At 36.3% G+C, this 53,962-nt stretch overlaps 2 protein-coding genes across 5 annotated transcripts; one reads left to right on the top strand and one right to left on the bottom strand.

Moving 5' to 3' along the window:
* The first annotated feature begins 4,588 nt into the window (after window positions 1–4,588).
* Window positions 4,589–25,697, top strand: TRAPPC6B (trafficking protein particle complex subunit 6B). Of its 2 annotated transcripts, XM_007507801.3 has the most exons (6): window positions 4,589–5,255; window positions 7,648–7,715; window positions 8,998–9,115; window positions 11,460–11,543; window positions 23,341–23,434; window positions 24,326–25,697. In XM_007507801.3, the coding sequence occupies exons 1-6, from the start codon at window positions 5,175–5,177 to the stop codon at window positions 24,355–24,357; spliced, it is 477 nt and encodes a 158-aa protein (XP_007507863.2). In that variant the 5' UTR covers window positions 4,589–5,174; the 3' UTR covers window positions 24,358–25,697. The 2 variants fall into 2 exon arrangements, with proteins under 2 accessions (XP_007507863.2, XP_056666976.1); XM_056810998.1 differs by lacking the exon at window positions 11,460–11,543 and having other exon boundaries at window positions 4,640–5,255.
* On the bottom strand, window positions 24,679–45,588 carry GEMIN2 (gem nuclear organelle associated protein 2). 3 transcript variants are annotated; one of them, XM_001379091.5, is made up of 10 exons: window positions 45,118–45,588; window positions 44,671–44,755; window positions 42,221–42,310; window positions 41,668–41,727; window positions 39,683–39,796; window positions 37,137–37,181; window positions 35,159–35,227; window positions 29,618–29,728; window positions 26,911–26,969; window positions 24,679–26,238 (listed from the first exon to the last, which is right to left on the bottom strand). In XM_001379091.5, the coding sequence occupies exons 1-10, from the start codon at window positions 45,237–45,239 to the stop codon at window positions 26,199–26,201; spliced, it is 795 nt and encodes a 264-aa protein (XP_001379128.2). In that variant the 5' UTR covers window positions 45,240–45,588; the 3' UTR covers window positions 24,679–26,198. The 3 variants fall into 3 exon arrangements, with proteins under 3 accessions (XP_001379128.2, XP_056666975.1, XP_016283773.1); XM_056810997.1 differs by having other exon boundaries at window positions 37,137–37,202; window positions 45,118–45,447; XM_016428287.2 differs by lacking the exons at window positions 35,159–35,227; window positions 37,137–37,181 and having other exon boundaries at window positions 45,118–45,317.
* Between the last annotated feature and the right edge of the window lie 8,374 nt (window positions 45,589–53,962).

The following is a 53,962-nucleotide window of genomic DNA, read 5'->3' on the forward strand; positions in this document are numbered from 1 at the left end:
AATTCTCCTTCTTTACAAAGTGTGTATGGGTGGGTCCCAGCAATCTTCTTTAGCCCTCTGGCTAAAACCACTAGGACCATGTGCTATCTTCCTTGAGCAAAGCCCACTTAAATTTTTAAGACTAGAAAGGCCAGGAAACAGAAAAAAATGGGTTTTAAGTTAGCTCCCTAGCTGTATTCAGCTGTTTTTTTTTTTTTTTTTGCGGGCTTCTCCTGAGGTTCCTCCTTGCTAATCAGTTGATTAGGTAAGCCTGGCCTGCCTCTCAATCTACTGAGCCACCTCCTTAAAGTAAAAGGAGACGGAAATGAGAGACAAAGAGGAGAAGGAAAAAAATCCTGTTGACCCCAATTTAACTTAAGGGGTAAAGGGAAAAGAGAAAAGGTGTTTTATACTCACCTGTTCTGGCAGCTGTGTCTTTAAGCCAAGGTATTTGGTAAAAGGACTGATGGAGTGAGTAATAAGTGGGGTGAAAGGGCAAGAAAATTCAGGAAATTTATTGAGGTTCTAGAAACCTTCCAAGCACTAAGGCAGGGCCAAGAGCCAGAGGGGGTTGCCGGGGTGAGACTTCTCCCAGGTGATTAGTAAGGAGATCAGAAGACTAATATAGTTCTTTTTCCCGTAGTGGTTCGCCAAAACTGTAATGGGGAAATTTAAGGCTTCTGGGAGAGGTTATAATATTGTAATGGCTACAGGATTTATGTAATATTGAACAATGGCCGCCAAGGAATTTACTTATGAAATTCCTAAAATAAAACACTCAAGTCAGAATGGAGTTTATGGAGGTTTAATCACAATGGGAGTAGGGAAAAGAAGAGGGAGAGAAGGAGAGAAGAGAAAAGGGAAAGGGGCTACTCAACCTCTGACCAAGGCAGAGGGAGTTTTAGGCCCAAAAGCCCAGGTGGAAAGAATCAGTCCTTAACTCACGTGACCGATCTGAAGGAAAGCTGTCTGCGGGCGTCCTCTCTGTCCAAGCTCCTAACACCAACCCCCGTCTAGCTCTCTCCACAGGAAGTCAGCGAATTCCAGAGGCTGTTCCCTACCTCACTTCCTGTGTCTCACAAATGCCAATGGTTGGCTCTAGCTTGGCTTAGGACAGCCCAGGTGGGCAGTTAGTTATTTCTGATTTGTCATTGACTAGCACATGCCCGTGTAGTGTGGGTGTGCACAATTTTTTTTGGGTGCTAGACCAAGATGGAGACTTTTTAAAATTCACAGAACCCATTTCCTTGTTGGTATTTGCATTAGGACGCTCATTTAGCGTCTCTCCTCGATCATGTCTCCTCAACCTCTGTAGTCAAGCAGTTGCTTTTCCTCCGTGTTTTTATTCCCCCAGTTTGTCCTCTGCTTGAGGATAGTGTTTTTTTTTTTCTCGTAGATCGCTGCAGGTTGTTCAGGGACATTGTAAAGCCATTACTGGAGAAGTCCATTACATTCTCTTGTACCATAATGTGTCAGTCTTTGTGTACAATGTTCTCCTGGTTCTGCTCCTCTCACTCTGCATCACTTCCTGGAGGTTGTTCCAGTCTCCATGGAATTCCTCCACTTTATTATTCCTTTTAACACAATAGTATTCCATCACCAACATATTGTAAACCTTAAATTTCTTAGACTTATGAATGTTGGAAATTTCCCCATTTCCAACATTAGGTAGGGAGGGTCCTTCTCCTCCCTACCTAAGACTACTTTAGGACAGAAACCTTTTGCTAAACAATGGAAAGGGTTTTGACCTATGCTTAAGCATAGAACAGGAAGTTCTTTGAGTCATGATTGATTTTAGAATTGATACAATAGAGATACTTGGAATGACAGAACCAGGTCTTGGAACTTCCAATCTCCACCCTACTCAGGGTAACAGGATTTAGGAAGGGCTGCAGCAAAGGATCAAGATTTAATTATTTGAGAATATGACCTTCAACAGACATGTGCAAAGCCACAGAACTCTGGGCGGTCCTGGGTTAAGCTAGAGCCACCATTGGCACAGGGAAGACATGGACAGTGATTGGTAGATGTGAGAACTGAGGGGAGGGAACTTGGATGGTTTCCTTAAAGATAGCGGGGTCTGAGGACTAGAGAGGTTGGAGAGTTTTTGCTCTGAGAGGTTGTGCTCTGAGAAGCTTGCTCTGAAGGAAGCTGGAGGTGGAGGCCCCTGAGACTGTTTCTCCATTTTGGTCACGTGAGTGATAGGGACTGATCTCTTTTCTTTGCCTCAGCTATCTAAGGGTTTGGGCCTTTTGGCCCAGCCTAAACAGAGGGGGTATTTAAGCCCTATTCCCTTCTCTCTCTCTCTCTCTCTCTCTCTCTCTCTCTCTCTCTCTCTCTCTCTCTCTCTCTAATACCTTTCTTCCTCCTGTTTGTAATTAAACTCCATAAAAGGTTGACTGCTGACTTGAGTTTTCATTAAGGAATTACATAGCTGAATTCCTTGGCGACCTTAAATTAATATATATCAGTCTTTTAAAGTGATTTCCTTGTCACAATATACCACAATTTGTTCAGCCATTCTCCAATTGAAGGGCATCCCTTCATTTTCCAATTTTTGGCTACCACAAAGAGCGGAGCTATGAATATTCTTGTACAAGTCTTTTTGTCCATTATCTCTTTGGGGTACAGACCCAGCAGTGCTATGGCTGGATCAAAGGGCAGACAGTCTTTTAGCGCCCTTTGGGCATAGTTCCAAATTTCCCTCCAGAATGGTTGGATCAATTCACAACTCCACCAGCAATGCATTAATGTCCCTACTTTGCCACATCTCCTCCAGTATTCATTACTTTCCTTTGCTGTCAAGTTGAACAATCTGCTAGGTGTGAGGTGATACCTCAAAGTTGTTTTGATTTGCATCTCTCTGATTATAAGAGATCTAGAACACTTTTTCATGTGCTTATTAATAGTCTTGATTTCTTTAACTGAAAATTGCCTATTCATGTCCCTTGCCCATTTTTCAATTGGAGAATGGCTTGATTTTTTGTACAACTGTTTTAGCTCTTTATAGATTTGAGTAATTAGACCTTTGTCAGAGGTTTTTGTTATGAAGATTGTTTCCCAATTTGTTGCTTTCCTTCTAATTTTAGTTACATTGGTTTTGTTTGTACAAAAACTTTTTAATTTGATGTAGTCAAAATTATTTATTTTGCATTTTGTGACTCTTTCTAAGTCTTGCTTGGCTTTAAAATCTTTCCCTTCCCAAAGTTCTGACATGTATACTATTCTGTGTTCACCTAATTTACTCATAGTTTCCTTCCCTATGTTCAAGTCATTCACCCATTCTGAGTTTATCTTGGTGTAGGGTGTGAGGTGTTGATCCAAACCTAATCTCTCCCACACTGTCTTCCAATTTTCCCAGCAGTTTTTATCAAATACTGGATTTTTGTCCCAAAAGCTGGGGTCTTTGGATTTGTCAAAGACTGTCTTACTGAGGTCCTTTACCCCAAGTCTATTCCACTGATCCTCCTTTCTGTCTCTTAGCCAGTACCAAATTGTTTTGATGACTGCTGCTTTTTAATATAGTTTGAGATCTGGGACTGCAAGGCCACCTTCCTTTGTATTTTTTTCCATTATTTCCCTGGATATCCTTGATCCTTTATTCTTCCAAATGAACTTTGTTATGGTTTTCTCTAATTTAGTAAAATAGTTTTTTGGTAGTTCAATGGGTATGGCACTAAATAGATAGATAAGTTTGGGTAGGATGGTCATTTTTATTATGTTAGCTCGTCCCACCCATGAGCAATCAATGTTTTTCCAATTGTTTAGATGTAGTTTTAATTGTGTGGAGAGTGTTTTGTAGTTGTGTTCATATAGTTCCTGTGTTTGTCTTGGCAGATAGATTCCTAAGTATTTTATATTGACTCGGGTGACTTTAAATGGAATTTCTCTTTCTAATTCTTGCTGCTGAACTGGGTTGGAGATATATCTGAACTGGGTTGGAGATATGTGTGTTACTCTTGACAGTGGTAAATTTTGGCAAAAACTATTTCTTTTTTGGACATGTTGCATTTAAATTTCCACAGGCCATCCACTTAGAGATGTCCATTAGGCAGTTGGAGATGTGAGACTGGATTTTTATTCAGTTCTGTTAGACTGGTGTCCTCTATATGAGGTTTTCTTGGCAAAGATACTGGAGAAGTTTGCCATTTCTTTCCTTAGTGCAGTGTTGGCAAACCTTTTAGAGATACTGTACCTAAACTGCACCTTCAAACCCTGTGGGTTGCCCTCTTCCCCCTGCCCCCAATTACTCCAGAGAGCAGAGGGAGGAAGGTGTTCACAGAGCATGCAAAAAAATGTCCTTAGGCACAGGGAGAGGGGTAACAGAGCAGTCCCCTCTAGCACACTGGGGGCCGTTTATGCCACATCTTCACCAACACAGCTCTAGGGAATTAAGGCAAACAGAGATTAAGTCATTTGCCTGGAATCACACAGCTAGTAAGTGTCTGAGGCCAAATTTGAATTCGGGTCTTCTTGACTCCAGACCAGCAGATCAGAGAATCATGTGCATCAGGATGACAAATGAATTCATGGGAACTACTTAGTTCACCAAGTGAAAGTGTGGGGTAAGATAGGAGAGGTCGCGGACAAAGTGTGGGATACTCAAGGTTAGAGAGTGTGACCTAGGTGAAGATCCACCAAAGGAGATGGGGAAAGGGAAATTAGATGATGGGAGAATCTGGAGAGAGCAATCTTCCTGAGGGGCACACAGCTGCCAGTAACCGCAGGACATTTGCGGAATTGCTCATTTGTTTGTTCTATCTCTCGTTCAGTAGGGAGGGACGATGAAAAAAAGCTTGTTAATTAAAAAAACAAACAAACAACGGAAAAAGAGGAAATAGTTACGAAGAGGTACCGCCGCCATAGATCATAGAGTTGGCGGAATATAGGGCTAGAGGTGCCGGAAGTCGTTCCCCCTGCTGGGGCGGGGTCAGGGCGGGCTGAGGGTGGGATTGGATCCTCGGAGGTTTCTCCTGTGCCTCGGTCGCAGCCCTGCCTGCGGCAGGGCATCCCGGCCAGGTGCTGGCGCCTCAGAGGACGCAGTAAAGCCCCCTGCCCCGTCCCCCCGCCGCTCGCGGGACCGGGCTCTAACGCAGTGGGGCCCGGAGGCAGTGCATCCACCGTGACATTGGCAGTGGTGCTCGGGTCCTGACCTCCGCCCTCCCGGGGTCCCCAGAGCCCAGAAGAAGCAGGAAATGGCAGACGAGGCGCTTTTCTTGCTTCTTCACAACGAGATGGTGACTGGCGTCTACAAGTCCGCGGAGCAGGGGGAGGTGGTGAGTGACCGCTGCCCTGTCCCGGTGCCCGTCTTTCCCCTCCAGGCCCCTCTCCTCCTAGGCGTCTCCTGCCCTCCCCAGTCTCGTTTTTGTTTAACTCTTTTTTTTTTGTTCTTGTTTCCAATCCAGTTTGCAAACTTCACACAAAATACCCTCTTGCTCCGTCCACCCAGTCCCATCCACGATTATTCTCATTCTCTCCAATTCAGTCCTAAAGTTCCCATCCAGTAAGATATCTTCCCTACGCCAGGTCTTCTTCTCTAAACAGTGCGATCCCCGGGGTGCAGCCCCCCTCATTGTTGCTTGGTTCCCCTGCCTCCAGCTTCTCACCCTAGTGCATCTCAGCTGTCAAATTAATCTTCCTTTACCTCCGGCCTGACCGTGTCACCTTCAATAAATCCTAGTGGCTCCCTGTTACTTCCCGTATCAAATATAAAATGCTTGGTCTTAAAATTCCTACATAACCTTGCTTCTTCTTACCTTCCCAGTGTTCTTAATCTTTAGTCGAATTCATAACTTTTTCTCTTACTCCATCTCCAAGTTAAATCATTTTCATTGTCTTCCTTAATTCCTGGGAAGCTCTGTCTTCGGTTCCAGCTTTTGGCTTCTCTGACTTCCTTCAAATCTCAACTAAAGGCTGCAATTTTATGGGAAGCTTTTCTGTCCCTTCTTAGTCTTAGTTTCTTTCCTCTGAGACAAACTCCAGTTTTTTGGTATGTCTCTTGCTCGACATAATTGTTTCCATGTTTCCTGCCTTGTTAGACTGTGGGCTCCTTGAGAACAAGGACTATTTTTTGCTTTTCTTTGTACCCCAGCACTTAGCATTTCGTTTGCTTGCTACATAGTAGGCATTTTATTGTTGTTTTCAAAGAGGACCTGACTTGCTCATAAGTTGGATTTAAGTGAGGCTGAGTTGCAGAAAGTCATCAACCTCACTCCCTTCAAGAGTCATTCAATTCCGGTGGCAAGAGAAAAGTTGAGAGACAGTATATAGAGAACAGAGAAGGCAGCTCAGAGGACACAGCCTTGGGTATAGTTAGCTAGTGGCGTTTTTTTTTTTGCTTTTTAATTTTGTTAATCTCATCTTTGTTTTTTAGGATTTTTATTTTGGTACCCAATTGACTTTTTAAAAAATTTTGCTCATTTTATAGCATTTTTAATTCATTTATCTGTTCTTCTTCAATAATGAAAGTGTTTAGAAATAAAAAAAAATTTCCCCCAAGAACTATCCCGTAAAATTTGGTATGTCATCTCATTGTTGTCTTTAATGAAATTAGCTAGTTTCTCTGATTTGTTTTTGACCTGCCAGTTCTTCAGGATTAAACTTTTTAGTCTACAGTTGATTTTTAAAACTTTTTCATTGGCCCTTTATTTAACATAATTTATATTGCATTGTGATCAGTTAAGGCTGTGTATAATAGTTCAGCTTTTCTGCATGTTTGTGAGGGTTTTGTGTCTAAAGATATGATCAATTTTGGTAACTACTATTTATAGCTGAGAGATGCATATTTTTGCTCAATTATATTTCCACTCAGTAATCATGAAAGGTCTATCATATCTAATATTCCTAAAATTCTATTCAGTTTCTTAACTTCTTTCTTAAGTATTTTTTAAAAACCCTTACCTCTTATCTTAGTGTGTATCATGGCAGTGTGGGTTATATGACTTGCCTTGGGCCACACAGCTAGGAAGTGTCTGAGGTCAAATTTGCACCCAGGATCCCCCCTCTAGAGGTCTGGCTCTCTATCCCCTGAGCCACCTAGCTCTATCCCCTCTTATTTATTTTTTATTTAGATTTAATCTAGGGTTGACAGGTAAATTGAATGAAATCCCTCACTAATAATTTTGCTATCTATTTCTCCTTGTAATTAATTTAGTTTTTTCTTTTAAGTTTTTAGAAGCCAAACCATTAGGTTCACATATCTTAAGTATTGAAATTAATTTACTGTCTATGTTACCTTTCAATAAAGTATATTTTTTCTCTATTTCTAATTGTTTTCTTATTTGAGAGATAGGAAAGAATTATTGATAGAAATGGAAGAAAGTTGAGAAAGGGAATTAATTTATTCTGTTGATAGTTATAGTACATTGTAATCTAGCAATATTAAAGTATTGAGATAGTACTGCATGAGAGAAACTAATGAAAATTATTGAAAATATGAATAAAAGAAAACTTCCTTTTAATGATCATTTTTTATAATTGATATTATATATCATATTGTATAATTGATATAATATCATTTTTTAATTGAGAAGGAAAATTTAACGTGTTCATTGTTTTGAAGATACTTGGGAACTTTTATAAGTTTTGGAAGGGATTAATCAACCTTTTTAATTTGGGGGATTACTTTAAAGTTCTGTCTTAGATTCAAAATCCCATTTTGTTTTATAGGAAAATGGAAGGTGTATTACTAAGCTGGAGAACATGGGTTTTAGAGTGGGACAAGGATTGATAGAAAGGTAAGTTCAGTTTGGATCATAATAATAGTAATAATAATAGCTGATATTTTACGTAATGCTTTCAAGTTTGCAAAGTGATTTCATTTGATCCTCACAATAGCCTTGTGAGATGAGTATTACAGTATTATTATCAAATATTATCCTCATTTTACATATTAGAAAACAGTATCAGAAAGTTCAAATGGCATGTCCATGGTCATATAGCTAGTAAATGCTAGGGGCAGGGTTTGAATTCTAGGCTCTCCTAATTCCAAGTCTAGCATGTTTTCTATATAATACTGACTGTTTTTATGTTGTTACTGGTTAAGTTATAAATGAAAATGCCTGGCATTTTAAAAAGAGAGCTGTGTTGGCATCCTGCCACAAAACTTTAGTTCTACCTATATCATGTAATTCTTTTATGGACTTTATTAATTTTTTATTATTTTGTCATTTTACATTAATATTAATCAGTAATTTAATTTTTCATTTATTAATTTTTTATGAGCTGAAATTTCTGGTGATTTTTAGTTTAGATATATTTTTCTCAAAGTTGATCCAGTAACAATTGCTAGCTGAAATATTTCTTTGTGTATATTTTTTTCCTCTGAAAACTTTGCTAAACTTAAATATATATATATACATACATATATATATACATATACACACATATATGTATAAATTCTTGTGAAATTTAGTCCTTTAACTTGTTTGAGATTTGTTTATTGTCCAGAGGATCAAAAATATATTGTGAAACATGTGCATATACCAGGTTCTTAGAGTTTGAAAATAAGTTTTTATCAAGGCTTTGTTAGACACTGATATTTTTCTATACATAATTATGTTTCATGGCTTACTCTTAATATTCTTTATTATAAGAAATAATAATAAATAAGAAAAAAAAGAAATAAAAGAATTCCTAATTCTGTTGTACTTCTAAACATTTATCTTAAATGTACCTAGGAATAAGTAATGACTGAATGTAGGATAGTTTAAGCTACAAAATCGATACAGTAGGTCTTAAAAGCATATTTGGTTTCTTGTTTTCAAAATCTCAGCATATCATTGAAATTTTAATTGTAATATAAGTTGGGATTGTGATTTAAATTTATTTTACCTGATATTTATCACTTATGACAATTAAAACATTACATTATAAATAACTATAACTAAATAAACATGACAAATATATAATTAAATATTGTATGCAGTTTTGCCATTTTGGAAATTAGATTCGTGATTTACCTAACTTGCTTTCTTTGGAGGAAAATATTGTAATGTTATTACTTTTTGAACTTTTTAGGTTTACAAAGGACACTGCAAGGTTCAAGGATGAGTTAGATATCATGAAGTTCATTTGCAAAGATTTTTGGACCACTGTTTTCAAGAAACAAATTGATAACCTAAGGACAAATCATCAGGTATTATACAAATTAGATTTGCTTAACTGTTACAGATTTTACCTTGGTTAAAGTATATTTATGTCCACTGTTTACTTTCATTATTAAAATGTTAAAATGATGTTTTAAAGAGTTGTTTCTTTTAACTTTCATATTGTTTTTGTCACTTTATATTAAACTTAATGAGTCACGTATTTTGTCATAAGCACTGGATACAGTGAATAAAAAAGCAAAGAGAAAAGTATTTAGTTATGAGTAGGGTTTTTTAAAAATTGAAAATAATACTTTTCCTGCATCCTTTGTTGAGGGTTGGGGGATAGTTCTTAGGTGTGGAACTTTGCAAGTAATATCAAATTTTTTCAAAGTATTGATTAGCATTATTGACATTTTTTCTCTTCCTCTTCTTTTTTACTTTTCATTAAAAATTTTTTTTTCCTTACAAAAAATGATTCTTGGAGAGGTCTAAGGATACAGAGAGAAATCAAGGCAATGTAAAACAACTGGTATCAATAAAAATCTATTTAAAAACATAATACTTAATTTTATTTATTTATTTCATTTAAATTTTAAAATTTATTTACTTATTATTTTATTATTTTTTTAAACCCTTACCTTCCATCTTAGAATCAATACTGTGTATTGGTTCTAAGGCAGAAGAATGGTAAGTGCTAGACAATGGGGGTTAAGTGACTTGCCCAGGGTCACACAGCTAGGAAGTGTCTGAGGCCAGATTTGAACCTAGGACCAGGGTCACACAGCTAGGAAGTGTCTGAGGCCAGATTTGAACCTAGGACCTTCCATTTCTGGGCCTGCCTCTCAGTCAGCTGAGCCATCCAGCTGCCCCCTTAAAAATAATACTTTAAAAATGCACTCAAGTTCATTGTTAGAATTACTTGGTGTTCAGATGTTTTGGTGCTTATTCAATGTATTAGTGTTGGTAATAGGCAATATCTTAAATAAGAAACTGAATATTTCAGGGCTATTTAAGAGACTGTAGAGAGAAACATGATTCTAAGGCAGAAGTTTGAAACAACTGAAAGAATTGCTGAGCTTGGGTCCAGAACCAAACAGTACTCACTTAATTTGATATAGCCTCAGTTTCCTCAACAATAAAATAAGAAACACTTTGCAAACCTTGAAGTGTACTAATAATATGAGTTATTAGTTTAGTTAAACAGTTATTAGATATCTCTGATTGAGGTGCGCTAACAATTACTGCCATCTTTATGGCTTCATGTTTTAGGGATAGGGAAATGGAATCAGTAGAAGACATTTTGACATATCTTAAGCTTTTTGCTTCCATTCTCATAAGTGAAACATTGTGGAGGGATGAGGAGTGAATTGACAAGGGTTTCATTTTGATTTGAAGACTTTTCCCCCCATTATACTTTACTACATATTTTTCATCTTAGGAATGCTTTATAAAAAGTTGATTAGTAAGGTAGACAGTGCTAAATAAGACTATTTAAAATAATCATATCCATTTTCTATTCACCAGCTTTGTTACTGTAGCTAATAACTATATGACAAAGAAAGCAAGATTATGTCTCCATATTAAAAATAAACTCATGCTGCCTTTTATGAAATGTAGGAATTATTAAGCAATAGGATTGGTCTATTAATTTTCATAATTTAACTATTTATAGTTACTTCAAAAGTTATATTAGTGTGTTTAGTATTTATTAGAACACATTAATCCCCTATTATTAAATATTGCCTACTAATTCTAAACTTTAAACCAGATTTCCATTTGTTTTAAATTGAAGTGAAAAGGGAGATGAATCTTCTGAGTGTAACTTCACAGGGTAATTAATTGACAAGCAATTTGATGAGAATTAACAATACTTTAAGGCTAATTTTATGTATGAGAGCTGCCTTACCTTGAATATAGGGCCAGGGAATGATGAACCTTGGGCTTAGGAAGCACTGGGTTTTCAGGTGCTGTCCAGTAGCCACATTAGCTGTATGGCCATATGCAAATCATTCAACCTCTCTGTCTCAGGCGTTCTAAAATTCATAAGGCAAAGCTGAATTGTGAATCTGTATCTTCAGGGGGAATTTCTGATACCATTGAAATTAAAGCTCTAAACCAAAAATAAAATTAAGTTTATATGGTTATGTACTACTGATACTATGTGTTATCATAAATAGCTAGTCTGATTTAGTGAAGTCACTACTCTCAATTAGACAATTGATATTCTTTGACCTGCTGCTCTTGCAATTTTTAAAAAAATTAGTTACTGTACTTTGAGTATAAATTATTTTCTTGAACTTCAAAAAAGTATGAGTTATCGATTATATAACTGAGAAATCTCAAAGAGTAAAAAAATACTGACCAGATGTTTCTCTTATATTTTGGGGACAGGGTATCTATGTGCTTCAAGACAACAAATTTCGACTCCTGACTCAGATGTCTTCAGGAAAACAGTATTTAGATCATGCACCTAAGGTATTTCATAGAAGACTAGGGATCTTTGTTGAAGACAAAATACTATAATTGAATGGACATGTTCAATGCTGATCATAGTAGATTTGTGAATTTAAAATAGGATAAAGATGGGGGCAGCAAGGTATCACAGTGAGAAGAGTAGTTAGGACTTGAGTTGGGATGTCCTATGTCCAAATCTGGCCTCATAGACACTTCCTAGCTCGGTGACCCTGGGTAAGCACTTAACGTCAGTTGCCTGGCCCATAACACTCTTCTTAGTATTGATACTAAGGGAGAAAATAAGGGTTTTTAAAAATAGGATAATAGGCCTTAGTCTCTAAGACGTGGAAAAAAATGATCATTTCATGGGTAATTTATTCACTACAAAATAATTTGCTTTAGTAAAGGATTTATCACTTAGGAGCTCAGGTATTTTCATGATATTGCAGAAATCAACAATTTTTGGTGTTCTCATGGAATTTGTACCTCAGGTATAAGTATAAAGCAATTAAAATGGGAAATGCTTATTACTATCTACATAAGAATTAGATTTCTGAAATATATTCTTTGAAAATTTAATTTAAAAATTTTCTCTTTGATGAAATGATTTAAAAACTTGGGATACAGGATTTTACATATGAGACCTAGAAAAGTCAAATGACTTGTCCATGGTAATACAAGGAATGACAGAGGTTAAAGTTAAACCCACTGACTCCAAATTTAATTTTCTTTCTATTTAACCAGACTAAAATATAATCATGACATGGATAGAATTCGGGATTTTCAAAGACAGTGCTAATGGAGCACAAATTCTGGTAGTTTTTCACTAAACCAGAAAGTCCCTGAATACAGGTCTGGCACGTGGACTGAATGTTTGGTTTTGAGGGCCAGACTAGCCACATTGACTGAGATACCTCACCTGCAGGCTGATCAGCAGGTAATAAATTTTCCCATTATACCAAATCAAGGCTTGTTATATACAGAACTTGAAATGTTGCAGAAGAGACCAAAAGAGCTAAAAGGAAAGACTAGCAGAACAGTTAATGCTGTTTATCTGTTCTGCTTTATCTATGTAAATGTTCTTTTGATATTTAAGAATAAAAAAATTTTAAATAGAAAAAATTATGTAAATCTGTTAGAGTAGTCTTTACTTCTTTGTAATAAAGTCAAGTTCCAATTTTGAGAACCATTAATTGAGGATTTGTAATGACAAAATATACCTAATTTTTTTTGTCAGAATACCCGATTATTGAGCAAAATTTTAAACAAATGCCATAACTTCGTAATTAATATTTACTATAGGCTTATTGTGAATTAATTTAAAATTTTATTGATAGTTTTTATACATCAGCCATTTCCAATATACCTTCCTCAAATTCTGCCTTGTAACAAAGAAAAAAGTAATCAAAACTCAACAGAAAAAATACCTTTGTTAAACATAATTACATACCTGTTGTATTACCTCTGTTTTCTAGAATCAAGATTGGTAGTGCAATTAATTCAAGTACATTTGCCTTTTTGTGTGGTTTTTATTTATATTATTTTAGTCCTGCATTTTGTATTCTTCATTATGTTCTGTGCTCTACATTAGTTCATATAAGTCTTCTCATGTTTCTCTGAATTTCTAGGTTTTGTCATTTCTTATGGCAATATTCTATTGTGTTTATCACAATTAAAAAAAATCCTTACCTTTAGTGTTAGAATCAATACTAAGTAATAGTAGCAAAGGCTAGGTGATGGAGATTAAGTGACTTGCCAAGGGTCACAGTTATTGAGTGAGGCCAGATTTGTACCCAGGATCCCTCCCATCTCTGAGCCTAGCTCTCAATCCACTGAGCCAACTAGTTGCTCCCCACTATTTTTTAAAATTTAAATTTAAAATCTTTATCTTTTCAGTTACATGTAGAAACCATTTTTGACATTGTAGAATTCAAAATTTTCTCCTCCTTTCTCCCCCATCCTCCCAGCAGTAAATAGTCTGATATAGGTTATAACCATACTTTTTTGCTCATATCATGATAGAAGTTATACATACAGTAGAAATATGTAATATACACACAATAGAAATCTCATGAAGTAATAAGTATAGTGGAAGAAGCCATGCTTTTATCTGTAGTTAGACTCCAACAATTCCTTCTTTGGCCAGTTTTGCATAAATTCTTCCTTTATAAGTCTGACAGACAAACTTTTCCATGTTCCCTTAATTTGTTAATGGTGGCACTCTTTATTTCTAGATCAGGTATCCATTTTGACTTTATCCCTTGCATATGATGTAAGATGTTAGTTCAACTGCTAGTTTCCTAGCAGTTTTTGTCAGATAATGAATTTTTCCCTCAAAAGCTTGGATCGTTGGGCTTATTGAACACTTAGTTGCTGTGGTCATTGACTGCCATATGTTGATTGCCTAATCTATTTAGTCCATTGATTCACTACTCTTTCTCTTAGTCAGAACCAGATTGTTTTGATGATTATAGTTTTATAGTATAGTTTGAGATCTGGTATGTGGTATGGCCAGGCCTCCTTCCATATTTTTTTCATTAATTCCCTTGATATCCCTGGCCTTTTATTCTTCCAGGAGAACTTTATTTTTATTTTTCTAGTTCTATGAAGTAATTTTTGAGTAGTTTGATGTCTCACTGAATAGGAAAATTTAGGTAGGATTGTCATTTTCACTAGATTGGCTCGGGGTATCCATGAGAAATTAATGTTTTTCCAATTGTTTAGGCCTGATTTTATTTATATGAAGAGTGTTTTGCAATTGTGTTGCTATATATAGCTGGATTTGTTTTGGTAGGTATACTCCCAGGTATTTTATATTGTCTAGAATTATTATGAATGGAATTTCCTTTTCTTTCTCTTGCCATTGGATTTTGTTAGTGGTAAATAGAAATGCTGATGATTTATGTGGGTTTATTTTGTATTCTCTGACTTTGCTGAAGTTGTTAATTATTTCTGTTTTTTGGTTGATTCTCTAGGTATACCATTATCATCTGCAAAGAACAATGACTTTGTTTCTTCATTTCCAATTCAAATTCCTTCAATTTCTTTTCCTAATCTTATTGCTGAAATGAGAATTTATAGTACAACATTAAATAATAGTGGTGATAATGGGTATCCTTGCTTTACCTCTCTTATTGGGAAGAGTTTTAGTTCATCCCCATTATAGATAATACTTGCTGATGCCATCTATCACTTTAAGGAAAGTTTTCTTTATTCCAGTGTTTTCTAATGTTTTTGTAAGGAATGGATGTTGTATTTTGTCAAATGCTTTTTCTGTATCTATTGAAATAATTATGTGGTTTCTGTTGGTTTTATTATTGATATGGTCAAATATGCTGATAGTTTTCTTAATATTGAACCATCCCTGAATTTCATGGTGTAAAATCCATTTGCTTATGGCATATGATTCTTGTGATAAAATGTTTTATTTAAATTTTTTTGCATCAATGTTCTTTAAGAAGATTGACCCGGGGGCAGCTGGGTAGCTCAGTGGATTGAGAGTCAGGCCTAGAGATGGGAGGTCCTTGGTTCAAATCTGGCCTCAGACACTTCCCAGTTGTGTGTCCCTGGGCAAGTCACTTGACCCCCATTGCCTAGCCCTTACCACTCTTCTGCCTTGGAGCCAGTATACAGTATTGACTCCAAGATGGAAGGTAAGGATTTAAAAAAAAAAAAGATTGACCTATAGTTTTCTATTTCGGTTTTATCTCTTCCTGGTTTAGGTATTGTGTGGAATGGAATTCTGGGGAGGGGGTGGCTCATACCCCCAGAAATCACTCTAATGAGCAGACAGGAGACTTGATAAGATGCTGGCAGAGAAAAGCTGCTTTATTTGGAGGAAACAGTGGACAGCAGGGAAGGGACAGGGGAAGGGAAGGAAAAGGGAATCTACCCACACAAGCTGCTTGCTCAGGGCAAAAATGTGCTCTCTTCTTTTTTTTTTTAAATAATATTTTATTTGATCATTTCCAAGCATTATTCATTAAAGACAAAGATCATTTTCTTTCCTCCCCCACCCCCCATAGCCGACGCATGATTCCACTGGGTGTCACATGTGTTCTTGATTCGAATCCATTTCTATGTTGTTAATATTTGTATTAGAGTTTCGTTTAGAGTCTCTCCTCTGTCATGTCCCCTCAACCGCTGTAGTCAGGCAGTTGCTTTTCCTCGGTGTTTCCACTCCCATAGTTTATCCTTTGCTTATGCATAGTGTTTTTTCTCCTAGATCCCTGCAGATTGTTCCGGGCCATTACACCACCACCAATGGAGAAGTCCATTACATTCGATTATACCACAGTGTATTAGTCTCCATGTACAATGTTCTCCTGGTTCTGCTCCTCTTGCTCTGCATCACTTCCTGGAGGTTGTTCCATTCTCCATGGAATTCCTCCACTTTATTATTCCTTTCAGCACAATAGTATTCCATCACCAACATATACCACAGTTTGTTCAGCCATTCCCCAATTGATGGGCATCCCCTCGCTTTCCAGTTTTTGGCCACCACAAAGAGCGCAGCTATGAATATTTTTGTACAAGTCTTTTTGTCCATTGTCTCTTTGGGGTACGGACCCAGCAGTGCTATGGCTGGATCAAAGGGTAGACATTCTTTTGTCGCCCTTTGGGCATAGTTCCAAATTGCCCTCCAGAATGGTTGGATCAATTCACAACTCCATGCTCTCTTCTTCTAGGTACAATCACAGACTTTTATAATAATCCTGATGCAAGATTCTCCTCCTCCCTTCTATCTAATCCCACAGATGGGGGTGGGTGGGCTGTGATGTTTACAGTCTCGAGTGCATGATTTTCAACTTTATGTACCTCTAAATGACATCTCTATGATCAAGAAAAACCTGTGACTCTCATGAGGATTCCCAGGCTGGGGAACATAATACTTTTGAAACTCACTGTACTTTCCCTTATTCAGCTTATTTTATAGTTTGGCTTTCTTCCCAGGGTACAGATAAATACTTCTCAAGGTTTTTGAAAATAGTCAGGAAAACTAAAAGTTTTATGGGGTAGGGGAGCAGTTTTAGTCTAAGGAAGAGCAACACTAAGGGTTTTGGGGAATTGGGGTTTTAACAAGCCAAATACTACTCTGAGAATTACACAATGAATCTCATCCCACACAGATATCAGTGCCATATTTGTGTCATCATAAGAGTTTGGAAGAATTCCCTCTTTCTCTGTTTTTCTAAATAGTTCATGTTGTATTGGAGTTCTTTGAATGTTTGGTAAAATTCACTTGTGAATCCATCTGGCTCTAGGACCTTTTATTTAGGAAGTTCTTTGATGGTTTATTCAGTTCCTTTTTCTGTGGTGAGGTCATACAAGTTTTTTTTTTCTCTGTTTAAAGAACTTTAATTTTTTAAAAGCCAGAAAAAGCATTCACAAAGGATCAGCAGGCATTATCACAATTTCCTGGAGGTTTCTGAGCAAGCTTTGCCAAGAGACCAGGCATGTCCTCCGGCAGCTTCCTCTTTGTTAGATTTCCTCTTTTGTTAATCTAGGTAGTTTATATTTTTGTAAGTATTAATCTATTTCATTTGGAGTGTCAGATTTATTGTCATATATTTGGGCAAAATAATTTCCAGTAATTGCTTTAATTTCTTCATTGATTTGTGATTTCACTTTTTTCGTTTTTGGTACTGGAAGTTTGTTTTTTTTTAAATCTTTTTTAATCAAGTTAATAAATGGTCTATTTTTGTCATAAAATCAACTCCTTGTCTTGTTTATTAGTTCAGTGGTTTTCTTTCAATTTTATTAATTTCTTTTTGGATTTTCAGGATTTTTAAATGGGGATTTTTAATGTGTTCTTTTTTTTAGTTGCATGCCTAATTCATTGATCTGTTCTTTTTGTAATTTATTGATGTAAGCATTTCTTTCTGGCTGTTTAAGTACTTTTTCATTGGCCTAGGAGTTGTGGAATTTGGTTATAATAGTTCTGGGGTACTTTATTTGGAGTCTCAGGAGATGATCACTGGATTCTCTCAATTTTTATTTTCCCCTCTTATTCAAGGATATTAGGGTAGTTTTACCTGATGATGGTGTCCAGACTCTTTTTTTGATTATCTCTCAGGTATTCTGATCTCATTCTCAGATTATCTCTTTCTTAGATCTATTTTCCAGGTCATTTATTTTCCAGTGAGATATTTAAGTTTTTCTTCTATTCTTTTTTTTTATTGTCTTACTGTTTTCCTGATGTCTTATGATTTCTTTAGCTTCTGTTTTTCTAATTCTGATTTTTAGGAAGTTATTTTCTTCCTTGAGTTTTTGTGTTTCCTTTTCCATTTGTCAATCCTGCTGTTTAAAAAAATTGTTTTCTAAAAAAAATTTTTTTTGCCTTCATTTCAATTTAGTCCATTCTGTTCCTTTAGAAGTAGTTTTTTTCCAGTATTTTTGTGCCTCCCTTTCCTTTTGGCCTATTCTAGTTTTAGGAAATTCAGTGACAACCCCTCCTCCACCAGTTATTGGATTTTTCTGTCAGTTCTCTATTTTTTAAACTTCTTTTCAAGTTCTTCCAGGGATTCTTTTGAGGCCTGACATCCTTTCACCCTTTCCTTTGAGGCTTCACATGTTTCCTTTTTGTCATTGTTGTAATCTTCTGAGTTTGTATTTTGGTCTTCCCTATCACTAAAGTAATTTGCTATGGTGAGGTTTGGGTTTTATAAGGGTTAAAATGAATGGTTTGACTAAAATATGAGAGAATGTGTTTGCTGATATTATAACTCAAGTTAAATGACTTTTTATTTAGCAGCTTTGTTTACAAAATAGAGGGAAAGAGTAAAGTAGGGAAAATGTGAAAGAGGGTAGAGTAAGCAGTCTAGCTAATCACCCTAGATATTTCTCTGGTGCCTGGCTCAACTCAGGCTGGGCTAATTAACCCTCCACCGGAGGACCCTTAGCCAAAGGGTCGTTTAGCTGGAGGACCCGGTGTCAAATAACCATGTGGCTTCCTCTGGAGGCTAATCTCCCCAGAAGCCAGGAAAGGAGTCAGCTTTTCACTCACCCAAGCAGTGGCTCCAAAAGGAGAAGATCCAAGAGCAGTCTTACCAAATGCTATAGTCCCAGGTCTACTCTGAAGAATGTCCTCCACCAGCCTCCAAATCCTCAAAAGAGCTTGAAGACTGCACTCACAGGAAATTGCAGCCACTTTTAACATCCCTTCTTTTCATCACTTTGTGCCTTTTTCTACTTTACAGGGACCAATTGCACTTTAACTTTGCTTAGGACTGAGTTGTCACCCACTTTAGCATGTGGGTTGTGGACCTCTCCAACTCATGTGTTAAGTAGGGTGTATATGCTTCTGATAAAATTTAAAAGTAGGTGAGGGGAGAGTTAATTCCATCTTCATAGTTTTTTGGGTTTTTTTCTAATTCCTTCCCCCCACCCCCATTACCTTATCTACCTTTAGAGGTTCTTCTCTGTTCTTGGGGTAGAAGGTGCACTGCTCCAACCAAGGTTGGAGTACTTTTCTCTGGTGCTGTTCCCCTGTTGTTTTGTGTGCCAGGTTGGACCCCACTCCACTGCTTCCCTGTCCCTGCCATGCCCCAGCTCTAGGGGCTGCAGCCTCAGGTCTTCCGCTGGCACATGAGTGTGGAGTTTCTTGTTGGTCTTCTGGTCTCCCTCTCTGCTCTCTACCATGTGGGAGTTCGGGGTTTCCTGCCTTCTATACATGTGTAGAGTGGCTCAAACTAGAGTCCTACTTGTTCTGCAGCTTTGTTGCCTCTGAAGCGTCATGGCATGTTGGCATCTCAAAGTTCTGATTCATCTTACACGTGCCGGACATTCTGAGTTATTCTTTCTTACCCCATTGAAATGTGTTCCTCCTGTTTTCCTTTGCTTTGAGGCAATTTAAATTTTTTTTTTTTAATGTAGGAATTAGGGCAGTGGGAATGTCCTTTACTTTACCTTCCTGAATATAGCTCCTCCACAATTTGTTTTGAATTACCTTTTTAAAAAACTTCATCTCACTTATAAATACCAATTTGCAATAAACATGTTATTCCAAGTTCTAGCCAAATTGAACTACCTGCTATTTCCCAACTAAAAACCGAATTTCATTTCCTGTTTCATAGAGATGGAATGCCAAATTTGGAAAAGAGTAAGTTTGTCTCAAGCTTTTGGTCAACTTTGTATCTTCATCTAATCATTTAGAATTTTTATCTTTTAAGGTTTAATACCTGGAAATTGTTTCCTACTTCCTGTAGTTGTTGGTATACCCTTCATTCTCAAATGTTTAAATTTTCAATTCCTTCAGTAAGATGTAAATTCCTCGAGAGCAGGAACAGTTTTAAATTTTGTTTTTTATCCATAGTGCCTCATAGGCTCGTTAAAAATGCTTGTTGAATGAAAATATAGCTTATTGTGCCAAAAAAAAAATCCCTTTTCTACTTGCTTTCAAGTCTGTGTTATCCTGGCTTTTGGTCTTTGTTTAGCCCTAGCCTTCCTATTTGCTTTTCTATAGGCTAGATTTTTCTGCCTTTTTTCTAAGAATTTCCTTGCTTTGTTGTATTTATTCTTTTTTCTTTCTGTCCTGAATTTTTATTCTCATTTATATCTTATATCTTTAATCTCTTTTGTGTTCTCTGTGGATGTTTGCTCTGTCTTCTAATTAATTTGCCATTTGTGCCTTACTTTACAAGTATCAATACATGAGGGAAATAAGGTGGATGGAAGCTGTGTGCTGTCACACAATAGAACTGTTTTCCAAAATTGTGTGATTGAATTCTATTCTGTCTTCCCCATGATCATTTTTCTTTCCTTGGTTAGGGTATCTTAATTCTTTGGTAGCTAGTTGCTCAGTAGCTTCAGTTTCCCTTCTTTCTCCTAAGGGAGGCACCGCAGTTACGAGGTGGTCTTCTGGTGTGCCAACACAAACCTAAATTAAACCTATCTTAAGGTCTTCATCTCCTATCATAAGTATGTGCACCTTTTTGCTCCTGGGAATGCTTTTCAGTGGGATCTTCTTGCCCTGTTAGGGTAAAATTTCTTTCTTTCCTCCAATTTCAATTTCTCTCTTCTGTTAATCTCCTCCCATTCTCTTACAGCATCTCTTCTTTTTGAGAGATTGTATAAGGCTTGATAAGGGTTTATTATATACCCCTCTGTCCTCCACCTCCCTTTCCCACTTTTGTACCTTTGAGGGTTTAGGGTTATGGTCTAATCAAAGGTTATCAAATTTGGGGATTAAAATTTATTATGGGAATTTTAAGTGTCAGCAGATTTCTTATTCATTTTTGCTTATATTTTATCCCCTTGTATATTAAAATTTTTTTCTTAAGGATTTTTTACCTTACAAATTAGCCTTTTTCTTGTTTAAAGTAACTCTGGAAAGAATTCTGTAGTAATCACACTTATTCATTACCTTTCTTGTATTTCTTTTGTTTAGAGGGAGTGTTTGCAAGCCAAATATTGTTATTTGTCTCTGCCCTTCCCCTCCCCCCTGACATGCTTCAAAAGGCACCTCTTTTATGTTTAAAGTACATTTTTAAAAACTCCTGATTAAATTCAGATTTGTGACATGTGCCATTTTGGTCATCCTTCTTCTGGTCTGATTTTCTTTGGAGGTCATCTTTCATCTCCTTTGCCTCATTTTCAAGCTGATTAATTTTGGCTTTCAAGACACTATTTTGTTTCCAGATGATTTATTTTGCTTTTTAAGTTCTTTTCCCAGTTGTCTTCAGCCTCTCTTAATTATTTTTTTGAATTGTTTTTTGAGTTCTTTCAAACCCTGTGTCCACTTTGCTGGAGTTTGTGTGTTTTTGCTTGGTGTTCCTTGATCTTCCTCTGTTTCATTTGCTCTTTGTTCATTGCCTGGATAGAAGCTTTCGATTGTAAATTTTTTCTTTTTCTGTTGTTTACTCATATTTCTCCCTTCACTTCCCATGCAGTTGCCTGTAGTCTTGATCCTCTCATTTTGTGCTGGATCTGTGAATTTGGGCTGTTCCGTTCTGCTGTTTGATCAGGTAGTCTGATCTTCCCAGGCTGACAGCAGAAGCTGAGGAGCTAGGCTTCCTGCCCTGTGGTCAAGGTTGTTGCCTGTAGTTTGTTGCAGCCTTTGCTCCTTGGAGCTCAGTCAGAGAGGCTCTCAGATCAGTTTATGGGGGGAGGGGTATTGGAGGTTGAGCTTCCCTGCCCTCTGAGGGCTTCTTATCTGCCCTTATTGATGATATTGAGCCAGGGTAGGAGTTGATCTGCAAAGCTGGCTGTACCCTGAGGCCAAAACCTCCAGAAAAAGGGCGGGGTGTGTGTGTGTGTGTGTGTGTGTGTGTGTGTGTGTGTGTGTGTGTGTGTGTGTGTGTGTGTACGCGCGCGCGCGCGCGCGCATGCAAGATGGAGACTTTCAGCTGCAACTGGGCTGCCTGCTCTGTACTTCTCCTCCAGCTACCTCTATATTGCCTGTGTTCTAAGCCCTGAGCCTGGCACAGCTTTGCTGGCAAGGTTCTCCCTCTGGACTAGTCCTCTTGCCTGCCCAGAGATTCCAGTTACCGCTGGAGGCCCAATACTGTAGATGTGTCCTGGGACCTTCCTTCTTCCTTCCCCTTAAACCTGAGTGTTATAGATATAGAGTTCAGGCTTTTTTGGGGGTGTACCTTTTAAGTTGGCTCCAGGAGGAGGGTTCCCTAGCTCTGTCCTATTGTTAGATTTGGTTTTCAGTCCCCTGGAAGCATTGTGTTTTTGATGGGTGAGGAAGGGTTTTTGGAGGTCTTAATTTTTGCTGCCTCTAAGCCGCCATCTTGACTTCACCTCCTCCTGAGGAAATGTCTTGAGCACCAGAATATACCATATACCATACACCAAAATACCATTTTGGGCTGCAATTTGAGTTTGCTTTTTGGAATATATTACTTCATTTCTTTCCATAGTTTTTAGTGGTGTGTAATTATCTAGTATATTAGATTTTCCTTTCTTCTGTGTTTGAAGGTCCTTCTCCTGTTACCTTATAGAACTTATTTGTTTTTTTTTTGTCATTAGAATTGTTAAATTTAACAACTGCATCTTGTAGTGTGAAACAGGATTTTTTTTTTCTTAGAGTTGATCTGTAGTTTCTTTTGATTGTAGCCTTTTTTTAATATTCAGAATTTCTGGACAGTTTTCTACAGTCAGTTCTCAGTATTCTTGTGTGTTTACTTTACCTGTCCCACCTGGCTTTCCTATTTTTGGTATATACCAAAGTGTGCCCCTCTTTCAGGCTTAGGAGAGAGTAGGAGGGTGTTTTGGACAATTTCTGAAGCCTCAGGGGCTAACCAAAAGGCCACCTTTATTTAAAGGCAGCCTAATTTTTGCCTAACCCTTTCTTTTCCTCATGTGGTTGGGCACTATGCAGCAGACATGGATTCTAATGTGAGTCCAAGGAACAAATCTGTGAGTTGGTAGATGGAAGCTGTTATAGGAGGGGGGTGCTGAATGCTTTAAGGTTAGCATTTATTTTCAATTCCCAAAACTATAATCTTTAATTCAGCTCATTGTTCTATATCTGTACATAATTTTTTTTCCCAGTGAATGATTTAATGGGGACTAGTAAAAATGTCTAGTTCATTATTTTATTGGTCACAAGACAGAAGTCACACATAGCTTTTAATCTCTTGGCTTTACTCAAGGTTACTTGTCCTCAGATCTCAAACAAAAATGATGTGGATAAATTTTAAAATGAGAGAGCCAATCTATAGCCACATAAAATTAAGACTATATTAAATTTATAAATCTGTAATTTCACAACTTCTCTACAAGAAAATTAGAGTATTATATAAATTTACTGTAGCTTGAATTTTTAAAAGGTATTTTTCATAAGTTAAAAAAATTTTTTTTTTGTTTTTAGTATTTAGCATTTACATGTGGCTTAATCAGAGGTGGCTTATCAAATTTGGGAATAAAAAGTATTGTGACGGCTGAAGTGTCAGCAATGCCAGCATGTAAGTAAAGTTTCTCTTTGTATTTTTTCAAAAATATTTATTGTATTTGATAAAAACATATATGTAGTATGCTATATGTTGTAAATATAACATACTATATGTAGTATAAACATATGCAAAAATAAATTTTAGCCAATATAGAATTATACCTTATAACATAAAAGTAAAAAAAAAGAAATGAGGACTTATTGAATTTAATTTTAATTGTAGCAAGAATGTAATTGTCTTTAAATGGGAGTCTCAAATTCAGTCTTAATTATGATAGCATGTATATCTCCCTTTTTTCTGGGGAAATTTCAACTACTAGAATAGTGTGATTTTATTTAAATTGTAATAATTTGCAGCTGAATATGGCTTTATAATTTACAAAGTGCTTTAACATCATCACTGAATGCTAGGGAGGGAACTGAATAACCAATTAATACTTGAAAAAGAAACCTTTCTGTAAATTAACAATCCTTTTTTACTTGAAGTCCTCTGATAAGGGGGAATCCATTCACTCCTAAAGCATTCCAATTTTGGACAGTTCAAATAGTTCTTTCCTTATGGCAAGTCTACATTTTTCTTATTTGCAACTTGTACTCATTGTTCTTAGTTCTCCCCTCTAGAATCAAGCAAAACAAAAGTTTCTCTTCTTAAAGCCAGTTCCTTCAATATTCTCATTTGATAGTATTTTTTCCCTTTGGGATTCTTTTAAATGGTAAACTCCTTTTGCATTTAAGATGATGATATATGAACAAATTTTTTTGAAAGTATCTCCTCCTCTCCTAACAAATCTTTTGTTAGAGCTGCTAAAAAAGGAGTAGGATTGAAAGGAGAGAAAAATTGGTGACCAGGCTTGTTTTTGTAATATTAAGATGTACTGTTCAATAAATATTTCTTTTTTTGTAGGTAAATTTCAAGTGATGATACAGAAGATGTAGCATGTTCTCAAATGCTTCTATGATGTAAAGAGATTGTTATTCATGTATAAAAATTTTTGAGTAGTAACTTTTGACTTACTGGCATTGTCATAAGTTTCTACATTACATTGATTCATGTAAGCTATGTGTTAATTTATTAGATGATGTAATATTCACTCTCAAATAAAATCACCATAGAATAGTTTATATATTATCTGATAGAATTGGGAGTGTTTCAAAGAAAACTTACTGAGACACTACACTGTACCTATATTACAGTATGCCACATGCAACTTTTATTTCATGAAAAAATTATTAAATAAGCACACAACCAAGTAAAAATATTTTTGTGCTTCTGCTTTATTGGTTTATGATATTTATTTGACATTTAAAAAAGGGCAAAACTGAAGTCTTGGCTGAATTAGCAAAGGGAAAAAAGTTAGATTTTAATTTTTTGTTTAAATATTTTCTCCCAATTACATAAACAATCTTTAACATTTTTTTTTAAAATCTGAGTTCCAAATCCTTCCTTCTCACCCTCTCTACCTCCCTAAGTCATTAAGCAATCTGATACAGATTTTACATGTGTGATCATCTAAAAAATTTTCCAACATTAGTCAGTAAGTGGATTTAAAAAAAAAAAGTTGGAGGTATGTTAACAATGAACTTAAATGGTAGTGCAGCTTGGTGGCTGAGTGGATTGAGAGTCAGGCCTAAAGACAGGAGGTCTTGGGTTCAAACTCAACCTCAGGTATTTCCTAGGTGTGTGACTCAGGACAAGTCACTTAATCTCCACTGTCTAGCCCTTGCTGCACTTCTGTTTTATAACCAATACACAGTATTGATTCTAAGACAGATGATAAGGGGTTTTTAATTTAAGGGAAAAAAACCTTAAATGATTCTATAAGCAACACTAGAATAAAGTTTGTTCTTAGTAAAAACAATTTTCAGATTTGTATGAAGAGACTTTGTATTTGTCTGGTCATGGCACTACAAAAACTAGGATTGGAAGAGAATTTCTGGGATCAGCAAGGGTAGAAATCAAGGGTGTTTGGGAACAAATCAAATTGATGGGATGGGTACCCATGAGATAAATGGTTAAAGGGATTATATTTCTAAAAATACATGAGACCATCGAGGGTGACTCTTCACATGCAAAGATTATTTGTCCAAGTCAATTTCACTATATTCAGCTAATGGATAATTAAGAACATTCGTTCTTCAACCATATTAGTTGACAGGAATATTCAGTTCCAACAATTTTAAACTATTTGTTGCACATATTAAATAAAATGTCTGTTTTATATTGAGTATTCCACATAGTTTTACCAGTGGTATTTAATAAATATTGTTTGACTTAATATTGATTCATTTTTACTTTCAATTCAGTTTGTTTTAATCTATTCCTGAGAACATCTAGGTGGCTTCAGGTTTTACTTTTTCACTTTATTTTGATCAGTGAGTTATTAGTATCCAAATCTCAATTACAGCAAAAGAAATTTTAAAACTTGTTTGCACCAAATATTTTTAGCATTCATATTTAAGAATGTAATAACTTTTTATTATTTAGAAAAGGTTCTTATACAAGGCATTTCACTTCTAGAATGACTTTTAATCTTTCTAAAAGGTATGTAAATTGGAGACACTTGAACAAAACTAATGACTAACTACGTAACATACTGCTCAGCCAGTTTAGTCTTTTAAAACATAACACTGATCTTGCTAGGGACATTAATTTCAGTAAAGAGATCAAGTTTAAGATTCTTACATCATTGAAATATTGATGAAACCTGCCTTCATGTGGGCTATTTGGCTTGCACAGTAGTAATTTCCTTGTTTCTTTTACATCTTAAATATTTATATCAAGATGGTTCATCAGCCAGGTCACGCTGATCAAAATACCTATTAAAAAGATAAAATTTTAGGACTTATGGAGAATTCAATTTATAACTAGTCATCACACAAAGCAATGGCAAATCACTAGTGACCCCCAGTAAGCTGGTATCTTAAACTTGTTTAAAGGACTAGGACAGGGGGGCAGTTCAGTAGCTCAGTGGATTGAGAGCCAGGCCTAGAGACAGGGAGGTCCTAGGTTCAAATCTGGCCTCAGACACTTCCCAACTGTGTGACCCTGGGCAAATCACTTAACCTTCATTGCCTATCCCTTACTACTCTTCTGCCTTGGAACCAATACACAATATTGACTCCAAGATGGAAGGTAAAGGTTTAATAAATAAATAAATAAAGGACTAGAATAATTTCTAACTCTAAAAAATAAGCATGCCTTCTAAACTTTCAAGTTGACATCTGATTAAAATATATTTCCTTTTTTGAAACTCAAAATGTTTGCTAAGAAAGTATAAAGGAAGCATGCCATTTTATGATTCCCTGGTTTACTAACAATTCTCAACAGTTGAGTTTTTTAATAATGGTCACATAGGTCAAAACAGTTTTTTAAAAAACCAAAACCAAACCACATCTAGTATGTATTTTGTGTGTACAAACACACATAAAAGTTATTTGTAAGCACTTACTATAAAATACAAAGTAAAAAATAAAAAGGTTTTATTATACCTGCTCACCAAACAGATCAATAGATTCAAAGCAGGTACTCGCTCATCTTCTTTACTCTCCTAGAAAAGGGAGGAATATAAAAATATGTTTTATTTGTTTTTTTAGTTCCACCAAATTTCCTTTAAAAATACAAAAAAAAAGAACTTTTGTTGAAGAATTTATTATTTATACTATTTTAGAATAGCAGAAAATCCTCAAATGGAAAGTATAATATTGCTGAATCAACACCTTGTTTTTTTTTTGGAAGTCTTTAAAACAATAAAAAATTCTTTAATTTTTGCAAATCCAGAAAATATACCTAATAACAAAAAGAGGGATTAAAATAACAATCATAATTCAAATGTTTTTGAAAATAGAGATAGTATATTTAGACTTGAAATTTAAAGTCATTTGATTTTGATATCAAAAGTCTTACTAGCAGACTAATGACAACAAAACAACTGGCATCTGCTAAAATTATGAACAATATATTTTGCTATGTTATTTGACATATAGTCCAAAAACATTCAGTACCTGTACATAGAAGTACAGCCATTTTCATGGTGAGAATCAAAGGCAGAAAATTGGAACTACCAAGAAAACATTGTAAAAATAGATGTTAAACCCTTGGCAGATGCAACCAGAAAGAAACTATTTTTTTCTTGATTATTTTATTTGGTCATTTCCAAACATTATTCACTGGAAACAAAGATCATTTTCTTTTCCTCCCCGCCCCCCCTCCCACCACCTTTCCCTCTCCCATAGCCGACGCACGATTCCACTGGTTATCACATGTGTTCTTGACTCGAACCCATTTCCCTGTTGTTGGTATTTGCATTAGAGTGTTCATTTAGAGTCTCTCCTCAGTAATATCCCCTCAACCCCTGTAGTCAAGCAGTTGCTTTTCATCAGTGTTTTTACTCCCACAGTTTATCCTCTGCTTGTGGGTAGTATTTTTTTAGATCCCTGCAGATTGTTCAGGGACATTGCACTGCCACTAATGGAGAAGTCCATCACCTTCGATTGTACCACAATGTATCAGTCTCTGTGTACAATGTTTTCCTGGTTCTGCTCCTTTCGCTCTGCATCACTTCTTGGAGGTCTTTCCAGTCTCCATGGAATTCCTCCACTTTATTATTCCTTTTAGCACAATAGTATTCCATCACCAACATATACCACAATTTGTTTAGCCATTCCCCAATTGATGGGCATCCCTTCGTTTTCCAATTTTTGGCCACCACAAAGAGTGCAGCTATGAATATTCTTGTACAAGTCTTTTTCCTTATTATCTCTTTGGGGTACAAACCCAACAGTGCTATAGCTGGATCAAAGGGCAGACAGTCTTTTATCACCCTTTGGGCATAGTTCCAAATTGCCCTCCAGAATGGCTGGATCAATTCACAACTCCACCAGCAATGAATTAGTGTCTCTACTTTGCCACATCCCCTCCAGCATTCATTACTTTCCATAACTGTCATGATAGCCAATCTGCTAGGTGTGAGGTGATACCTCAGAGTTGTTTTGATTTGCATCTCTCTGATTGTAAGAGATGTAGAGCACTTTTTCATGTGCTTATTAATAGTTTTGATTTCTTTGGCTGAGAACTGCCTGTTCATGTCCCTTGCCCATTTATCAATTGGAGAATGGCTTGATTTTTTGTACAATTGATTTAGTTCTTTGTAAATTTGAGTAATTAAACCTTTGTCAGAGGTTTTTATGAAGATTGTTTCCCAATTTGTTGCTATCCTTCTGATTTTGGCTACATTGATTTTGTTTGTACAAAAACTTTTTAATTTGATGTATTCCAGATTATTTGTTTTGCATTTTGTAACTCTTTCTAAGTCTTGCTTGGTTTTGAAGTCTTTCCCTTCCCAAAGGCCTGACATGTATGCTATTCTGTGTTCACCTAATTTTCTTATAGTTTCTTTCTTTATGTTCAAGTCATTCACCCATTTTGAATTTATCTTGGTGTAGGGTGTGAGGTGTTGATCTAAATCTAATCTTTCCCATACTGTCCTCAAATTTTCCCAGCAGTTTTTATGAAATAGTGGATTTTTGTCCCAAAAGCTGGGATTCAACACCTTGTTTTAATAAGGATCCTCAAGGAAATCTCCTTGCTGATAAAAGTAGTTCTAGGCTGGAAGAGTTGAAAGTGAAGATCTTTTTTTTTTTTTAGCCTTTTGCTCAGGAGAAAAAACTTAAAACTTGCATCCTAACAACTAGTGTCACCTACATTGTGGAGATCAGTTGAGGAAGCTTCATAATCCTAAAAACTGAAAACCTAAACCAGAAGTCCCTGTAAGTCTAAGAGAGAGAAATAAGAAAGGTTTGTCCTAACTTATATGGTATGATAATTGAGAGAGTACATAAGAGATTTCACAAGATTTTCTTCTAAAAAAGGCAGACCAGGGATATTTGATTTATAGTGATGAAGGGCAAGGCTAAAATATAAATGCTGGAAGCTTGACACTGTAAGATTTTTATACTTGTCAAAGATGTTTGATTATTCACAAAACAATGAAATAGCTAGGTCAGTGACATTCTGAATTAGGAAAAGTTCCCATATGATTTAGTGCAGTCTTCAAATTTTTTTTTTTCATTCAAACCTTCCATCACCATCTTAGGGTACTGAAGTGTTTTTCTGATAATATAAAATGCATCAAATATGCTTTGGAAACTAAAGCATTACATAAATTTAAGATATTTGAAATAAAAAGTTGCAACTTACCACTAAGAATCTTACTTCCGCGCACCTTCTTGCAAGTTGCCTAATTAATGAATGAGCTTCAGGCAGTAATGGTTTTTCAAGGCAAGCTAACAAAGCATAAAGCCATCTTCCCTGGAGGAATTAAAAATCAGTTATGTATGTGCATATTTGTATATATGTAAATAAGCACTTTAATAAAATATTTTCTATAAGGTCTTATCAAATAGTTCTTTCACTGCCTTCTTCAGGGGATCTATTTTCTATGGCACTTTGAATAAAAGTGCTGGCCTTGGAGTCAGGATATTTGAGTTTAAATCCTAACTGCCACTTATTGGCAGTGTAATCTTGCATGAGCCACAACCTCCTTGAACTCAGTTTCATCATTTATAAAATGAGGGGAAGAGAGGGCAAACCTGGGTTTAAATTCACTATGTACAACCTGTTATAAATGAGTTATGGTCTAACAAAAAAAAATTAAGAGGTCAAAAGTCCCGAATTTAGTAAATCACAACATCCTTGAACCTTGGTTTCCTCATCTGCAAAATGTGGTGCAAGGGGGATGGAGAGAAAGGGCTGCTTTAGATTTTCTCTAAGGTGTCTTCCAAAATGAACTTTCTGATAATACTAACAACACAAATATTCTTTGTTACAAATAAAATCATAAGAGAAAACCCGGATCTGTAATTTCACTGATTTAAACAACTCCCAAGAGAGGAAATTCCCTCTACCAATACAGACTGAGACCTTATTAGTAACTTAAAGACTTAGTTGCCTCCAGCACTGAGAAATTGAGTGACCTTCCTGGGGTCATATACCTATTCAGAGGTAGGACTTGAATCTACATTGTCCCGGCTCTAAGGCAGGATTGCTACCAAATAAAATAGAGGTGTCACATGTGGCCCATAATACTCTCAAGTAACCTGAGCCAGATCACAATGTAACTGAGAAATTAAATATCTAAATATGAACAAAATGTACAATAAAAGATAGCATTAATGTACAGTTTTTTAAGTCAATGTATGGCCCACAGGGATTCTTATGTACTGTTTAGTAGCCCTTTTTCTATCTGAATTTGACATCACTGGATTATATATAATATGTTGCCTTGTGAATAAAACCTAAAGAGATGGTTTATGAGACAGCTAACCAGATCTCAACAGGGAATGCTAATACAGGAAGCCTTTATTTCCTAAGGTAGGGAAACCCATCAGAACACATGCATATGTTAGACTGTTTTCCTTTGTTATCTGTAGAAAAATTCTGAGTTAACTGATCCCTGTGTCTAAGATGGGAATGTGTTATCCATGAATTAATGTTTTGGTACCTTTTCATAAAATTTCCTTGGATATGTCATATTCTATGCTGTATCATGCAACCATTAGCACAAAATTTGAACAAATTTGTTCAAATTATTAGTTATTGCAACATTAATCTAAGAAACATTAACTTTATCCCGTGAATGTTTTGAAAACACCACCACAGAATACAAGTGAGCTTGAAGTGAACAAGAATCTGGCCATACCACAAAAGCAGATTCTCAAGTAAAATGTCTATATGGTTTGCTGTTTAGGCATGACTGACTCTTTGTGACCTCATGGACTAGAGGACACCAGGTCCTTCCCTGTCATCTCTCAAAGTCTGTCTAAGTTGATGTTTGTTGTTTCTATAACACTAATTATCCATCTCATTTTCTGCTGTTCCCTTTTCCTTTCGCCTTCTATCTTTCTCAACATCAGGATCTTTTCCAATGAGTCCTAGCCTCTCCATATGTGGCCAAACTATTTAAGCTTCAGCATTTGATCTTTTAGTGAATAGTCTGAATCAATTTTTTAAGTTTTGACTGATTTGATCTCTTTGCTGTCTAAGGGACTCTCAAAAATCTTCTCCAGCACCAAATTCAAAAGTGATGATTCTGCAGCATTCAGCTTTCCTTATAGTCCAACTCTTGTAGTAATACATACACAAAACTAAGTATATGGACTTTGTTGGCAAGGTGATATCTGTTTTTTATTATTATTATTTTTTAGTATACTATTCAGACTTCAGGTTTAGATTTGGGGAAGTAACCTGAGGGCTATTGAGTCCAATCTTCTCATTTTACAGATGAGAAAACAGGTCCAAAGGAACAGCTAGTGTCAGAGGCAGGTTGTGACTTAAAAAAAACCATAAAAAACTATTTAAATAAAAGTGAATAGCAACACTAAATATGTAAAAACAGTCAGAAATAATAATGAAGGTTTTGTTGGGCTTATTAATAAAATGTAATCATACCCTGACTCCTATTTTGTACTCAGCCAAAGCACAAATTAGTTATTAGTTTTTGAGATATAATTACATGTATTCCCTATTGTAAAGATACCCACAAATTTGAAGATAATGAGGGGAAGGTCATAGATCCAGAACTGGAAAGCACCACAGAAGTCATCTGGAACAAGACTGGTTTAACAGTATATTGCTGGACTGGGAATGAGGAAAGCCTGAGTTCAAATTCAGCCTCAGAAATTTACTAGCTGTGTGATCTGGGAAAGTCACATAACCTCTCAGCCTTAGTTTCTTTATCTGCAAACTGGGGATGATAATAATAGCACTTCATAGGGTTGTTGTGAAATCAAAGGAAATACATATGTAAATTGCTTTGCCAACCTCAGTACACACAAATATTAGCTAACATTATCATCATCTAGTCCCCTCACCTCATTTTATGCAAGAGGAAATTTGAGACTGGGAGAGATTTAAATGACTTATCCAGGGTCACACTGCTAGTAGGTGGCAAAGCCAGGATTTAAACTCATATTATGACTCCAATAAAGCTTTCTTACCACTGGATTGAGAGGTAAAATATTATAGTAGAATGGAGTTACAGACTTCAGGTTTGAACCCTGGCTTTTAACACTGGACAAACCGCTTGAGCCTCAGTATCCTCATCTATAAAATGAGCCTGGTGACAAAATGAAATTGAGCTTCAAAGAGCAAACACTGAGACACTCTACATACCATTAGATGAAATTTCCGTAGTGGATGTTTTATTACAGGGGGGAATCATGTAAAGATGACAAACATTAGAGGAGCTATGGAAAACAGATCCTCTGGGACAGTGATGTCAAACTCAAATAGAAGCAAAGGCTACTAAACAAATATAAGAATCCCTGCAAGCCAAATATTGACTTAGAAAACCCCAAATTAACATTGATTATATTTTATCTTGTTAAATGTTTTCCCAATTATATTTTAATTTGGTTCAAGTGGACTACTGTGGGCTCCATGTTTGAGCCTCTGCTCTACTGATGTTTGAATTGGTTCAGGCATTTTGGAAAGCAATCAGCTACTACACTTGATCTTAGTCAAAAGGCTGAGAAGTGATCTTTGAAAGCAATCAGGATCTATGAGCAGAAACTTCATATAACTCAGTTATACTATTATCATATTTACAGAAATCAAGAGAAACCGAAGAAAGAAAAATTTTAACAGCCTTTTGTTGTACCTAGAAATTAGAACCTGAGAAGGTTCCCTATTAGGTTGAAGTATATAAATGGGAAAACCATAAAGCATTTTTACTAATCCCAAATAGCCCATAACAGTAAAGGTACATCTTTTCTCTGTATTTTACCAACTTAAATATGTATGTACCCTATAACTATGCAATAAAACTGAGAAAAGAAAATCTTATGGTCTTGAAAGAATAAATGTTCAGATGCATCTTTAAGCTCATAAATATTGCTGTAAACTACAACCCATCCCGTGACTCTCATCCACAGACTCAAAAATTTGCCACAGGGGATCCACCCACTGTAGTGGAGGTCTCTCTTGCTTTCACCTAAACATAACAAGGGGATAATAGAACACTTTGGCTGGCCACTTGGGATCTTTCACTTTTGTCATGTGAATAACCAATCTCTTTCTGTTATTACAGTTCTTTGACAATATCCTTTACTCCTTTCCTTACTAAGAGTTCTTTATTGGTAACATGTTGCAGCCTGCTCATATCTAACATGTGCTTCAATACAATGCTCCTCTTTAGTTCTTACACTGATGTCCCAGATTTCATTTAAAATCTTGGATGACTAGAAAAGTGTTGGTGTCTAGAACAGAAAGAGGAAAGGTTAGAAGGGGTGAGAGTTTAGGGGCCAGGGAAGCAGGGAAGATAAATGAGTTCAAGTCTGGATCCATTGAATTTATTTAAGATATCCAATTTAAAATGTTCTGTACACAGTGATGTGGGTCTGGAGTGTAGAAGACTAGGAACTGGATATATAGATCTGGAAGTTATCTGTACAGATATGATAACTAAACACATAGTGGGGGTCTATGTGAATATAAATAAGGCCATCAAGTAAGAGCATCAAGATAAAAGAGAAGGTCCAGGGCAGTGGCTTGGAATGTCCCTTGGTGGATGATGTTTTGGTAAAGGGAGACTGAGAAGTCGAATAGGTAGGAGGAAAACCAGAATGGAATTACAGAACAGAGTACTGAGCACATAGAAAGGGAAATGGGAGGTGGGTGACAAGATCAGATCTGAGCTTTGGGGAAATCAACTTGTAAACTGTGTGGAGGATGAGCTGGAGTCTAATGATTCTTCTGAGTCAATTGTATCAAATGTTGCAGAAAGGAAAAAAAGAATACGAATTGAGAAAAGGCTATTTTAACAATTAAAGGCACTATTCCTCCCTTCCTAGTCTTTCCAGTACTAGCTGCATTTCTCTCAAACTCCTCAAATAACTGGTCCTAGATGGGGAATCAAGCCAGACTCTCTTTACTACTATCACTCAGCAACCTCCTGAAGCTCAGGGGAAAGTGCTCAGCCACACAAGTGGAAGGTTTAGAGGTAGGATTTCCACCCAGGTCTTCTGACTCCAGAACCAGTATCTTTTCCATTGACATTACTCCTCTGTTATGTAGTGGATTCCATCTCACTAGAAAGGCATCTTGTGGGCACACTGTAGGACTTCTCATTCAAGTATGGGGTGTACTAGATAAGTCAGTCTCTTATGGTAAAACCTTAAAGGTAACACTGGAAAAAATATTGGATTTGGAGTCAATGAAACTGGGTTTAAATCCTAGCTGTTTCATTTGTCATCTGTGTGACATTGGGCAAGTCATTCACCTCTCTGGGTTTTAATATTTTCATCTATAAATCAAGGGGATTTGATTAAATGATCTGAGAGCTCTTATAGCTCTAAAGCTGTGGGCCTTGGCTAAACCTCTTTTCTTTGATGTTTTCTTTAATTTTTATAAACAACTCAAAGTCATTCAAAGTCTACTGAGATGAATAAGGTAGATATCTATTGTATTGTAGTCAAAAACAAGGCATAATTTTTAAAAATTGGCTCTTGTATACCTTTAATAGAGTGGCTGTAAAAGCAATTCTATAAGAGGAGCTCTAGAAATGTTTAAAAACAATATAGTGTCATTTGAAAATATTTTGAGGAATGACAATTCATTTAGACATGTTCTATTTTTAAATTACCCAAGTTACTTTACACTCATAGTGGGTGCACAGACATTATAACAACATAAAGACATAAGGTTTGATCTACACTATGAAAGTAGGAAAAAAAATAATACCAATTCAGGAGTAAAGTCTTTTTCTCCAAACCAGTTAATCAGGTACTCTAGGACACTAGTTATTGTTGCCTTTTAAAAATAAGAAATTTTATTAGTGAAGAAAGATTATCCAAGACATTTTTAGCATATAAGTTTCATACAGTTGTTAAAAGCATTTTTATGTGGAATATGTATTCTTTATGCATTTCACAGGAAGATAGCATCTGTACTATAATTAGTTTGGATTAGGTGGTTGCCATGAGAACTAGGCTCAAGAGAATTAGTCAATGATATACTCCTTGTTCCAACTATTACTTAGGCTTAAATCTCGCATTCAGTAAGGATGAATATAGGTATGTCTGAAGGGAGAGGAGGGAAGGAAAAAGAAACTTGAATAAATACCTTACATTTACTAATTACTTCAAGTTGATCAAAATTTTATGATGAAAGTTTCATTGGTATACAAAGATACAAATGCTAGAATTCATTAAAAACTATTGAAAATGTTTTTTTTTTAATGTATTTATATATATTTTCTGGCTGTATGACCCTGAGCAAGTCATTTTAACCTCAGTTGCTTAGCTAGCTCTTACTGTTCTGCCTTGGGCCCAATATTTAATATTGATTCTAAGTGAAAGATAAAAGGATTTAAGAAGAGAATATAATGCTTTGTGACACCTACTAATATAATTTTTTTGAACATTTTTTACAAGACTGGAATGATATGAACAGCACTTGGATATGAGTCTACTATCAAGGAATAAACATCAACAGGGAAGTAAATCTCTGTAATATGTATGGAGCTGGAGCTTTTTGAGGTAACTAGGTAGCAAAGTGGATAGCGCTGGCCCTGTAGACAGAAATACCTGATCTCAAATCCAGTCTCAGACACTCACTAGTTGTATGACACTGGGCAAGTCACTTAACCTCTGCCTTAATTTCCTTCTCTGTAAAATGGAGATAACAACAACACCTAGCTCCCAGGGTTGTTGTAAGGATAAAATGAGATAACACTTATAAAGTTATTTGCAAAACTTGAAGCACTCTACATTAGCTATTATTATTACTTTAACCATTAATATATCAATGTTTAAAACTATCATTTGCAAAAAAGCATTTGGTCTTGAGTTTCCTGAGCACTATTAGTAAATTTTAAATTAAACTAACAAAAAAAGTTAAAGATATTTTATTGGTTCCAGCGCAGAAGAAAAGTAATAGCTAAGCAACTGCAGTTAAGTGACTTGCTCATGGTTACATAGCCAGAAAGTATAAATAAATGAAATTACATTTCATAGAATATTTTATTTCCTTTTTTTCAATTTCTCTTCCTCCTTACAGTATCTAATAGTAATAGACAAAGAAAAATAAGTATTAAATTCTTATTGGCTATGGCTCAGAGCAATTAAATAAGTTAACAACAGTTTATGAAGGATTTGAGCCCAAAGTATCCATTTTTTCCTTTATTCATATAGAAACTATCAATTATAAATGAAATTCAATTCATAGACACACACACACACACACACACACACACACACACACGCTCTTGTGAATTTTATTTAATTTGGTCTGGGCATGAGGTGTTACTGGAGAAGGAAAACCCCAGGTAAGGAAACTCCCTTTACTCATATAGACAATTTTGCAACTTATAGTCTTAAAAATTGCCTTGAGCATTGAGAGGGTTAAATGACTTACCCAAGGTCACATAGCTACTGATGTGTTAGAGGCAGGACTTGAATCTTGGTCTTTTCCTGACTCTAAGATCAGCTGTCTATATCATACTGCCTCATTTTAGAATTTATTATTATATATTTAATGCTTAATTCTAAGTCTTTATGTCTATGACTTAATTCTAAATCATAGAGGTAAAATTTAATTGAACTATGTTTTCACCCAGTATTATACACACACACACACACACACACACACACACACATATTTACACACATGCAAATACACACTTTATTGTAAACATATTTTCTCTTAAATTGAGTTTTACCTGATTCATCCTGCTAACAATACTAAGCAAGGGAGGAAAACCAATCTGTAAAAAAGAAATACAGTACTAAAATATGATTAATAATAATAGAAAATGTTCATTATTTTAAATGGGGAACTTTCTATACACAAAAAGAAAAATGTAAAATTAATTCTATTGGTTTTTAGACTATTAGAACATGCATGAGAATATTAGTGATGCATGAAAAAACAATGACCTCAAAAATTAAACATTTGTTTAAAAATACAATATCTTTCTAGTCAACAAAAATTGTAGCACATGTAAATAGGGACAAAAATGGAATATTTTTTGAAAAACAGTATTTCTGAATTTGAACTGTTCAGTAAAATTAAAAAAAAAAAGACTTGTACTAAGAACAACTGTGATATCTTTATTTTGCATCAGGTGCTTACTTTTTTCCTTTTTATTTTTACTACCCAACATTTATATTTTATAATCAAAGATGGCTTACAGCATAGCTTTATACAAGTTGGATTTACAAAGTACTTCTCTCAACAAAATTCTATAAGTGGATTAGATTCTATTCTATTAAGAAATCTTCAAATAAAGCTAAACTTTATGAAGAAATGCATACATTAGAGACTTGTCAATCCTGATGGGATATAACAAAAATTATAATGGATTAGTTATAGAAAACTAAGTGTTTTTTTCTTAAGTTAGTGTTTTATTATTGTGCAGTGTAGTAAATAACTACATAAAAATATAACAGTTTTTAAATGTGTTAAGTTTTTTATTGAAGGACTAGCTTTAATAAGCACAGAGGGTCATCACTAGTAGGTTGACCATGGCAATCCAACCCAAAATGGAAAGAACGTTAGATTGCAAATCAATAAATACAGGATCTAGCCATGGTTTTACCAATAACTTGCTCTATGATCCTGGGCAAGTCATGATCTTGCTATGTATCAGTTTCTTAATTTGTGATATGAAGATATATAGCAATTTGTCTGATCTCCATGCACTCGTGTTAGATAAAAGATATGCAACTGCTCTGGAAAAGTTAATAATGTCTGAGATGTTAACATTAAAATGATTAAATGTGAAAAAAAAATTTCCTGTCTTGTTTTATCAAATATATATTTTCAGCAGTCAATAGCTTGGTTTCATCTACTTTATCTTTTCAAATAAGCATAAATATTTTGTCACAATGATTTTATACCATAACCTTTTTCTAATTGTTTCTCCTGTGTTAAGCCCTAAGTATATTTTAGCTTTTAGGGAAAAAAGGAAAGATTTTTACTTTTTTTGGTATTTATTACAGTGCTTGGCCCAGAGAAGGTATTCCCATTTATTTGTTAACTTGTCAGTCATCTAAAATGTTGCTCCTGAGGGAACTGAGACGGCAATTAGGACAGCAAGTATTTAATTGTGGGAATCAAATGAACCACGACTTGATCTTGTGAAACAATTCCACAGCCAGCTTATTTTCTATTCAATAATGGATCTAGTTCCATTTTTCTGTCTTGTGGGAAAGCTATTCAATTGTGAGAATTGGGAGAAAACTTTATTGCAATGTTTGAACCTAGCCCTACATGACTGGGAAACTGAACCACCTGTACCTATTGTTTAGAGACCCTAAAATACCTAAGTTATGCTGACCAAAACCCCAGTCAGATTCCAAGATTGATGCAAGATGATCATAACTGTACAGCTCAAGTAACTCATATACCTTATCTGAAAACTGGTCCTATACTGAATAATTATTTATTCTTTTCATGTTCTTTTGATTGTTCACACATAGTTGTGAGGTGGGAGTAGATAAGACACTTTTTTTGAATTTAGGGAATGGTACCTATTCTTTCCCTCCAAACTTGGGAAAATCTCTAATCTTTCGAAAATTCGATTAGAAATCAGATTACCTAATGTTGCATTATTTCCTTTTAATTGGCTTTACCTTCCTCCCTTGTATTTGGATTCCAGGCTTAAGCTGAAGAAGACAACTGGTCCCAATTTGTTATGTAGTTAGTTAGTATGTATTGCTTAATAGATTGATTTGTTCAGAAGAGCAAACTTTTGTTTCCTCAGTCATTTCATCTTTCATACTCCTTAGATTTCTAATAACTTGAATCTACCCAAACCTATAAAGGCAAGTCAGAACTACAACATCTCACCAAGAATTATTCTAAAACAGTCATGGATTACTTTGGGCAAGATGGCCTTTAAGGGTTCTTTTGTAATTCTGATTCTAAGGTACTATGCTAAGTGCTTAACAAGTATTATTTCACTTGATACTCATAGCCATCCTGGGAGGTAGGTGCTGTTATAAACTGAGGCAAACAGAGGTTAAGTTATTTGTACAAGGTCTTGAAACTAGTAAGTATCTGAGGCTAGATTTGAACTCAGATCTTTCTGACTGCAGGCCCCAATGCTCTAGCCAATTAACCCACATAGCTGTTTCATGATCCCCTGAAACAGCTTATCTGTAACTTCTTAATTTTTTTTTTAAAGAGTATTCTTACTTAGAAAATAAAATAAAACAGATATAAGGGTCATCATGATTTTGCCATCTTAAACACATCACCTACCTGCACATAGTCTATTCCTGGATTTTCACCTGTAGTTGTTGCAATAGACATTTCAGCATATAATCTTTCCCCCAGACAAAATTTTTTCCAGCCTTCTTCATCTTCGCATTTTGGCTGAAAGACGTGGAAAAAGTTTACTTTTATTAAGTTACTGGCACTTTGGAAATTCCAAATCAGGAAATTTGGAAAGCCTTTGGAAATTTATAAGATAAAACAGACTTTATTGTACAATAGTTTGAAAATTTATCACAAACTCATTTCTTATACCCAAACTGAGATGCTGATGCCTAAATTTCCTCCACTGAAGCTTCTTAAACTTGTTTTTTTATTTGATCTCTCTACGAATGTAAGGCATGTACTAAATAGAATTGGATTCCTGTTTAGGTTGATAGGATATGTTAAAAAAAAAAGTCTATATATTTCACGTCACTTCCTCTCTCTGACCGTTTTTCACAGAGAGGTGGCTCTCTCTCTTTTTTGCAGCGGAGGAATTGAGCTCAGAGTCTCTCTCTTGGAGACGTTGGGTTTGACTAGCGGTTTGGTCCGTGGCAGCATTTTGGCGTCTTGGTGTGGATAAGGTGAGGCGTCTTCCATGAGCTCTCTCAGAGTTTAGGCTGATTCCTTTTTTCCCCCCTTTACCTTTTCCTAAAATGCCATCCTCCTAGGAAACCCCTCAACTCAGAGGAGGCCTTGTGGCTGGAAGGTCTCTGAACTCCCCTTGGCTCAGACAAGGCCGGAGAAATCTTATACCCTTTTCCCTCTCTCTTCTTAATTCTTTCCCTCTATATTAATTAAATGACTATAAAATTCCCAAACTGATGAGTATTTTTATTGGGATTTAGAAATTAAATCCCTGGAGAACAAGTAAATTTATAGTCAGTCTCAACCCTAAATTCACCCCTTACAATGCTAAGCTTCATAAAGGTACTAGCAGGGCAATGATAGTACACCTGGTTCTTATTTATGGTACTTTTATTGAAATTTTAAAAAACTCACTCAATAAGAAAACCCAAGAAAGCTCATTTCAAGCTCTCTATAAATGTTGAAGACATATTTCACATCTCAAATATTGCCAGACTAAGATTCTATAAATAAAAGGAAAGACCTATCAACCTCAAGATTTAAAGATTTAAAGGGTCAGGCCAATAAAATAAAATAAAACAAAACAATTCTGTGGATTAAAATACTACACCATATCATTAATTCTTTCTTTTTTTCACATTACTGATACTTGCAGTTATGGACAGAGAAAATGGTGAAAATTTTGTAAAAATGAATTCTTGTTCTACCCCAAAGAGATAATGGACAAAAAGACTTGTACAAAAATATTCATAGCTGCGCTCTTTGTGGTGGCCAAAAACTGGAAAACGAGGGGATGCCCATCAATTGGGGAATGGCTGAGCAAATTGTGGTATATGTTGGTGATGGAATACTATTGTGCTAAAAGGAATAATAAAGTGGAGGAGTTCCATGGAAACTGGAACGACCTCCAGGAAGTGATGCAGAGCGAGAGGAGCAGAACCAGGAGAACATTGTACACAGAGACTAATACACTGTGGTATAATCGAACGTAATGGACGTCTCCATTAATGGCGGTGTAATGTCCCTGAACAATTTGCAGGGATCCAGGAGAAAAAAACACTATTCATAAGCAAAGGATAAACTATGGGAGTGGAAACACCGAGGAAAAGCAACTGCCTGAATACTGCGGTTGAGGGGACATGACAGAGGAGAGACTCTAAATGAACACTCTAATGCACATACTAACAACATGGCAATGGGTTCAAATCAAGAAAACATCTAATGCCCAGTGGATTTACGTGTCGGCTATGGGGTGTGGGGGGGAAGAAAAGAAAATGATCTATGTCTTTAACGAATAATGCTTGGAAATGATCAAATAAAATATATTAAAAAAAAAGAATTCTTGTTCAAGGTTAGTAATAAGTACAAATGAACTTATTATAAGTGAATACTCACTCACATACCATGGTGACATTGCTATCCAAATGTTGTGATTTCCAGTGATTTTTGTGTTTGTTCACACTCTAAGAAAGAAAAGAGATTTAAATTTTGTGTTTTAATTTATTTAATGTTAGTCAAATAGGATATTTGTTTATGAGGGAAATGATTGCATATAATAAAAAATTAAAATATTCCAGAAACATTAGTAAGTAAATTCAGTAAGTATTTGTTAGATGTGTACTGTGGATAAGCCACTGGGCTTAGCTATGGGTAAATAAAAATGAAAAGCAGTTTTTGTTGTCAAAAAGTTTATATTTTATTGGGAGGCACAATATGCAGATAAGTAAATCCAAGGCAATTTGACAGAGGACCAATTGGTAGTAAAATTTGCTTCCCAAAAGAGCCAAGGAAGTATATCTTTTACTGTGAAATAGCAACTAATACTATAACAATTTAATATCTTATTTATAAATGAAATAATGACCTTTATATTTAAAAATAATGAATCCTATTTTTCTAATAGATTATAAAGAAATAAATGTTAAGGTAGGGTTTACTTGGGCAATTTATAATTACCTGGCGAATAGTTGAAAATTGTGCTACTTGCTGTTGTTGCCATTTAAGTGTTGGAGAATATCCTTCAGGAGCAGGCTGGCATCCTGAAAGCTAGAAAACAGCCCCAAAATGTTACACTAATAATGTTATAACAAGATTCTGATGACTTCAAGAACATTACATAGTCAGTCAACAAGTATTTATTAGGTGTGTTTATCATGTGCTAGGGGTTGTGCTAAGTGCTTAGTGATACAAAGAAAGGTAAGAAAATAGTTCCTGCCTTTAAGTAGCATAGATTCTAATGAGAGAATCAACATGTAAATAACTACAAACATACAAGACATATACAATGTGTATATGGAAGGTAACTTGAGAGGGGAAAGGACTAGTAGGGTTAAGGGGTAGGAAATATTTAGATAGAAGCAGGAGAGAGCAGTGTCATGAAAACCTTGAGGAGACAGTATCCTTTAAGAAAAGATGATTGATTGTGTCGATGCTTCAGAGAGGTGAAAATGGTCAAGAAAATGACATTAAACTTGACAATTCAGAGATCATTCATAACTTTGGTGAGGACAGTGTCAAACAACCAATACAGTCTGAAGCTAGACTGTAGAAGGGAAAAGGGTGAAAAGAAAGCAGAGGAATTGAATGTGATGACTTCCTTAAAGAGTTTAATGCATAAAGGAGAGGAAAGGTAGCTAATATGGATGGCAGAATCAAATGAAGATTAAGGATGGAGGAGCCAGGGGCATGTTTGTAGAAAGAAGGAAAAGATATTTGTATGTATATATACATACACACACACATATACAAACAGATATATACGTATATACATACATATATAGGAAAAATTAAGAATAATATAGGATCATAAATGGAGAGTTAGAAGGGATTTCAGAGGTAATCTAGTACAAGTCACATTTTACAGATGAGGAAACTGAGGGCCGGAAAGGCTTAGGGATGGTGTCTCCAAGGTTAGGCATGTAGTAAGGGGCCAAGCTAAGATTTAAATCCTGGCTTTCAAATGACGTACTCTTATACTAGAATGACTAAGTAATATTTATGCTTCTATATTTCAAGAATCTGTTAAGTTACCAACTATGCTAAACTCTTATGTCTTACTTTATAAACTGTCTGATTAGTTGTGGTCAAACCCAAAACTAAACCGACCTCCACCCCCCAAACCCCCCAAAACTCAAACCTTTGGAAAAAACATTTGGTCCTCAACTCTTGTGATAAGCAAACCTGGCTAGGCTAATCTTTGAATAATAGCTTGTGTCTGGATATATTAAGAGGCACTTAAAAATGGCAGAAGTCCCTCAAATGGCAGAAAAGATTAGAAAAGAACAGAATGACATATTTACGAGTTCACTTTGAAACAGAGAAATAGTCTAAACTACATAAGTGCTAGAGAAGTAATACGGTTCTTCATTTCTAAAATCTCTAGTCTTAATAATAAATGCCCTGAATTTAATCCAACAGCTTGAAAATTACTTTAAGTGTTAATATTCTACTTAGTAAGATGTAAATTTATAGGATAGTTTGGTCAAAAGAGAGCTGGCCTTGTCATCAGGAAAATCTGGGCTCAAGCCCTACCTCAGACACATCCAGGCTTTGTGACTAGGAGCTAGGTTCTTCTCACTGTCCCTAGAACTTTCTTAGACTACAGATTTAAAGAGCTGCATACCTATATTCATAAGGAGGATTCTTCACCCAAGAATTCCCAACAATAATGAAATAATAGGTTTGGGTCCTCCCCTTCTCCCATAAAACTTATTAGTTTATTACATTGACAGAGCATAGAAATAGTTCACACAATCAGTTAGAAAATTACTTGAAATGAAATCCCCTCCATTTAAAAGGTAGACCAGCATGCTAATTCTCTAGCTAGACTACTACCTTTTGAAAAGAAATGAAAACTTTATATTGGATTAAAATACACACATATAGTTGTGGAACATGAAACAATTATTTAGAAAAAAAACCAAAATTTATTTTAAAGTAAAAAGAGTTTAGCTTAAGATACCTGGAGGTCTGTTGCTAATAAAATGACAGTACTATAATATGACATACTGTTAAATAGAGGCTATATAACCAAATATCTTTGTTGATCAAATTCTATGAGCTCCCTGACAATAAGGGACTGTTTTTGCCTTTCTTTGTAGTTCCAGCAGTTAGCACAATGCCTGGTACAGGGTTGGTAAATACTTAATTTGACTTCTGACTCTTGTTCTACATCCTCTTGACTAAGCCTAATACACTTCCATAGTAGACTTCAAAGGTGGTATTATCCTCAACCACGAGGATGAATTATGGTTTCTGAAATACTTAAAAAAAATAGTCTCAGACCTGAGAATTTTGTAGTCTTTAAAAAGAACAAAGACAAGGGGTCTAATGTTTCAATTGTGCATTTTTAAAGGGAGACATTTCCATTACAGAAAAAAATGCTTAATTACACATATAAAACTCACTGAAACATTCACAGTTTGCTTCCTTTTCAACTTCTTTGGGTCAATGTGTGCCACCACAACATCTGGACACTGTGCAGCTTCAAGCCTACAAATGAATTTTTTAAAAAATGAGACTTTTTTATTTTATTATTAGTTTCAGGAATGTTTCCTTATTTGCATTTTTAATTAGACGAGGAGGTCTCGGGAGAGTTTGCTCGGCTGCATACCCAGCTCCGCGAGGCTGGACCCCCGACCCGTCCCAAGGCAGCGGAGGCTCCCTCCCAGAGGAAGGAAGTGCCCCCAGGGTTTGGACGTGGCGCCCCCGCCCCCACGCGCTGCCCCAGCCACGTAGTTGCGGCCAGGCGGGCAAGCAAGGGGGAACGGGCCCATGGGCGATTCCACCCACGCCCTGATCCTGAGGGGGGAGGGGGAACGTTTGAGCCTAAGGCTCAGAGCCAAGCCACTCACTGGACCCGTTTCAGGTATTCCTGGGGCGTCCGAGGCGGCACGGAGGGGTCGAAGTCTTCTGCCAAGTCGCAGGGCTCCACTGGTAAGAGGCGGGGCATCAGTTCTTCCACCGCCGACTCCATCGTCTCGACCCGGGGGGATTCCGCCCAGCTGAGCCGCGGGATAAGCACCAGGCCCTGCACATGCGCGAGCCACAGGTCTCGAGCATGCGCATAGTGAGTTGTTTGAGCTCCCTCCCTTCCTCCTCTCCTTTTCCAGCTCGCCTGCAGAAGGACGGGTCTTAGGTAGCCCGCTGTTCGTGTACAGATTCCATCGGTCACTATGTTTAATAGAGTTTAAAGGGGAGCTTACAGTGCTTGAAGACTTCAGTCTTCTGAGCCTTCCCCTGCCCACCTTTCTCCTAGGAAGGGAAGCTAGAGCTTGGTGCCAGAGGCTAGCCACTGCCCTCTTCAGAGTGAGGGGGTACTGCCTAAAATGTTGAGTCGTTTCAGTCAAGTCTAACAACTCATTTCCCCATTTGGGGTTTTCTTGGCAAACATCCTGGAGTGCTTTGCTATTTCCTTCCCTAGCTCATTTTACAGATGAAGAAACTGAGGCAAACAGGGTTAAGTGACTTGCCCAGGGTCACACAGCTAGTAAGTATGAGGTCAGATTTAAGCTTGGGATGAGTCTTCTTGACTTGAACCTAGTGCTCTGTTCAGCTGTACCTTAAAAAAACTATATCAATCTGCTGTCCTAAATATCATTAGTCTTGGGGATGTAATTTTTAGGTTCATGCTGAGCTGGTCATTATATATGAGCAGGTCATTATATCAATATATACATTTTTATATCTATGCAAGTATAGACGTATACATATACACACATAAAAGATTCAAGGATCAGCTAAAGTCAAACTTGAAGTGGGCTGGCATTAAACCAAAGCAACTAGAACTCGATGCCTCTGACAGAAGCAGCTGGCGAACCCACATTAATCATGCCGCCACCACCTTTGAAGATGAACGTCAGACATCTTGTCGATGTGCGTTAACGCCGGCACCAGGCCACAACCGCACCTCCCGTAACAACTGGCATCCCATGCCCCATGTGCCACAAACTCTGTGCCTCAGCCTTTGGACTTCAAAGCCACATGAGGGTACATCAATAGATGATAATGCACAAAGACAATAGTCATTCTTGGTCACAGAGAGACTACCACTACATATATAGTGTTCAAGGAACACTAGTTAGTACCTCTAGTGTGAGGGCTTGCTGAGCCTTTTTCAAGGCTGCTTTCCTCCTTTGATGTCTACCAAGCTCTCATCTGTGACTCAGATTTAGCAGGCAGGCTAAACCAGCTTCAGAGTAACCAATAGGTCTCAGACCCATGGGTGAGTTGGGGGTGTTTCAACCCCAAGTATATGACAACTTCCCTCAGGAGGGAGCAGATGAGAACAATTTGTTTCAACAGCAGCAGGAGCTAGAGCTGTGAAGAGCTTAGAGCCAGAGGCAACTTCCATTGTCTTGACTTTTGTCTTTCCACTGAACTTTGATGACTTTGGAAGAAAGAGTGAGGCTGATGACTTTATGCAACTCTTCCTCATTTAAATCCAATTTATGCTCCAGTCAACAGACATCACATGTCATTTTGGTTGTAAGAATATAAAATTTAGGTTTTATGCTAAATATGAGAATTGTAAAATAATATTGTGGTTGCTGATTTAAAGATATTATAACTTAAGTCAAAATGACTTTTAGTAGCTTCATTTAGAAGAGTGAAAGTGGGAAAATGTAAAAAGAAGGTTGAGAATTATCTAGCCTGTCACCCTAAATGCTGCTGCTCTGGTATGGGGCTCAGCCTCAGCAGGGCTCAATAATCTTCAGCCAGAGGACCAGGTGGTGTCTTCAGCAAGAGTTCCATCAATACAGTCTCCTCCAGGAAAGGAAGGTCTCCCTGGAATCAATCTCTCCAGAAGCCAGGAAAGGAAGGTCTCTCTCAAAAAGCCAGGAAAGGAAGGCCCACTACTCACCGAGCTCACCCATGCAGGGTCTTCAAAGTCATCCTCCAAAGAACAAGTCCCAAGGAAAGGATCCCAAGGCAAAATCTAAAGGAGAAAATCCCAAGGCAAAGTCTCAGGAGCAGTCCGAAGGAGAAGATCCTCAGACAGGATGTTCAGGGCTTTTTTTCGTCCTTTTTCCACATCCCTTCCTGTCCCTTCCTCTACGGGAATCAATTGCAGTCTTTCAATTTGCCTAGCACTGTGCAGGGACAGGGCAGTGGCCTCTGGAGTTGTCACCCATTTTTTCAAGTGATTTTTGAACTCTCTTACTTGGTGTTAAGTAGGGTGCTTAAGTTTTTGATTGATTAATTTAAAAATTGCTAATTGAGAGACACAGAAAGTTTAATTCACTTCATAATCCCCTTGTGATTCTTTGGGAGACTAGTCTCCACAGTTAATCATTTAACATAATCAGTTTATACTTCTAAATATATATATATATATATTTATATATACATATAAATATATAAAAGCCTGGGTCTTTCTTAAAAGATTTTTTCTGGGACAGATAAGGGCACCAACCCTGGAGTTCAGAAGATCTGAATTCTAATCCAACCTCAGGCACTAAATAGCTGTGTGACCCTGGCAATCTATTTGCCTCAGTTTCCTCATCTGTAAAATGGGGATAATAATATCACCTACCTCCCAGGGTTGTTGTGAGGATCAAATAAGAGAATAATTATAAAGCATTTAGCACAGTGCCTGGCACATGATAAGCACTATTTAAGTATTAATTATTATTATAGAGTGCTTAGCTCTGGAGACAGGAAGATATAAATTCAAATCTAGCTTCAGATACTTTACTGTATGACATTTAGCTGTATGACACTGGGCAAGTCAGTCACTCAATCCCTCTTTGTCTTGTTTTCTTCAATTATAAATCAGGGACAATAGTATTTGTCTCACAGGGTTGTTATGAAGATCAAATGAGATACTGTTTGTAGAGTATTTAACACAGTGACTGGCAGGTGCTATCAATTATACTATTATGATGGCTATTATTATTATTATTATTTATTATATCAATGTAACATGAGCTTGAGCTCCTATCAAACTACAGAGATCCACTGACAGACTATTTTTCTTTTCTGAAAGCTAGTCAAGGTAAAATCATGGTATCACCAGGTTGGGGAGTTATGATGAATACTAGGGCAATAGCAATTTCTGAAAAGGAACTATTAACCTGTAGAAAGATTCCAGTGGTGAAGAGAGTGCCTATACCAGTAAAACTACAAACTTGATATTGAACTGACCCAATGAGTGGTGACCTTAATACTGCTGAAAAAGTAGTGTGGGTTTTTTTTTAAATGAGTATTTAATAGTTTCTTGGGTTAATTTGATAATTTCATAGGTTATTATTTGAAGGTAACATTTGCTGAAGGGCAAGACATGCTTTAGTAAAATATTAGGTTCACTTTCCTTCATATTGTACAGAAGCTTTTTCTTTTAACCCTTATCTTCTGTCTTAGAATCAATTCTGTGTATTGGTTCCAAGGCAGAAGAGTGGTAAGGGCTAGGCAATGGGAGTTAAGTTATTTGACCAGGGTCACATAGCTAGGAAATGTCTGAGGGCAGATTTGAACCCAAGACCTCTTGCCTCTGGGCCTAGTTTGTAATCCACTGAGCCACCTTCTTGCCCCAAACGGAATTTTTTTCCATTTTGCTTCTTTCTCTGCCATTTCTAGTTCCAAATGTGGTGATCCTGTCTTTGATAGTGAGACAACTTGTTAGAAATTCCATTGAATTCCCAAATAAAATATTTTTATTCAGCTAAATGATTTCAGAAATATTTATGTAATAAGACTGACTTGATTTGGCTTATAGGGAGAATAGAATAGATACATCTCAACATCTCCTTCTCCTAGGGAGATTTCATTTCTCTGCAGGAGAGAAAGCAGGAATTTGAAGTAGCGGAACCTGACTATTCTACTATACTATCAGAAAGGGAAAACTAGACTAGAATTATGTCTGCTCCCTCAAATATTATTAGTCTAGGAAATGAAATTTTCAAGTTCAAGCTAGATTCCTGATTGCTACTGATTAATGGGATATGAAATAATTTGACTCCTAGCCTATTTAAGTAGGACCCTGCCCATCCTAAATTAATGGTTTTACTTTATGCTAATTCCTTATCAATATTATCCAGCTTAATGTGATTCCATAGGGGTAGTGATTTTATCTTTTCTATTAAAAGACATTAATATTCATCTGCTCAGTTAAGGATAATCAACTAATCCTATTACATAATATAATTGGGAATAATTAGGTTAAATATTCCTTTTAAAGACTTAAAACTTAGAGATACTTTATTATATTCTACTTTAAACTTATTAGAACATATATTTGCTTGATTACAAAAATACTCTAACTAGAGAACTTCCACTCATATGGCCCCAGTGGGAGACCTTGCATGGGCAAGGAAAAATTCCAGAACTCCACCTCCCTGAGCCATCTGATTACTGTGTGACAGAGATATTATTATTTTTTAAAATAATTTTTTATTTGATCATTTCCAAGCATTATTCATTAGAGACAAAGATCATTCCCTCCCTCCCCCAGCCGACTCATGATTCCACTGGGTTTCACATGTGTTCTTAATTTGAACCCATTTCCATGTTGTTGGTATTTGCACTAGAGTGTGACAGAGATATTCTAATGGTGTAGAAAGACCCTTTGAGAAGTCCCTTAGTTATTTTAGGAGTCCTTGTCCAACACTTGGATGGGATTCTGCCTGCTACATACTTTACATTGGGGGAACAATTGTAAGCCCATTATCCAGTAGGCAGGTAGAGATCTCTCAGCCCTCTACCCAGAGATTTACTGGCCCTTTGACTCTAGGACCACCCATGAGATTTTGTGTTTTGTATTGCACCATCCGAACTGTCTAGGACTAAAGGGTTATAAAACTTGTACTATGAAACATAGAGGGGTCTCAGAAAGTCTGGGATCCTATGGATGGCCAAGTCCCTTTAAATAACTATTGGCCTGGAGCTCTGCCCCAGTTTTTTTTTTATTGAAGATTGGATAAATTTTTGATGTTACAGGTGAAAGGACCCCAATTTTTATTTTTTATTTTCCCAATTACATGTAATAATGTTCGACATCCATTTTTTGAAATTAGAAGAACCAAATTGTCTCCCCACTCCCTTAGATTGTAAGCAATTTGATCTGGGTTGTATGTGTGTGATCATGAAAAATGCATTGGTCATTATTATGAGAGAATATTCATATAAAGCCAAAACACAAAAATAGAAACACAAATAAAATAAAGTGAAAAGTGGTATGCTTTGATTTGCATTCAGACTCCAACAGTTCTTTCTCTAGAGGTGGATAGCATTCTTTGTCCTAAGGCCTTTATAAGTACTCAATCATTATATTATTGAGAATAGCTAAGTCTTTCACAGTTGATAATGTACAACATAGTTGTTATTCTGTATAATGCTCTGGTTCTGCTTATTTCACTTTACATCAGTTCATGTAGGTCTGTACAATTTTTTTCTGAAATCACCCTGTTCATTATTTCTATAGCACAGGAGTTAGTATTCCACTGAAGTTATATACCACAGTTTGTTCAGCCATTTCCCAGTTGATGGATATCCCTTCAGTTTCCAATTCTTTGCCACCACAAAAAGAGCTGCTGACTCCAGGTTTTATATCCAGCACCCCTTTTGCACCAAATACTAATTCCACAAGGAATACACACAGCAAACAAACCCATTATTCAAGCTGATAGAAAACAGAAACCAGGGATAGTATACATATGAAAATATATACTAGATAATACAGATTGAAGAATCTCTTCCATTGGGAGCAAGAGAACTCAGTTCAAGCAAGAAAGTTCTAGATTTCATCCAAAGGGGCACTTTCCTAGAGTCTCTAGTGGGAATGAGGCAAATTGGGAATGAGGAAATGATTGAAGTTATATATGACAACTTCTTGCCAAAGTCCTTCTTTTTTCAAGGTCCTAAAGAAAGGTTATTACATGTCAAAACCGATACTGTAGGAAACACATGATATACTCAATTCCTCACTGTCTTTCATCTTTCCCCCACATTCATTCAGTTGTCAAGTCCCATTTGGAGAGGTCCAGTCTCTACAAAAAGTTCTTGTGTGTAGTCCATGAACACTTTGCTCATTATCCATCTTTTGAATACATCTTTAATATCTTCATAATTTGTTATAACTGAGACCCTTTACTGTTGATTCTATTTTTGTAACATCTCTTCTGTAACCTTCTCTCTGGCAGTGCCACTACCCTGGTGCAGGTCCTTATCACTTCATATTCAGACTATTACAACTGTCTTCTCCTTGATCTCCTTCTCCCCAAATCCATCTTTCTTAAAGGGTAGCTTTGATCATGTCATCTTCCTATTCAATAAACTACACTGGTTTCCTGTTAAGCTCCTGTATCGAATATAAAATACTTTAGACCTTTAAAGCTTTTTTATAACCTGGCCCCTTCTTACCTTTCCAGGCATATTAGACTTCTCTTCCCTCCACACATTCTAGGATACAGTGACATAGACCTCCTTGGTTTTTCTTTCATAAGAAACTACATCTCCCAGATTCATTCATTTTCACTAGCTGTTCTCCATGCCTAGAATTTTCTCTCTTCTCATTTCTGCCTCCTGGCTTCTTTCAAATCCTGGTTAAAAATCCCACTTTGTCAATTCTGTCTGCCTTTTCTCAGAATCCCCTTCTCTATGGACCTTTCCCCTAGAATTTACCAAGGATTTCCCAGTTGGCTCTGATCTGCTGTCACCCAGGAGAAGGTGGGAAAACAGGGTATTTCTGGCAAACTAGTGCACTTGAGAGTTACCTCTTCCTCATATGAACTTAATGTGACTATTCAGTGCATTTCTTAAAGCTTTATAAGCTAAGTCATAACCAAGCAATGGCTATTTGCCCAATAAAGCTGTAAGGTTCAGGGCTCCCTAGTTTTTTAAAAACTCTAAATACTGATAGTTCTCTTAAGTTGATCATTCTACAGACCTCTAGGTAAAGCAATTTTTACATAATGCAAATTTGCCCCTACCTACTCACTTCATTTCACCTACCTAATAAAGGCATATACAAAATAATTTGTTGTTGTTGCTGTTACTACTATGCTGTTGTTGCTGCTTCTTGCTGCCTTCCAGGGTAAACAGAGGTTAAGTGATTTGCCCAGGATCACACAGTTAGTGTCTGAGGCCAATATCCCTATTTGTTTCATTTATAATTATGAGCTAGAGAAGAAAATAGCAGACTACTTTAGTATTTTTGCCAAGAAAAATCCCAAATGGGGTCACAAAGAGTTGGACAAGACTGAACATATACAACTTCCTAACTCCAAACTTAGTGCTCTATCTACTGAGCCACTTAGCTGCTTCACACAAAATGCAAGCATATTAAATACTGCATTATAATAACTAGCACTATGAGATAAAAGGTAAAGTTAATGGTAAAGTATGCATAGTACTATATAATAAATTTAACATAGATGTGCAATATGTTATCCCTTTCCCACTGAACCTACCAATGGCTGCATAAATTTTTATGAAGCTATAGAGAGATGTTTGGGTAGTGGCTCTTTTCCTCCACCTCATATAGGTGAGCAATATTATCCTCAGTCTTTGAACTTTTAAAAATCTTGATGTAATTTGGATCCATCTTTTCAAAACAAGAAAAAAATTCACTCAAAAAACAAAATACTTCTGTCAGTTATTTTGTTGTGAGCCTTTTGGGTTTGACCTCGGGTTCTGAAGCTTTACTTTCTTCTGCAGTCTTTGTAGAAAGAAGCTATATAAATGGAGATTTTGAGCATTTGGACTTAATCTCCCAGAAGTCCCTTAGTATTTCGCAAAATTCCATTTTCCTCCATCCCCCTTCTCCCCCCCCCCCATTTTGTGTGATTGTATTTAAGTGGCTGTAACTCCTCCCTCATCCTCTTTTGAGCCTGCGACCTGCTACCGGGCTGAAGTCAGGCAGTTTTTTTTGTTTTAGTTATTATTAATAAAATGTTATAAAATATAATACTTAGTTATTATTAATTTTAGAACCCACATTTTGGCTTACCACAAAGCTATTGCAAATTCTTAAATTTTTTTTGAGCAGTTAGCCTTACATTAAAGATAGTAAGTTTGCCTGGTCGCTGCCCACCACGAGGATCTGTGGTGGGATGTGCCTGTGCTCCTGCCCCACCCTGCTGCCTGCCACCTGCTGCTGCCTGCTGTTTCTCCTATCCATCAGCTTGGCCAGCATTCCTCAACTCTCTCTTCCCAGCTTGGAGCCTCCTCTTGCCGAGACCAGACTTGCCACAAGAGTCTGCCAATACCAGCCATTATTTTTCCACAGAGGGTGACATATAATAACCTTTCCTCCCCAATTCCTTTCCACATTCCATGTGTGTGTTTCTAGTCTGCATAGCCATTTTTCAGCATGGAGAAAAGAACCCCACACCTTCTAATTTTCAAGAAGATTTTTTTTAAGCTGTTCCTGGACTCCTAGTTTAGAAGGCTGTTAATAAAGATTTTTCACAGGAAGGGCAGTTAGTTCCAAATCAGTAGATTTAAAGTCAGTTTTGGGGAATAAGCCTGATTTTTTTCCCCCTTCTTTCTCTTGACCCAAAACACTAATGAGAAGTATTTTTTCTTCATATGCAAATACACTATTGTTTTCCCTCAAAGTTTTTCTTCTTTCTGTTTGCTCTTTAAACAAACCCCTTCCAGACTCTAAATTTAAGGAAAAATGCTATTGCAAAGCATGCTTGAAACTCTGAAACAACAGTTTGAGTTGGTAGAGCTAAAAATGCAGTTTGGATCTGCTTA

The sequence above is a fragment of the Monodelphis domestica genome, chromosome 1 (assembly GCF_027887165.1).
Source record: "Monodelphis domestica isolate mMonDom1 chromosome 1, mMonDom1.pri, whole genome shotgun sequence".
In the NCBI taxonomy this organism is placed as follows: Eukaryota; Metazoa; Chordata; class Mammalia; order Didelphimorphia; family Didelphidae; genus Monodelphis; species Monodelphis domestica.

What these genes read in the sequence shown, in the direction of transcription:
- TRAPPC6B (XM_007507801.3), top strand. Translation starts at nt 5,175, where the DNA reads ATGGCAGACGAGGCGCTTTTCTTGCTTCTTCACAACGAGATGGTGACT. An exon ending in ACCTAAGGACAAATCATCAG is followed by an intron (nt 9,116 to 11,459) that starts GTATTATACAAA and finishes TTTTGGGGACAG; the next exon opens with GGTATCTATGTGCTTCAAGA. An exon ending in AGTGTCAGCAATGCCAGCAT is followed by an intron (nt 23,435 to 24,325) that starts GTAAGTAAAGTT and finishes CTTTTTTTGTAG; the next exon opens with GTAAATTTCAAGTGATGATA.
- GEMIN2 (XM_056810997.1), bottom strand. Translation starts at nt 45,239, where the DNA reads ATGGAGTCGGCGGTGGAAGAACTGATGCCCCGCCTCTTACCAGTGGAG. An exon ending in TGGATAGCAATGTCACCATG is followed by an intron (nt 39,797 to 41,667) that starts GTATGTGAGTGA and finishes CACGTCTTTCAG; the next exon opens with CCAAAATGCGAAGATGAAGA. An exon ending in TTGTTAGCAGGATGAATCAG is followed by an intron (nt 35,228 to 37,136) that starts GTAAAACTCAAT and finishes TATTTTTAAAAG; the next exon opens with GCAACAATAACTAGTGTCCT.